The 72,089-nt window shown below is 46.1% G+C and overlaps 2 protein-coding genes across 3 annotated transcripts; one reads left to right on the top strand and one right to left on the bottom strand.

The window, feature by feature from the left end:
- Positions 1 to 33,417: 33,417 nt before the first annotated feature.
- LOC123044417 (chitin-inducible gibberellin-responsive protein 2) lies at positions 33,418 to 36,901 on the top strand. The gene is made up of 2 exons (XM_044467150.1): positions 33,418 to 33,696; positions 34,908 to 36,901. The coding sequence occupies exon 2, from the start codon at positions 34,984 to 34,986 to the stop codon at positions 36,646 to 36,648; it is 1,665 nt and encodes a 554-aa protein (XP_044323085.1). The 5' UTR covers positions 33,418 to 33,696; positions 34,908 to 34,983; the 3' UTR covers positions 36,649 to 36,901.
- A 1,585-nt stretch (positions 36,902 to 38,486) lies between these two features.
- On the bottom strand, positions 38,487 to 46,225 carry LOC123044416 (WRKY transcription factor SUSIBA2). Of its 2 annotated transcripts, none has more exons than XM_044467149.1 (6): positions 46,207 to 46,225; positions 44,579 to 44,749; positions 43,498 to 44,038; positions 42,873 to 43,038; positions 42,615 to 42,773; positions 38,487 to 39,437 (listed from the first exon to the last, which is right to left on the bottom strand). In XM_044467149.1, exons 2-6 carry the CDS (start codon positions 44,714 to 44,716, stop codon positions 38,864 to 38,866), a joined length of 1,578 nt encoding a protein of 525 aa, XP_044323084.1. In that variant the 5' UTR covers positions 44,717 to 44,749; positions 46,207 to 46,225; the 3' UTR covers positions 38,487 to 38,863. The 2 variants fall into 2 exon arrangements, with proteins under 2 accessions (XP_044323084.1, XP_044323083.1); XM_044467148.1 differs by lacking the exon at positions 46,207 to 46,225 and adding an exon at positions 45,797 to 46,153.
- Positions 46,226 to 72,089: the final 25,864 nt, after the last annotated feature.

The following is a 72,089-nucleotide window of genomic DNA, read 5'->3' as shown; positions in this document are numbered from 1 at the left end:
GCCGCTTTGCCACGCTCATTCGCGGGGTCGTGGGTGAGCTTGGATCTCCTTTCCGAACGAGGAGGATCGACTTCCTCCTCCTCCTCTTCACTGGAGTCGTCGTCATCCTCTTCCCCCTCACTATCAGATCGCCACTCCTCACTTTCGCCTCCGCTCACCTCCTCCTCCTCAGCTGGTTCTTGCGCCCCGTTGGGCATCGAGTACATCTCAATAGTGGCCTAGAAGACAACAAACAAGACAAAGGTCAGGCGACTGATTGTAAGCAAACGGAAGGAAGAAAGCAAGATCACAGTCAGAGATGCAGAATTGGACCTGGTCTACGTCGTATGACTGGTCGAGTGGAGGAATCCTCCTGGCTCCTCGGGGGTTGTCTTTGTTCCCTGTGATGGCCGCCAGCCACCTCTCCAGCGTGGCCTCGTCGACCTCCTCCGGGTAGATCCGAGTGGTGTCCTCAGTACCAGAATACAACCACATCGGATGGTCTCGAGCTTGAAGTGGCTGGATGCATCGTCGGAGGAAGACCTCCAAGGGGTCCATGCCGGTCACCCCGTCACGGATAAGCTGGACAACACATTCGACCAGCACCTTAACCTGCGCCTTCTCTTCTGGGATCACCTTCAAAGAGGAAGGCTTCCTCACTCGGTCCATGGAAAAAGGAGGGAGTCCAGTCGACTGCCCTGGCGTCGGCTGGTCCCTGCAGTAGAACCAGGTCGACTGCCATCCACGGACTGAGTCGGGTAGGATCATGGCCGGAAAAGAACTTTTCCCCCTCATTTGAACCCCAAGACCCCCACACATCTGAATCACTTGTGTCCTCTCGTCACTCGGATTGGCCTTTTTCACCGTCTGGGAGCGACAGGTGAAAATGTGCTTGAAAAGACCCCAGTGAGGCCGACAACCCAAGAAATTCTCACACAAAGACACGAAAGCAGCGAGGTACACGATGGTGTTGGGTGTGAAGCGGTGGAGTTGCGCCCCAAAAAAATTCAGAAATCCCCAAAAGAAAGGGTGAGGCGGCAAAGAAAACCCACGGTCGAGACGGGTGGCCAAAAGAACGCACTCACCCTCCTGAGGCTGCGGCTAAGACTCCTTCCCCGGGAGCCGCGCCGACCCATGGGGGATCAGTCCTTCATTGGCCAGGTCATCAAGATCTGCTTGACGAATCGTCGAGCAGATCCAGTCGCCCTGGATCCAACCTTGCAGCAGGCTGGCCCTCGATGAAGATCCACCCCGACTGGTCGCCATCCCTTCACCTTCGTCGTCGCTTTCTTCGACCGCTCCAAGGCCGCTGTCTTCTCTTTCACCATCGTCGCCGGCGAGACGCGCATGGGGCAGCGGCACTGAGACGGGAGCGAACATGGTGGATAAGTCCGAGGAAGGGAGGAGGAAATGAGAACGCACTATTCAGAAAAACCCCGTCTGGCGCCTTATATGAGGTTACTTCCGAGTGACTGACTTGCGGGCCCGAGCGATCCTGTCAAATCCCGCAACAGTCGCGCGCGCGATATGTGGCGAAAAAGGTGGCATGGAGATCGAGGCGCCCCTGCCTTATCCCATCCGATTACCACGGCCCCCTCCGCCCCGCGCGCTTCTCGAAATTCTAATCCCGTTAAATCCGCGAGCTGCAGAGCGAATCGTCAGACGGAAGATCTCCTCCCCTCTGTCGTTCGGAGTTCTCCAAGCAAAGAAATTCACTCGACGGAGACAAAGAATGGATCAAGGCGACTGAAAAAGAAGTTGGTGCCGTCACCTAAGTTCATTGATCCAAAACAAGACATGCTCGTAGCACGAAAAATAGATCGGAAGAGTTCTTAACTCCTTCCCCACTCAAACCTCGATCCATTCGGGGGCTAATGATGAAGCTATGTACCTAGGGTAGGGTCATGGACCTGTCCAAGATACCCTCTCCAAGGACATCTCTAGAAGAAGCCACCTTTCAATCGACCATCAGAAATGTTCCACTCGACGAACTCGAAGACACTCGACCATAAAGCCAACCACTCGACTGCCAGGAGATCTAAAGTCACTCTGCACGCAAACGGTCGGTCATTAAGTAGCTTTTATGGTCATTATATCACTTTATGTGGGACGTTATCAGTAACTCCCGATCATAATGTACTTTAAACCCTACATAACTGAGGGCCGGAGGGGTCTGGCGAACTCTATATAAGCCACCCCCCTCCTCAGTGTAAAGGGTTCGCACCCCTGTAACTCATATACACATAATCCATTCGACCGCCTCCGGGCTCCGAGACGTAGGGCTGTTACTTCCTCGGAGAGGGGCCTGAACTCGTAAATCTCTTGCGTATACAACTACTCCATAGCTAGGACCTTGCCTCTCCATTCGTACCCCCCTACACTACTGTCAGACTTAGAACCACGACAAAGGCCACCTCCATAATTTTTCATACATGTCACTCTTCGTTCATTGAATATCCCAATACACCACCGGAGGCATTCGTGTAGAGTCATACTTGTTCTAAGTATTGAGTTGTAATTCTTGAGTTGTAAATCAATAAAAGTGTGATGATCTTCATTATTAGAGCATTGTCCCAAGTGAGGAAAGGATGATGAAGACTATGATTCCCCCACAAGTCGGGATGAGACTTCGGACTTTATAAAAAAATAAAAGAGGCCAAAGAAGCCCAAATAAAAAAGAGAGGCCAAAGAAGCCAATCAAATAAAAAAATGAGAGAAAAGAGAGAAGGGACAATGTTACTATCTTTTTTCCACACTTGTGCTTCAAAGTAGCACCATGATCTTCATGATAGAGAGTCTCCTATGTTGTCACTTTCATATACTAGTGGGAATTTTTCATTATAGAACTTGGCTTGTATATTCCAATGATGGGCTTCCTCAAAATGCCCTAGGTCTTCGTGAGCAAGCAAGTTGGATGCACACCCACTTAGTTTCTTTTGTTGAGCTTTCATATATTTATAGCTCTAGTGCATCCGTTGCATGGCAATCCCTACTCACTCACATTGATATCTATTAATGGGCATCTCCATAGCCCGTTGATACGCCTAGTAGATGTGAGACTATCTTCTACCTTTTTGTCTTCACAACCACCACCCTATTCCACATATAGTGCTATGTCCATGGCTTGCGCTCATGTATTGCGTAAGAGTTGAAAAGCTGAAGCGCGTTAAAAAGTATGAACCAATTGCTTGGCTGAAACCGGGGTTGTGCATGATGGGAGTATTTTATGTGATGAAAATGAAGCATGTCCTAACTATATGATTTTGTAGGGATGAGCTTTCTTTGGCTATGCTATTTTGATAAGACACGATTACTTGTTAGTATGCTTGAAGTATTACTATTTTTATGTTTTATGAATTTTTATCTTGAATCATTTGGATCTGAACATTCATGCCACAATAAAGAAAATTACATTGAGAATTATGCTAGGTAGCATTCCACATCAAAAATTCTGTTTTTATCATTTACCTACTTGAGGACGAGCAGGAATTAAGCTTGGGGATGCTTGATATGTCTCCAACGTATCTATAATTTTTTATTGTTCCATGCTATTATATTACCCGTTTTGGATGTTTATGGGCTTTACTTTACACTTCTATATCATTTTTGGGACTAACCTACTAACCGGAGGCCCAGCCTGAATTGCTATTTTTTTGCCTATTTCAGTGTTTGGAAGATAAGGAATATCAAACGGAGTCCAAACGGGATGAAATCTTTGGGAGCGATCTTTTTGGAACAAACGCAATCCAGGAAACTTGGAGTGGACGTCAAGAAGCAGCCGAGGCGGCCACGAGGCAGGAGGGCGCGCCCTAGGGGGGTAGGCGCGCCCCCACCCTTGTGGGCCCCTCGTGGCTCCCCTAACCTACCTCCTTCGCCTATATATATCACCGTACCCCGAAAACATCAAGGAGCACCACGAAAAACTATTTCCACCACCGCGACCTTCTGTATCCGCGAGATCCCATCTTCGAGCCTTCGTCGGTGCTCCGCCGGAGGGGGAATCAACCACGGAGGGCCTCTACATCATCTCCAAGGCCTCTCCGATGAGTTGTGAGTATTTTACCACATACCTTTGGGTCCATAGTTATTAGCTAGATGTCTTCTTCTCTCTCTTTGAATCTCAATACAAAGTTCTCCTCGATCTTCTTGGAGATCTATTCCATGTAACTCTTTTTGCGGTGTGTTTGTCGAGATTCGATGAATTGTGGGTTTAAGATCAAGTTTATCTATGAGAAATATTTGAATCTCATCTGAATTATTTTATGTGTGATTGGTTATCTTTGCTAGTCTCTTCGAATTATCAGTTTGGTTTGGCCTACTGGATTGATCTTTCCTGCAATGGAGAAGTGCTTAGCTTTGGGTTCAATCTTGCGGTTTCCTTTCCCAGTGACAACAGGGGCAGCAAGGCATGTATTGTATTGTTGCCATCGAGGATAAAAAGATGGGGTTTATATCATATTGCTTGAGTTTATCCCTCTACATCATGTCATCTTGCTTAATGTGTTACTCTGTTCTTATGAACTTAATACTCTAGATGCAGGCATGAGTCGGTCGATGTGTGGAGTAATAGTAGCAGATGTAGAATCATTTCGATCTACTTGTTGCGGACGTGATGCCTATATACATGATCATGCCTAGATAATCTCATAACTATGCACTTTTCTATCAATTGCTCGACAATAATTTGTTCACCCACCATAATACTTATGCTATCTTGAGAGAAGCCACTAGTGAAACCTATGTCCCCCGGGTCTATCTTTACCATATAAGTTTCCAATCTACTTTTATTTGCAATCTTTACTTTCCAATCTATATCATAAAAATACCAAAAGTATTTATCTTATCGTATTATCTCTATCAGATCTCACTTTTGCAAGTTACCGTGAAGGGATTGACAACCCCTTTATCACGTTGGTTGCGAGGTTCTTGTTTGTTTGTGTAGATACGAGGGACTTTTGAGGAGCCTCCTACTGGATTGATACCTTGGTTCTCAAAACTGAGTGAAATACTTACGCTACTTTGCTGCATCACTCTTTCCTCTTCAAGGGAAAACCAACGCAGTGTTCAAGAGGTAGCATACCTGCACACAAAGAGGAAATACTTGCAACCCGGCGCATAAGAGGGGTTGTCAATCCCTCCTCGGGCAAAAGATAGATTGTTTTATGTGATTTTGGATAAATAGATCTTGCAATGACACAAAATAAAATAAAGAAAGAAAAAGTGCAGCAAGATATTTTTGTGTTTTTAGAATAATAGATCTAAAAATAAAAGCGAAGAAAAATAGATCTGAAAGCAATATGATAAAAGATAGACCCGGGGGCCGTAGATTTCACTAGTGGCTTCTCTCGAGAAAATAGAATACAGTGGGTAAACACATTACTGTTGGGAAATTGATAGAAGATCAAATAATTATGACGATATCCAGGCAATGATCATTATATAGGCATCACGTCCAAGATTAGTAGACCGAAACGATTCTGCATCTACTACTATTAGTAGAACGCCCGTGCGTAACAAATGATTAAAGTTGTCTTCAAGGTCGAACATATGTCCACGCGTATCTGGACATCAAACGGGCGCCCAACAAGATCCCCAAAATACAGTTCAGGCTCTCCCAAATCCATACCATATGTGGAGGAGAAATGTGGTTGTCCAGACTATTTACCATTTTATCTCAAACACGCGGGCCCAACAAAACACCACCCAACGACACACGTTTCCCTTTTTCTGCCACAACCTCCCCTTCCCTCTTGATTTTCTAGCGGGACCAGATGAGGTCTACCTCCACCATGGCGCCCTATGTTTTAAATCCCGTCAACCGCCCCACTCTCCACCGCATCCAAGTAAAAACAGAAGTAATTATGTCTTATTAAACTATATACGTTCCTTGATGATATTCTTGACTACTACACAATTGCTTGCATTTATAATTGAGAACTCCCTATAGACGACATGTAAAAAATCTGTTTGTGCTACTAAATCCTAGTAACAAGCTAAGTACTATTCTAAATTTTTAAGCTCATACAACAATCTTGAAAACGTAAAAGAAATCGTCTTTAACCCGTTATTATTATTAAGCTCATACAACAATCTTGGAAACTTACCAAAGATCATTTTTTAACTTCTAGCTGTACCAAATGGCCCAACTCCTCTCTTGTCATTCTTCACATGATAACCTGCAAGGAAGAATATTTCATCAGTAGATAAAGAAGAGAGTTCACGTTTTGATGGTCCTTATTTTTGAATCCCATAAAAACCTTGAAAACGGAACTTAACACAATATATTGCAGGACCATGAGGACAAAATTTGTCCCCATCCTATGCTCCTTATTCTTGACCTATCTATCAATTTTTTTTGCCACACCTTTAGATGATGACATATTTCTCCCAAAGATAGTAGGTTCAAAATATATTTATTGGGACTCAGTACCTACCGATAGTTCCTACTTGTTTTTAAGTTTCAACTTTTCTATCATACAATATATTATAGGTGATTACAATGCTTTATATGTTGATTGATTAGTGCCACACAAATACCACAATACTAATTATTTAAAAGAATGGTGTCCACTGTACAATGACGTTTGGACTACTTTAGCAATAATAACATGTGTTGAACCTGTAAAAACATACATGGAAATTCTAAAATTGTAGTATAAGATTAAGTAACCTTGCACTATATTTATTCAGGTATAAAATGGAAGACAATATTGTGTAGGTATAGAATGGGCATCCCCTTGTGAACATTACATCATGGAAACAAACTTGTCTTGTGACAGAAATAGTGATAGAAGGAAATACTGACATGGTTAGATAAAAAATGATAATAGATGCATACTTGTGAGTTGTGGCGGAGAGAGAGGGAGACATCTTTCTCTCCGCTCCTCCTTCCACTCCACATTCATTCTTGTGACCATGTCTGAGCCATATCTCTTTGAAATTTTGTACTAATACAGAATCCTTGGACTATTGAAATTCAACCGAAGACCATCCAATCTGAAAGGTTTTATGTATATAAGTAATAGGTTGTAGAACTAACAATAGATTGTTAATGACCACTCCTATTTACTTATAACAAAAATAGTATGTCACCAAAATCTGTATCGTCATAGATCGACATAAGCACAAAGATCAATCATACATACCTTGAGTGGAGAATTCAGTAGACTTGCAAACATAATCAGTTCCTCTGTTCATTCCTCAGCGAAGAACCAACCAGTCCACAAGAGATAGGCAATTCCTCTACCCATCAAACTCGTTGCCACCCGAGAGTAAAAGGGGAACACCCAAGAGAAAAAAGCAGGGAAGAGGTCAGCCGTGGCTCGGGCTGCTCTTCTCCCAGACGGATCAGCTACCAACAACCTTTCGTTGACTCTGCTCCCTGCCAAATCCGTTGACACTGCTACTTGCAGTGCTCCTCTTGATCTCGTCTCCATCCGCCACCTCATTGCTCCTCCTCCCATCACCGTCATCAGATCAGCAGAGACGAGAGAGAGGCAGCAGCGTCCGACTGAGAGAGCGATCGGATCGAGAGGGAGAGAGAGATCGAGAGGGAGAGAGAGATGAGGGAGTGGTGGTGGCGGCTTCGCGCAGATGGCCGGCAGGGCGAGTGTGCCGGAAGCGGGAAGGAGCTAAGAGCGAGACGCGATGGGTATGAGTGCGTACGTCATATCGACCAAAGATGGTGGCAGAGCCAGGCGATGGTGGTCGTCACCTTACTCCAACGGAGGTCTAGGACGGCGTGATTCGCTAAAACCATCACTGACCACGAACCAGAGGAGGGCCGGGGCGTGGTAGCAGGCGACTACTGCTAGTAGTGGAGAGCCGGAGACCAAGTCTTGGCATGCGCACGGCGAGCTCCCACGAGGGCTGGCGGGAGCGGCCCTGCTGGGATGGTGATGGCGGCGGCGGCGGCTTCTCGAGGTCGCGTAGGGAGATTACCCCTTGATCGAGGGGATCGAAAGTGAGGATAGGGGCTCGTGGGGATCGTGGCCAAGGAGCAGGTGCATGGTGAGGCTCGTGTGGATAAAAGGGAGTGGGATCGATCATGGGAAAAAAGGATTAGTTTCACGTAGGTGGGCTGAGTTGGCATGTTTTTGGGCTAGTGCGATAGCGGCCCTCGCGCGATGCTGAGATATTTTTATCGATGGTTGTTGTACATGCGAAGAAGGAGGTCGAACCATCACGATGTTCGATCCTCCTTTAATAGTAGATATTACTCCACACATCGACCGCTATCCAGCATGCATCTACTGTATTAAGTTCATGGAGAAACGGAGTAATGCAATAAGAACGGTGACATGATGTAGACAAGATCTATTCATGTAGGAATAGACCCCATATTGTTATCCTTAATAGAAACTATCAGTACATGTCTTGTTGCCCCTTCTGTCACTGGGAAAGAACACTGCACGATCGAACCCATCACAAAGTACCTCCTCCCATGGCAAGAAAAATCGATCTAGTCGGCCTAACTAAACCAAATATTCGAAGAAGAAATACGAGGCTATAAGTAATCGTGCATATAAGAGATTAAAGAAAACTCAAATAACTTTCATGGATATAGATCTGATCATAAACTCAAACTTCATCGGATCCCAACGAACACACCGCAAAAAGTCATTACATCAAATAGATCTCTAAGAGACCATTGTATTGAGAATCAAGAGAGAGAGAGAGACATCTAGCTACTTCCTACAAACCCGTAGGTCTATGGTGGACTACTCACGCATCATTGGAGGGGCACCAATGAGGATGAACCCCTCCGTGATGTTGTAGATTGGATCTCATGGTTCTGGAACTTGCGGCGGCTGGAATTGTGTTTCAACGTCTCCCCTAGGGTTTCTGGAATATTTGGGAATTTATAGGGCCAAGAGGCAGTGCAGGGGGGCTCCATGGGGATCACAACCCCCCTGGGCGTGTCCTGGTGGGTTGTGCCCCCCACGGGCCTCCCCTCTGCTACTTTCTTGGCCCCCAAGGTGTCTTTTGGCCCAAAACAATCTCCAAAATGTTTTGTGGCATTTGGACTTTGTTTGGTACTGATATTCTGTGAATTAGAAAACAAGCAAAAAACAACAACTAGCATTGGGCACTATGTCAATAAGTTAGTCCCAAAAAATGATATAAAGTTGCTATAGAATTATTGTAAAACATCCAAGAATGATAACATAACAGCATGGAAGAATTAAAAAATTATAGATATGTTGGATACGTATCAGCATCCCCAAGCTTAATTCCTGCTCGTCCTCGAGTAGGTAAATGATAAAAACAGAATTTTTGATGTGGAATGCTGCCTAACATGTTCATCACATATTCTTTTTCTTTTGTAGCATGGACATTTGGACTTTTAGATGGTTCAAAGCAATAGTCTAGTTTTGACATGAAGATTTCAATACTCAAGCATATCAACAGGCAACCATGTCTTTCAAATATCAACACTAAAGGAAGCTATCCCTAACCCATCATGCTCAATCATTGATCCATTCACGAAGCACACTTGAATATTATCTACATCCAATGCTCAAGTACGATCATAGTGCCCCTTAGTTGGTGCTTTAGATGGAGACTCAAATAAAAATAAAAATTGCATAATGTAAATAGATAGGCCCTTCGCAGAGGGAAGTAGGAATTTGTAGAGGTGACAGAGCTCAAAGCTTAAATTGGGAAAAATATATATTTTGAGAGGCATGCTTTTCCTGTCAACGAAAACGACCGAGTAGTTCTCAACACTTTCCATGCTAGATATATCATAGGCAGTTCCCAAACAGAAAATAAAGTTTATTCCTTTTTCCACCATTCTTTCACACTCGGCTAGCCGTATCCATGGGTACCATCCATACCAACATTTTTCAAGGAATTTATTATTTAACAACATAAAGTAAATTCATTTTTCATTTTAGGACTGGGCATCCCTATTACCGACGTACTCTCGTGCAATGGCAAGTGAATAAACACTCATCTTGAGAATAACACATCTAGCTAGAAAATATTAGCCACCCCCTGCCGCTTCATGAGTGGTACGGGCACAAAAAAAGGAAATTCATTTTTGAAAATTAGAGATGGCACAGACAAATACCGCATATAGGTAGGTATGGTGGCTCATGTGGCTAAACTTGGTTTAAGGATTTTGGATGCACAAGTAGTATTTCTACTTAGTACAAGTGAAGGGTAGCAAAAAGATTGAGAAGCAACCAACCAAGAAACGAAAAATCTCATAAATGAGCATTAAGCATAACTAACACCGAATAATGCATCACAAGTAGGATGTAATTTCATTGCATGACTATTGACTTTCGTGCTTGCATAGGGAATCACAAACCTTAACACCAATATTCTTACTAAAGCATAATTACTCACCAACATAACCCACATATTATTATCATCATATCTCAAAACTATTACAAAGAATCAAGTTTAATTTTTCCAATTATCTTCATGAAAGTTTTTATTATATCCCTCTTGAATATCTATCACTTTGGGACTAGTTTCATATGTTGTAATTGCTTTGACAAGCTCAAATAAATTTAAGTGAAGAACATGAGCATAGAGATTTTCATCTCTCAAAATAATATAAGTGAAGCATGAGAGAATTTCTTCAAAAGATCACTAACTCTCAAATAAATCTAAGTGAAGCATGAGAGTATTTCTTCAAAAACAATAAAGCACACCGTGCTCAAAAAGATATAAGTTAAGCACTAGAGCAATTCCATAGCTCAATTTTTTAAGTAAAGCATATAGAGCAATTCTAACAAATCATAGTATAATTTTGGCTCTCAAATAGGTGTGTCCAGCAAGGATACTTGTGACAAATTAAAAATCAAAACAAGCAAAGACTCATATAACAAAAGACGCTCCAAGCAAAACTCATGATATGCGACGAATAAAAATATAGCTCCAAGTAAAATATCGATGGTTGTTAGAAAAAAGATGGGATGCCTTCTGGGGCATCCCCAAGCTTAGTTGCTTGTTTCTCCTTTAATATTATCTTGGGGTGCCATGGGTCATCCCTAAGCTTAGGCTATTTCTACTCCTTATTCCTTATCCATCGTGATCTCACCCAAAACTAGAAAACTTCAATAACACAAAACTTAACAAAACCTTCGTGAGATACGTTAGTATAAGAAAACCAATCTATACTTTAAATATTGTTGCAAACCCATTCCAATTTTGTTATTGCATTATACCTACTATATTCTAACTTTAACATGGCTTATACACCCCGATACAATCCATAGATTCATCAAAATAAGCACACAATGCAACGAAAACAGAATCTGTCAAAAATAGAATAGTCTGTAAAGATGCGAATAGTTCCATACTTCTGTAACTCCAAAAATTATGAAAAATGGAGAACGTAGAAAATTTGTATATCAATCTTGTGTAAAAATTCAGAGCAAAAGCACATTTCTGTGATTTTCTAAAATTCTGCTACTGGGCGCAAAAGTTTCTGTTTTTCAAGAAGATCGAATCAACTATCACCAAACATGATCCTAAAGGCTTTACTTGACACAAACACTAACAAAAACATACAAAACAAAATTAAAATAGTAGCATAATTGTTCAAACACTCTAGAGCAGAAAGAAAATGGCAAAAATAAATTTTATTCATTGGGTTGCCTCCCAACAAGCGCTATCGTTTTATGCCCCTAGCTAGGCATTGATAATTTTAATGATGCTCACATGAAAGATAACAACTAAAACACAAAGAAAGCATCATGAAACATGTGACAAACTCATTTAAGTCTAAATCTCTTCCTATGCATAGGAATTTTATAAGTAAACAATTTATCAAGACGAGCAATTTCTAGCATATGCAAGGAAGAAGAATAAAACATAGACAATCTCAACATGAATAGAGGTAACTTAGCAACATGAAAATTTCTACAACCATATTTTCCTCTCTCATAATAATTACATGTAGGATCATAATCAAACTCAACAATATAGCTATCATATAAATTTTTCTCTTCATGATCCACATGCATAAAAGTTTTATAATCTTCCAAGATAGTGGGATTAACATCAACTAAAGTCATGACCTCTCCAAACCCACTTTCATAAAAAAATCCATAAGATTTAACACTCTCCAAATATGTGGGACTATTTTTACCTAAAGTTGACGCTCTTCCAAACCCACTTTCAATATTATTGCAAGCATTATTATCACTAACATATTCATCATGAGGCTTAAATAAATTTTCAAGATCATAAGAAGAATCACCCCAATCATGATCATTGCAATAAGTAGTGGATATAGCAAAATTAGCATCCCCAAGCTTAGGGTTTTGCATATTATTAGCACAATTGACATTAAAAGACTTTATAATAACATCATTGCAATCATGCTTTTCATTCAAGGAGCTATCGTGAATCACTTCATAAATTTCTTCTTTTAGCACTTCATCACAATTTTCAGATTCACGAATTTCAAGCAAAACCTCATGAACAATCTAGAGCACTCAGCTCACTAGCAATCGGTTCATCATAACTAGGTATTTTGAAATAATTAGCAAGTGGATGAGTATCCATATCAATAAATTTTTAGCAAGCAAAGATGCAAGCAAATAGAAGACACGTGGCAACACAAGCAAACAAGAGATCTGACATGAAAAAGGCAAACGGAAAGAAGGCAAATAAAACGGCAACTGTCGTGAAGTGGGGGAGATGAAAACGAGAGGCAAATGGAAAATAATGTAAATTGCAAAGAGATGAGATTTGTGATTAGGAACCTGATATATCTTCTTGATCCTCCCCAGCAAAGACACCAGAAATTCCTTTTGATGTTGCTTGAAACTACGTCAGTATTTCCCCAAAGAGGAAGGGATGATGCAGTATAGCTATGGTAGGTACTTCCCTCAGCTATGAAACCAATGTATCAATCCAGTAGGAGGCCAGGCCAAGCTATGTAAACGGTACCTCCACACAAAGAACAAATACTTGCAACCCGATGCGTAAGAGGGTTGTCAATCCCTCCCCGGGCAAAAGATAGATTGTTTTGTATGATTTTGGATAAATAGATCTCGCAATAACACAAATAAAATAAATAAAAAATAATGCATCAAGGTATTTTTAGGTTTTTAGAATAACAGATCTAAAAATAAAAGCGAATAAAAATAGATCTGAAAGCAATATGATAAAAGATAGACTAGTGGCTTCTCTCGAGAAAATAGCATACGGTGGGTAAACAAATTACTGTTGGGCAATTGATAGAAGATCAAATAATTATGACAATATCCAGGCAATGATCACTATATAGGCATCACTTCCAAGATTAGTAGACCGAAACAATTCTGCATCTACTACTATTACTCCACACATCGACTGCTATCCAGCTTGCATCTAGTGTATTAAGTTCATGGAGAAATGGAGTAATGCAATAAGAACGATGACAAGATGTAGACAAGATCTATTCATGTAGGAATATACCCCATCCTGTTATCCTTAGTAGCAACGATACATGCGTGCCTTGCCACCCCTTCTATCACTGGGAAAGAACACCGCAAGATCGAACCCATCACAAAGCACCTCTTCCCAAGGCAAGAAAAATCGATCTAGTCGGCCTAACTAAACCAAAGATTCGAAGAATAAATGTGAGGCTATAAGTAATCATGCATATAAGAGATCAAAGAAAACTCAAGTAACTTTCATGGATATAGATCTGATCATAAACTCAAACTTCATTGGATCCCAACAAACACATCGCAGAAAGTCATTACATCAAATAGATCTCCAAGAGACCATTGTATTGAGAATCAAAAGAGAGAGAGAAATCCATCTAGTTACTTCCTACGAACCCGTAGGTCTATGGTGGACTACTCACTCATCATCGGAGAGGCACCAATGAGGATGATGAACCCCTCCGTGATGGTGTAGATTGGATCTTGTGGTTCTGGAACTTGAGGCTGCTGGAATTGTGTTCCGACGTCTCCCCTAGGGTTTCTGGAATATCTAGGAATTTATAGGGAGAAGAGCCGGTGCAGGGGGCTCCGTGGGGACCACAACCCCACTGGGCATGCCCTGGTGGGTTGTGCCCCCATGGGCCTCCCCTCTAGTACTTTCTTGGCCCCCAAGGTGTCTTCTGGTCCAAAAATATCTCCAAAAAGTGTCATGGCATTTGGACTCCGTTTGGTATTGATATTCTGCAAAGTAAAAAACAAGCAAAAAACATCAACTGGCACTGGGCACTATGTCAATAAGTTAGTCCCCAAAAAATGATATAAAGTTGCTATAAAATGATTGTAAAACATCCTAGAATGATAATATAACAGCATGGAACAATCAAAAATTATAGATACATTGGAGATGTATCAGTACATTGTTTGCGCTTGTGAGTTGACCATCAAGATAATCGTCAAGCTTAATCTTGGTCAACCAACATATTTACTTCATGCCCCATCTTGGTTTCTTGAAAGCCATAATGAATTCTTCATTTCCCTTCATTGCTTCAATAAAGAGATCATCAAAGACTCCTTCATGACCATATCAAGTTTCACTATGAATATCATATTGGTCATCATTTGCTCTTCTAAAAACTCCATCATAATCTCTTGAGAGGCACAATGAATTCTCCACTCTAGTTGCTTGCTTCAAGACTTGATCAACCGAAACCCAACATGAGCTTACCATGATCTTGTCTTGAAACCATAACTTGAATTCTTCTATTTGTTTATACTTGAAAGCACATGTGCTCCCTGGGTGAGTTTGGCAATTAATGTCAACATATCTCCTGTTGGACCAATGCTTTTATCTAGTGTATTTCAGACAAGTTAAACAATGGCGTGGAAAGGACAAAAGGATGTGGAACCCCTTCAAAATGCTAAGGACACATATTGGCAAAAGCTCAAGACTCTTCATTTTATTTTAAGTGATCCAAGATCACATTGAGTCCATAGGAAAGCCAATACTATTAAAAGGGGATGAGGTGTTGCTTAATGGCTTGCTTGCTCAAATGCTTAGTGATATTGCTCCAAAGCCCTCAGCCACTTTCTCCTCCAAATATGTCCAAAACCTAAAGTCAAACTTGGCCCCACCGATTCTTTGTATCCGGCACCACCGAGTTCATATGACACAGCCACTCCCAGAAACCCTAACTGTTCGATCTCATCGATAGGGGTCTCGGTCTCACCGAGATGGCCTTGCCAACGCTCTGTGACTTGTTGCATTTATTTTGGTCTCACCGAGTTATGCATTCGGTCTCACCGAGTTGGCTTGACATTCTCCTTGTTACCCTATTGCTTCACTTTGGTCTCACCGAGTTGATGCAATCGGTGCCACCGAGATGATGTTTTCCCTAAAGCCCTAACTGAAAGTGCAACTATCCCTAGGTGGTTTTGGTAATTCATAACAACATATAGCTCATTGAACTAATGCTATTCCAAGACTATTATTTCAGGAAAGCTCAATGAATGGCATGGCATGGATGATGAAAGTGGATCCCTCAAAATTCTAAGGACAAAGGATTGGCTCAAGCTCAAAAGCTCAAGACTCTTCATTTTACATTTTAGTGATCCAAGATCACATTGAGTCTATAGGAAAAGCCAATACTATCAAGGAGGGATGAGGTGTTGCTTAATGAGCCTCTTGCTTCATGTGCTTAGTGATATGCTCCAAAACCCTCAACTACTTTCCCACATCCACAAATGACCTAAACCCAAAGCCAAAATCAGTCACACCGATTCTTCCTATCCGGCGCCACCGATTCCAAAAGTCATAGCCACTGCCACAAACCCTAAGCAAATCGGTCTTACCGATAGGGATCTCGGTCTCACCGAGATGGGGTTGCAATCTCTCTGTTTCCCTTCGTAACGTTTCGGTCTAACCGAAGTGAGCGATCGGTCCCACCGAGATTGTAATGTAAACTCTCTGTTTCCTTCTTGTAACATTTCGGTCTCACCAAAAAGAGCAAATCGGTCCCACCGAGTTTACCTGGCCAACTCTCTGGAAAGCTTATTACCAAATCGGTCTCACCGAGTTTGTGTAATCGGTCTCACCGGGATTATGTTATGCCCTAACCCTAACCGAATCGGCCTCACCGAGATGCATGTCAGTCCCACCGAAAATCACTAACGATCACTAGGTTTACTAAATCGGTCTGACCGAGTTTAATGATTCGGTCCCACCGAGTTTGGTAAATTGTGTGTAACGATTAGATTTTGTGTGGAGGCTATATATACCCTTCCACCTCCTCTTCATTCGTGGAGAGAGCCATCAGAACGAACCTACACTTCCAACTTACCATTTCTGAGAGAGAACCACCTACTCATGTGTTGAGGCCAAGATATTCCATTCCTACCATATGAATCTTGATCTCTAGCCTTCCCCAAGTTGCTTTCCACTCAAATCTTCTTTCCACCAGATCCAAAACCTATGAGAGAGAGTTGAGTGTTGGGGAGACTATCATTTGAAGCACAAGAGCAAGGAGTTCATCATCAACGCACCATTTGTTACTTCTTGGAGATGGTGTCTCCTAGATTGGCTAGGTGTCACTTGGGAGCCTCCGACAAGATTGTGGAGTTGAACCAAGGAGTTTGTAAGGGCAAGGAGATCGCCTACTTCGTGAAGATCTACCGCTAGTGAGGCAAGTCCTTCATGGGCGATGGCCATGGTGGGATAGACAAGGTTGCTTCTTTGTGGACCCTTCGTGGGTGGAGCCCTCCGTGGACTCGTGCAGCCGTTACCCTTCGTGGGTTGAAGTCTCCATCAACGTGGATGTACAATAGCACCACCTATCGGAACCACGCCAAAAACATCCGTGTCTCCAATTGCGTTTGAATCCTCCAAACCCTTCCCTTTACTTTCTTGCAAGTTGCATGCTTTAATTTCCGCTGCCTATACACTCTTTCCATGCTTGCTTGAATTGTGTGATGATTGCTTGACTTGTCCTAAAGTAGCTAAAATCTGCCAAACTCTAAAATTGGGAAAAGGTCAAGTTTTTATTGGTCAAGTAGTCTAATCACCCCCCCTCTAGACATACTTCAAGGTCCTACACTAACACATCGGTCCCATCGAGTTGTTCCAGTCGGTCTCACCGAGATTCCTAACATTCACATTTTGAACTAATCGGTCTCACCGAGTTTAGCTATTCGGTCTCACCGAGTTGGGTCAAATGTGTGTAATGGTTGGATTTTGTGTGGAGGCTATATATACCCCTCCACCCCCTTCTCCATATGTGAGAGAGCCATTAGAAATTGCCTACACTTCCACCATACATTTTCTGAGAGAGAACCACCTACTCATGTGTTGAGATCAAGATATTCCAATCCCACCACAAGAATCTTGATTTCTAGCCTTCCCCAAGTTGCTTTCCACTCAAATCATCTTTCCACCATAGCCAAATCTGGGGGAGAGAGAGTTGAGTGTTGGGGAGACTATCATTTGAAGCACAAGAGCAAGGAGTTCATCATCAACACACCGTCTATTACCTTTTGGAGAGTGGTGTCTCCTAGCTAGATTGGTTAGGTGTCGCTTGGGAGCCTCCGTCAAGTTGTGGAGTTGAACCAATAAGTTTGTAAGGGCAAGGAGATTGCTTACTTCGTGAAGATCTACCCGAGTAAGGCAAGTCCTTCGTGGGTGTCGGGGAAACTGATCCACGAACACCTATGGGACCGGCGGACCGAGCCCCTTTCGGTTCAGTGGGGGCGAAGGTCGCATGAAGAGCAGATCGAGGCGAAGCACACGAGCAGTTTACCCAGCTTCGGAGCTCTCCGGAGAGATAATACTCCTACTGCTGCTTGTCTGATTGTATTGTGTTCTTGCTCGGGAGCGCTGGGTGCTACAGTACACACGAGCGGCTAACGAGACCGAGCGTGAGTGTGTTTCTGGCTTCCGAACCGAGCCGAACCTCCCTCTACGTTGCGCATGGGCCTCCTTTTATATGCTCAAGGGGTCACCGACAGGTGGCAACGTAAACAAGGGTAAAAACGTAAAAAGAGAGGTGGTTGGTACAGCTACCTGTACAGTGTATCCTACCTAAACCTGATGGCAGGGGACAAGGGCATTAAATGCCCGTCTGTGTTGCCCAAACAGTGCAAAAAAGGACCGTCAGGGGCGCCACCGCTTGCCACGATGGCGATCTTGTCAGCATCGCATGCCACCGCGCACCGCTGGCTGCACAGCCTCCCGCCACGTGTGCCTGGAAAGGCCCCCAGGGCGACACGTTGGTGGATGCGCTGGAGCGTGGGCACAGAGTGGCCGCTTGCCGCGGCAAGCGTCTTGCCGCGGTCGTTGTCTTGTCGCGTCCGGAAGCTTGTCGCTCACCGGATCTTGCCGGGACGCGTGACGCGTCGCGGCAAGTTCCTTGAGATGCCTCGGTCGGCCTTCCCGGCAAGCTCCTCTTGCTGGGGCCTTGTCTCCTTGGCTTGAATACTTTGTTCTTGAATGGCTCCAAAGGAACCACGGAGGACCTTGGTGGTCACCCGGCAAGCCTTGTCGCGGGGCGCTGCAACTGCCCGTGCACAAGTTCGGGATACTAGGGTACCCCTACTCTAGTACACCGACAGGAGCCCCCGGGCCTGGGCCACACATGGTGCCAAGAGCTGTTGGGCCAGGCCTAGAACAGGGCACAGGCACACGCGGCCTGGGTTACGCCGTATCTTACTCCGCATCCACCGCGCCCTCCCCAACGGCACGCGTCGAATGCGGCATCGTGGGAGAGATCGTGGGTGGATTCTTTATTCGGAAGGGCGAAACGTCCGCCCCCTCCCTCTTTATAAGCAGGGGAAACAGGGGCAGTTCGCCCATCTCGCCGGTTGCTTCTCCATTTTCACAAATCTCCGCCGCTCCCCCCCTTCTTCTCGAAGCTGAGAGAGAGCAGCGCTCCGTCCCCCTTTGCCACCAGCATCACCAACGCCGTCGACCTCCCCCACCACTTCCGCCATGGCTCCAAAAGCCGACAAGGGGAAGGGCGTGAAGTCGGCCGAGGCGCAGCGGCTCGCAGCGCTGCGGAAGGAGCGGGCCCTCTTCCCCCCTCAGCTTGGTGCGCAGGAGCTGAGGGAGTACTACTACCTCTTCTGGTCGACGGAGACGCGAGCGCATCCGCGCATGAGGGTACTCCCGGCTGCCGCTTCGGAACTGGCTCCAAGCGGGTACCCCTTCTTCGCGTTGTTCTTCTACTGCGGGCTCTGCCCGCCTTTTTCTGAATTCTTCTGCGACATTATGAACACCTACGGGTTCCGCCTCCTTGACTTCACCCCCAACGCCGTTCTGACCATGGCAGTTTTGCACATCTCTGCGAAAACTCTGTCGGAGTCCATCCCAATGTAGCCCTTTTTCGCCACTTCTTCATGCCCCGGGTTGAGAGAGGAGAGCCTCTTGCCGGCGGAATCGCTTGGATCTTGAGAGTCGGCAAGAAGGAAGCATATCTGGAGGGTGAGCTCCGCAGCAAGTGGGAGGTGTGGAGAGCAGAGTGGTGCTGGATCGTCGAGGAGAACCCGCAGCCATTTACTGCCGTGCGCCAAGCCCTAATAGTGCATGGAAACGATTGGAGCAACGTGGCCCTAGAAGACGATAGGCTGAAGATCGCCGTCACCCGAATCCTTCGCCTCAGGCTTGCCGGGCTCACTGTAGGCGCCGTTGGCGCAGATTTCCTTCGTCGCCGCATCGCCCCCCTGCAGGAGAGGGGGAGGCCCGCCTGGGAGTTTAAGAACTCGGCGGATATCATGAGGTTGCGCCCGGGCCTCAATTTCAACTTCACCGTCCTGGAGCTGGATGCGATGCTCCTGGAGCTGTTCAAACGCGATCCTCAGCATCCATTCACGTTGCCGAGGAGCGTTGTTCCGTTGTGCAACAATTCTTCGCTCGATCGGATCCGCGTGATGATGCCGTTGTGCAATTCGCACGGAATCGCCCCAACTTGGCAAGAGCCTGCGAATGACGTCGTGCGGGCGTTCTTAGACGACTTGGTAGAAGTGTCGGTCCGCGCTGATGAACAGAAGAGCCTCACCCGTGACACCACCGACGTGGAGCTGCAGCCAATCGCCACTAGGACGGAAGAGGCTGTGGCAGCAGCTGCCGCGGGCGAGTTCGGGTTCACCGTGGAGGAGGCAGAGGCAGCAGAGGCGGCAAGCCTTGCCGAGCGCGAGGAGTTTGCCGGCGAGGAAGAGCTTGTCGGGCCTGAAGACGAACCGAGCGAGCCCGGCGATGGAGATCTTGTCGGGCCCGAACCTTCAGACAGCTTGCCGCAAGTGGAGCCCCCAGCTGCACCAAGAAGGCGTCTCCGCAAGGCCGGGGACGTAGCGGGGCGGCAAACGAGCCAACAGCCGCCGAGCCGTGCGACACGCTCTACCGCGGCAAGCACTGTTGCCGCGGGAGCGCCTCACGCTGCTGCAGCAACTGGAGCGGGATCTTCCCGGTCCACCACTACCGCCCCTGCCAAGCGGGCAAGGGAACCTACTCCTCCGCCTTGCCGCACCGGAGGGGAGCTGGACATCGATCTCTCCGCGCTCAGCTCCGACGAGGAAGAAGAAGAGTAAGATTCTTCGTTGTTCTTGTAGTTCTTCAATCTTGCTGCTTTGTCTTATATCTAACTTGCTTCACTCTGAACCCATTCCTTTTCAGGACGCTGGCCCAGAGAGCGGCGAAGAGAGCCAAGGTCCCGGTGATTGTCATCGAGGACGAACCCACCACGCCAGCAGAAGGTGTGCCCGAGACCACCTTGCCGGACCCAGCAATCATTCCCCAGAGCAGCCCCCAGCGTAAGTGTATGGTCTACTTTCTGCCATCAGGCGCGCATAGGTGCTCTTTTCTTTGCTGATATTTGATTGCTAGTTTGTGCAGGAGCAGAGCAGCCTCACCAGGAGCGCCCGGAAGTCGCTCCCGAAGCGCCATCTGCTTCGACTACACCGCCAAGGGAGGATTCCCCGGCAAGGGAGCATTCTCCGGCAAGGAAGAACTCTCCGGCAAGGGACAGTTCTCCGGCAAGGGACGGCACCAGTGATCCTCCGGTGGTTGAGACCGTGACTGCAGATCCTAGCACAGGTAATCCCTTTGCCTGATAACTTCCCTTGGGTTTTTCTTCTTCTGACTTTCTTTTTGCATATTTGCTTGACTTCTCTCCCTTTTCCGTCCGTCAGATCCACTTGCCACGGAGCCGATGGAGACCGAGGACGCCGGCGAGGAGGGCGCGCGTGGCAGTGCCGACAACACCGTCGCCACCGAAGAAGAGGCTGGCGCTGATGAGCCCGCCGGCGAAGAGGCCGCCGAAGTTGCCGCCGCAGAAGCTGGCGAGGGATCCGGCGATCGCACTGACGGCCCTGAGGCCGCAGGAGCGCCAGGCGCTGCGCCGACCGCCGATCCCTCCGCCGTTGCTGCAGAGCCAGGCTCCGAAGAGCCCCAGCCCGGCGCCTACTTGAAGGCCGGCGATGGCATCTTCATCAAGCTCCCCTGGGCGTCAAGCTCCAGGGCGCCGGTCGAGGGAGAAATCCTGGACGGAGAGGTGCTTGCCTCCGCCGAGCTGACGCTGGTAGACGCGCCAAGCAGCAGCAGTGACGAGCCTGAAGAGGAGCGGCTGCTGCGGAAGCTGACGTCCCTCTACCGCGCCCGACAAGCCAAGCTGACCTCCCGAGAAGCGCTTGTCATGAAGACGGGAGTTGACATTGAGAAGCGCGCGGAGGAGCTCCGGGGCCTCAGGCAGGAAGCTCTCCGGTCCTTGGCGGAGGAGCGGGAGCAACTTCTCGAGGAGCGGAAAGCCTTCCTCCTCGAGAAGGCTGAGGTCGAAGAGAAGCAGCGGCTTGTCGCCGAAAATCTATTTGCGCAAGAAGGAGAGTTGACGCAGCGCAAGGTCAACCTTGACAGCCACGAGGAGGAGCTTGCCGAGCGCGAGCAAGCAATTGGCGGGGCTCTCAAGGAAGCAAAGGACGCTGGCGCAGCTACCGAGGCCGCCAAGAAGGAGCTGGAGACGAAGGTGCCGCAGCTGGAAGCCGATCTCAGGGCGAGTGGAGAGGAGCTTGCCGAGCTCAGGCGTGAGCGCGAGAAGGACGCTGCCGCTCATGGTGAGCTGCAGGGTCTTCTCGCTGAGAGGAGCAAGGAGCTCAGCGCCGCCAAGGACTCCAATGCTGATCTCGAGTTGAAGCTGGCCACCTTGACTCAGACGCTGGACGGCGCCAGGGAGCGGGAGGTGACCTTGACGGAGAAGATCAAGGCCGACGAGGCGCTGCTGGCTAGCATTGCCGTCACCCAGAACTCATTTAGGGAGACTGTGGAGCACTGGACCGAGGGTCTGGTGAATATTGCCGCAGTCATCAACGGGGAGCTGGCGCAGCTGGGGATGGAGGACCTCGGGTATTCTTCCGACGAGCATCTCCAACCCAGCGCCAAGCTCAGCTTGTTCTTCAAAGGCGTGGCGACGGGCCTCCGGCGACTCCGGGAGAAGATCCCAAAGCAGCTGGCCGACGAGTCGCGCAAGATTTGCGCGGGAGTTCTTCAGAAGGTGCTGGTGAAGGTGGCCTTCCGCAACCCAGGCCTCAACCTCACCAACGTCCTCAGGTCCTTGCCGCCTGACGCTGATCTGGAAGCGCTCAAGGCCCTTGTCGCACCCATTGTGGACAAGGTGAGCGAGATCAAGAGGGTTGAGGGCGATCGCGTAGACTAGGCCGCCCGTTTTATCTTTTTCCTTGTCGCTGCTGGTCATGTCATGGGAACAATCTATTAGAGCTGCGACAAGTTATCTTGTAATATAACTTTATTTTGGGTAATGATCGCTATGTTATTTCCTTTACTATATTCCGTCCTTTGTATGTTTTTACCCTACGCTTTTAGGGAACTTGTCGGCGCAGGCACCCGAGCCGCGAGCGCTGAGTGCGGGACGTCAGCAGCCTGCTGGCGGTGCCGCTTCCGACAAGAAACCTTGTCGCGACTAGTTGCAGCACACTTAAGTTGTTGAGCGGACTCGAAACAAAGTAAGGGCGCAACTAGCTATGAGTTGGTTCCTCCGCGCACAGGTTTTCCATACAAAGCACGGTCGCTCGAGGAAGATAACTTAAAAATTAAAACTAATTGCTCAAACTTTGGCAACTTAGCTTTTCTGTCGTTTGCTTCCCGGCAAGGCGAAACTTCCTTAAAGACGCCTGGTCCACACCATTATCTTCTCCTTTCCCCCCGGCAAACTTGTGGGCGAGGGAACCTTCCTTTCCTTTGTTGAGAAAAAGAAAGAAGAGAAAATAAAGATATGGAGCCTTTCGGCTCGTTATTGCTTACCGGGGGTAGGTGCTGCACAAAGTGTCAGATAACGCATGCAAGAAAGAATATAATGCATGAAATTGACAAGATGTGCGGAGCACATGAGCTTTACTTATGCACGGGATCTGCGCCCGGCTTTATACAAAGGATTACATGCAACATCGGCAAGACTTGTACAAAAGGTGGTTGCCGGAACAGGTTTCGGCAACCGCGCCCTACGGGTAAAACTTACGAAGATGCTCAATGTTCCAAGAGTTGCTCACCGGAATGCCATCTTCGGTCTCAAGGCGGACAGCGCCGGGCCTAGTGACTCGTTTCACCCGGTAAGGGCCTTCCCACTTCGGCGTCAACTTGTTGGAATTCTTGGCGGACTGAACGCGCCGAAGAACAAGGTTGCCTTCCTCGAAACTTCTGGCGTTAACTTTGCGGCTATGGTAGCGACGCAAAGCTTGCTGGTATCGAGCAGCTCGTACAGCAGCCTGAAGACGGTCCTCCTCAAGGAGCAGCGCGTCATCTTGCCGCAGCTGCTCTTGCTCAAGCTCATCATAAGCGAGCACTCGAGGTGATCCGTATACGAGTTCCGTGGGGAGAACTGCCTCTGCTCCATAGATTAGAGCGAAAGGTGTCTGGCCAGTGGCTCGATTTGGCGTCGTTCTAATCGACCAAAGAACCACCGGTAGCTCCTCAATTCAGTTTCTTCCGCACTTGCGCACCCTGTCGAAAGTTCTGGTCTTGAGCCCGCGCAGCACTTCAGCATTTGCCCTCTCCGCTTGACCGTTGCTTCTCGGATGAGCAACAAAAGCGAAGCAGACCTTGGCGCCAAGATCTTGGACGTACTGCATGAAGGTGCGGCTCGTGAATTGCGTGCCGTTGTCGGTGATGATCCTGTTAGGGATCCCGAAACGGCAAACAATCGACCTGAAGAACTTGACTGCTGACTGTGTTGTCACCTTCCTCACTGGTTCCACTTCCGGCCACTTTGTGAACTTGTCGATTGCAACGTACAAGTACTCAAAGCCCCCGACAGCTCGGGGAAAGGGGCCGAGAATGTCGAGCCCCTAGACCGAAAATGGCCAGGATAAAGGGATCGTCTGGAGAGCTTGAGCTGGCTGGTGTATCTGCTTGGAATGGAACTGGCACGCTTCACACTTGGTTACTTGTGCAGTTGCATCCTGGAAGGCTGTCAGCCAAAAGAAACCTTGCCGGAACGCTTTGCCGGCTAGTGCTCTTGCGCCAATGTGGTGACCACATATGCCTCCATGTATCTCTGCCAATAGCTTTTGTCCGTCTTCCTGATGAATACACTTCAATTTCACACTGTTGAATCTTCTTCTGTATAGTGTGTCATCGACAAACTGGTACATACTTGACTGCCGGGCTACTCTTTCCGCTTCTTCTTGCTCTTCGGGAAGTTCTCCTGTCTGAAGGAAATGGACAATCTGATGTGCCCATGCTGGAGCTTGTGGCTCGACAACAAGGGCTAAAGGCACATCTGCTGCTGCGGGAACATCCGCTTCTATGGCGAGAACCTGCGGCTCAGCCGGAGCTTGATGTTCCCCGGCAAGCTTGCCAGAGCAAAACTTGCCGGGAGCGTCTGCTTCAACGGAACAAACCCTAAGGCTTGCCGGAGCAGACTGCTCCTCAGCACTCTTGGTGTTGATCTTGCGGACCTTCTTGGCGGCGGCTTCAGGGAGCTCTGCCGGAAAATAGTCACCAGAAATCAACTTCCTCTTCTTGTTCTGTCCGGTTGATGATGTTATAGACGGTTGAGTCAGCTTGAGCACAAAGATCCCTGGTTCCACAGGTAACTTAAGTGCGGCGCACTTTGACAGGCTATCAGCAATGTCATTCTGAGCTCTTTGAACATGTTCCATCTGTAGGCCGTCAAAGTGCTCTTCTAGCTTTCTCACTTCATCAACATAAGCTTCCATCAACGGACTCTGATAATTCTTGTTCACTTGGCGGACGACAAGCTGTGAGTCACCCCTGACAATGAGCTTCTTGATCCCAAGGTCTACTGCGATTCTGAGGCCGGCAAGCAACCCTTCATACTCTGCAGTATTGTTCGTTGCTTGCTCCTTAGGAAAGTGCATCTGGACTACGTACTTGAGGTGCTCTCCGGTGGGTGCGACAAGTAGCACGCCCGCACCGGCGCCTTGCAGCGAGAAGGCACCATCAAAGTACATCAGCCACTCTTTGCTCCTTCCTTGACGGGGATGCTTGTTTCTGGCATTTCTTCATCTTGTGTTGGTGTCCACTCTGCTATGAACTCTGCCAATGCTCTGCTTTGGATAGTTGAAGTGCTCTCAAACTTGAGGCCAAAGCTTGACAGTTCTAGTGCCCACTCGACAATCCTGCCTGTCGCTTCTGGATTTTGCAGTATCCTCTTCAGCGGAAAACGAGTGACAACAGTGATCTCATGTGCTTGGAAGTAATGGCGCAGCTTTCTCGAGGCCATGAGAAAGCCGAAAAGCAATTTCTGCACACCAGAGTACCTTGACCTAGCCCCCTGCAAAAGGGAACTGACAAAGTAAACTGGGCGCTGCACCATTCTCTTCTGCATCTTCTCATGTGTCTGCGCAGATTCATCTTTATCGGGACCAGAGCTTGCCGGCGAAGCCCCCTGCTTGTCGCTGGATGCATCTGCCGTGGTTGCTGGCTCATCATCCGCCTCCCTCTCCGCTACTAACGCAGCACTAACCACTTGATTAGTTGCCGCTATATATAACAGCAACTTCTCTTGTGGCTTAGGTGCGACAAGTGTTGGAGTGGAGGACAGGTATCTCTTTAAGTCCTGCAGCGCAGCCTCCGCTTCCGGAGTCCATTTCATTGGACCTGCCTTTTTCAATATTTTGAAAAATGGCAGGGCGCGCTCAGCAGATCTTGAGATAAACCTGCTGAGAGCAGCCACGCAACCGGCAAGTCTTCGTACATCCTTGACGCGCTTTGGTGCTTCAATCTGCTCAATGGCCTTGATCTTGTAGGGGTTGGCTTCAATTCCCCGCTGAGACACGAAGAACCCGAGAAGCTTGTCGGAGGGACCTCCAAACACACACTTCTCGGGGTTCAGCTTGAGGTTGATCTTGCGCAGATTTGCAAATGTTTCGTCTAAATCTTGAATCAGGGTTGCCCTGTCCTTGCTCTTGACCACTATGTCATCCATGTAGGCTTCCACATTTCTGTGCATTTGCGGCTCAAAAGCATGATGGACTACCCTTGCAAATGTTGAACCAGCATTCTTTAAACCGAAGGGCATCCGTACGAAACAGTAGGTGCCACATGGTGTGATGAATGTGGTCTTCTCCTCATCCTCTTCTGCCATGAAGATCTGATGGTATCCTGAGTATGCATCAAGAAATGAAAGCAAGTCACATCCGGCCGTGGAGTCAACAATCTGGTCAATGCGCGGCAAGGGAAATGGGTCTTTGGGACAAGCTTTATTGACATCGGTAAAGTCGATGCAAAGCCTCCATTTCCCATTAGCCTTGCGCACGACAACAGGATTGGCCAACCATGTAGGATGGAGCACTCCTCTGACAAGGCCTGCTACTTCCAATTTCTTGATTTCTTCTGCGATGAATTCTTGGCGCTCCACTGCCTGCTTCCTGACTTTCTGCTTGACGGGCCGCGCATGAGGACAGACAGCCAGGTGGTGCTCAATTACTTTCCTGGGAACACCGGGGATGTCAGACAATTGCCACGCAAACACGTCGACGTTCGCCCGCAGGAAAGTAACGAGCGCGCTTTCCTATTTAGGGTCGAGAGTAGCACTCATGGTGAAAGTACCACCAGTGCCGTCCTCCTTGGCGGACACCTTCTTGGTCTCAGGTGGAGCTGCCATTGCCTTCTTACACTTGTCGGTGGAGCTCGATGGTGCGTCCTCGACGGTAGCGCAGCACTCCGAAGAGGTGCGCTTGCCGGAGTGGGCATCAGAACTCTTGCCTGACTTGGTCTTCTTCTTCCCCCTGGGAGCTTCAACGGCAAGTGATTTGCGATCTGTTGCGGCGGCTGCCTGCCGATAGATCTTGTCGGTGCAAATAAGAGCATCCTTCTTGTCGCCAGGGACAGAGATGACGCTTATCGGGCCTGGCATCTTCAGCACGTTGTAGGCATAGTGAGAGGCTGCCATGAATTTGGCGAGTGCTGGACGGCCGAGTATTCCATTGTAAGGCAATGGAAAGTCAGCAACGTCAAACATGACCCTCTCAGTCCTGAAGTTCAACTCGCTGCCAAATGTTACCGGCAACGTGATATTTCCCTTTGGCTTGCTCCTTTCCGGATTGATTCCTTGGAACGTGCCGGTCTCTTCGAGCTTGCTGTCAGGGATCTGGAGTTTCTGGAGCACCGCGGAGGAGATCAGGTTCAAGCCGGCCCCGCTGTCAACTAACATCTTAGTGACCTTGAGGTTGCGGATAGTTGGTGAAACCAACATCGGCAAGCACCCGACCGCAGTTATGCGATTAGGGTGGTCCTCAATATCAAAGATGATAGGCGTGCTGGACCATTTCAGAGGCCTGCGTGACTCGACGGGTGGTTCTGCCGCATTGACTTCCCGCACCCATTGTTTGAGCTGGCGGTGTGAAGTATGCAGAGAAGCACCGCCGTCAACGCACAGGACCTCTGTGGCTTTCTGGAACTCCTGCTCATCGGTCTCGTTATCATCCATGTCTTCGTCGTCGTCATCTTCATCCTTGTCGCGGCCGCGGGGAGGTCTGTCTCCTTGCCACTGCTTGGCCTTGCCGCGACGTCCTCCTCGGTCGGGACGTTTCTTGCCGGATCCTCCAGCACCTTCCTGGGCTTTCTCCTTGTCGCGCCGCTCGTATTCAGCCTTTTGCTGCTCGACAAGCTGCTCGACTTTCTTGCAGCTCTGGAGATCATGGCCCTTGGTGCGGTGGATCTTGCAGTACTGTTTGTTGGTGCCGTCCTGCTTGTCGGCGACCGCCACAGCGTGGTGGTTGGTGCCCGCGGCAACCTCCTTGCCGGAGCTACCAGCTCCGGCTTTCTTGCCGGACTGCTCAACGACTAGCACCTCTTTGCCTTTCTTCTTCCTGTTGTTCCGCCGCCGGCTTTTCTTTGTCGGGGCAGCATCCTCACTGTCAGATCCTCCTGCTCCTATATTCTCTCCGGGGAGTCTCCTCCCTTCCTCAGCACGTGCACACTTGTCGGCCAGGGCATATAGCTCACTGACGTCTCTGATCTTGCACATCGCCATCTCCTCCCGCATCCTGCGGTTCCGCACGTTCTGATGGAACGTGCTGATTACCGCGGCAGGGTGGACATCTGGGATGTTGTGTTGTACGTTGCTGAATCTCTGAATGTACTTGCGCAGGGACTCTCCTTCCTTCTGGGCAAGCAGATGAAGATCGCTCTCTTGGCCATGAGGCTTGTGGCCGCCTGTAAAGGCGCCGACAAACTGATGGCACAGATCTGCCCAGGAAGATATGGAGTTGTCTGGCAAGTGCATGAGCCAGGATCTGACATTGGGTTTGAGTACCAGCGGGAAGTAGTTGGCAAGGATCTTGTCGTCTCGCCCCCCGGCAGCTTGCACCGCGATGGTGTAGATGCTGAGGAACTCCGACGGATGCGTCTTGCCGTCGTACTTCTCTGGCACGTCTGGTTTGAAATTTTTCTTACTGGGCCACTGGACTTGCCGCAGCTCACGAGTGAACGCAGGGCAACCTACCGCGTACGGCAAGTTGCCTGGTTCCCCTGGCGCATGCATGTCGATAGAGGGCCCAGCGCGCTGGTCAGATTGACGCCGCGCTTCTCTTCGTTGCTCGATGCGAGTTCGAGCGTCTTCTTGCTGTCGATCGTGAAGAATTTGGCGCTGATCGCGACGAGCTCATGGATCCGACGATGCGGTGGAGTCGCTGTCGAGGTGGATCCGGCGAGTCGGCGATCTTGGCCTTCGGGGTGGAGAGTGCATGGTGGTTGCACCCCCACCAGTTTCGTCGCCACCGGCTCGTGCCTGGCAGTCCTACCGCGGCAGCGATGTATTCGGCTGCCGCGGAGTGTCGCCGTTGGCGTAGCCAATGAGACTCTGAATGGTAGCCCTCCATTCATCGATCTTGTCCGACGTCGGAGGGTAATCCAGGAGTGGTGGGCGGCAGTGGCGGACGGCGCGAGGAGCGGGATATGCTCGGACTTCTAACTATGTTAGAAGGAGCAGTATCCCGTCCGGGCGACCGTGTCTCGCTCGTGCCGGCACGTTGGCGTGCATGCTGGTCTTGAGCGCCCCGGGATCCACCAGCTTGATCTTGGTCCAACAAACGTATGGTACTGTGAATACCATGACGCTGTCGGTCCTACGCCTCCTGAGATGGGCGCGGAACATGCACGGACATCGAGGTCTGCGCCGCCTTGCCCTTGGACCTGGCAGCGTCGTGAGCTCCCTCGTCGATGTCCGTTCTTCCGCCGGCGTCTACCCCACCACTCGTTTGCTCCGGTGGCGGTGGGATCGATGCGGACGGAGCAGCTGCCTCCGAAGCCTTCTTCTTCGGTGGCATGTCGATGAAGAAAATGAAGATCTAGCTCGTGTGAACGCCGGATCAGGTTCACACAATCTCGACGCCCCCTACCTGGCGCGCCAAAGATGTCGGGGAAACTGGTCCACGAACACCTATGGGACCGGCGGACCGAGCCCCTTTCGGTTCAACGGGGGGCGGAGGTCGCACGAAGAGCAGATCGAGGCGAAGCACACGAGCAGTTTACCCAGCTTCGGAGCTCTCCGGAGAGATAATACTCCTACTACTGCTTGTCTGATTGTATTGTGTTCTTGCTCGGGAGCACTGAGTGCTACAGTACACACGAGCGGCTAACGAGACCGAGCGTGAGTGTGTTTCTGGCTTCCGAACCGAGCCGAACCTCCCTCTACGTTGCGCATGGGCCTCCTTTTATATGCTCAAGGGGTCACCAACAGGTGGCAACGTAAACAAGGGTAAAAACGTAAAAAGAGAGGTGGTTGGTACAGCTACCTGTACAGTGTATCCTACCTAACCCTGACGGCAGGGGACAAGGGCATTAAATGCCCGTCTGTGTCGCCCAAACAGTGCAGAAAAGGACCGTCAGGGGTGCCACCGCTTGCCACGATGGCGATCTTGTCTGCATCGCATGCCACCGCGCACCGCTGGCTGCACAGCCTCCCGCCACGCGTGCCTGGAAAGGCCCCCAGGGCGACACGTTGGTGGATGCGCTGGAGCGTGAGCACAGAGTGGTCGCTTGCCGTGGCAAGCGTCTTGCCGCGGTCGTTGTCTTGTCACGTCCGGAAGCTTGTCGCTCACCGGACCTTGCCGGGACGCGTGACGCGTCGTGGCAAGTTCCTTGAGATGCCTCGGTCGGCCTTCCCGGCAAGCTCCTCTTGCCGGGGCCTTGTCTCCTTGGCTTGAATACTTTGTTCTTGAATGGCTCCAAAGGAACCACGGAGGACCTTGGTGGTCACCCGGCAAGCCTTGCCGTGGGGCGCTGCAACTGCCCGTGCACAAGTTCGGGATACTAGGGTACCCTACTCTAGTACACCGACAGTGGGCGATGGCCATGGTGGGATAGACAAGGTTGCTTCTTCTTGGACCCTTCGTGGGTGGAGCCCTCCATGGACTCGCGCAGCCGTTACCCTTCGTGGGTTGAAGTCTCCATCAACGTGGACGTACGATAGCACCACCTATCGGAACCACGCCAAAAATCTCCATGTCTCCATTGCGTTTGCAAACTCCAATCTCATCTCTTTACTTTCTTGCAACTTGCATGTTTTACTCTTTCCGCTGCATATACTCTTGTCATGCTTGCTTGGAATGTATTGTGAATGCTTAAACTTGTGCTAAAACTCCACCTTAACTTGAAGAACTTAAAAATTGCTACTTTTACTTGTTGAGGGTCTAATCCCCCCCCTCTAGACCCCTCTTCTCGATCCTTTCAATACTCTCAAGCTCTTGATCCTTAAAAGCCCACATATGTCAATCTTTGAGATCCTCTAACGAACTCCACCTTGAGTATATTTGGTTAGACATTAAAATCAATCTTGATGGCTTCGACATAAATCCCCAAAGATTAACTTGAAACCTCACTGGATATGGGACCTCGAGTGCCAAAACCTAGGCCTCGTGTGCACGGAGGTCAGGGACCCCGTGCGCACGGGGTATCCAGAGAGTTGACACTCGACCCCGTGCGCACGGGGGTCAGGAGGCCCATGCGCATGGGGTATACAGAGAGGGATACCTAGAGGACTTCTTTGGATGATTTGATGTCATTCTTCACAAACCAACCCAATGCACTTCAAGCATCACTATGGAACATATCTTCATATAAGATTGAATGCACTTGATGCTCCATAGGAATTGTCAATTAATACCAAAGCTTAGAGCAAATATATCTTCATATATATGGACTTCATCCTTCATTCCATCTAATATCCTTGAAGCACCATCTATGTAGAATACCTTCAAATATATCGCGGTGAAAAATTAGTCCATAGGGATTGCCATTAATTACCAAAATCACACTTAGGGGCTACATGCCCTTCACCCCGGCACCTCCTCCTCAACCTCCTCGAAATCCTCCTCCGGTTCCATAGGTAGCTTCGCTTCCCTAAGGATCCATACCTGCTCGAGGAAGAGACGGTGATGGATCGTGTAGTAGCGGCAGCGTGGGGGCATGGCTATAACGGACTCGAGTGGCGGCGGAGGAAGGGAAGAGGTAGATGTGTTAGGGCTGGGGGCGCTGGCCGGCTTAAATAGCCGACTACGGCCTCGGGCGGCGAGCCGGAGCGGCGCCACGCGGCGGTCACACCGCGGCGACGGTCGAGGCGCCCATCGGACCATCGGTTTCCCCGCGAGTCTGTGTGGGGCCATGCCATCAGCCGACGTGGCGGGCGTCCCCATATCCGTCCCATATTTGTGGGAGATGGCGGTGTGGCCGGGCGTTTGGAGGGGGCGTCTGGGGTCAAAAAATCATGACTGGAGAGTGACCGGGCGGCCCGTCTGGATGTATGAGGCGGGTTTGTAAATGCTCTTAGCGTTGCTTTTCCTACTAGTACTCGTAGGAGTGAAGATTGTACAATCAGTTATAGTCAGTGCATGCATGCTATCCACAATTTTGGAGGCGTACACTCTAGCGAATAAGGAACGTAGACCCTTGGAAATCAACCAATTAATGTAAGGCGTTCATAATGATGGAACAGCAGTGCAGCACATCAGAAAAGATACGGAGCACTCATGTCGTACCCATCTAAGATAACGGCAGTGGCGTTATCATGTTAGAAGTATCAGCTGCAGCTAGCTTGGGCGTGGCGCACGTGGACCCGCCATGCGATCTTTGAGTTAAAAGGGGCGGAAAAGGTCGCTGGACGCCAAAGGATGGGTTGTCAAAAGTGAGAAAGGTGGTACGTGGATGATAATTTCCTGGGGACAGACATGAGAAATGATGCCACTGAAAGAGGAAATGATGAAAACCGCAACGTGACTGGGACCTCCCTGCCTTTTCATATCTGTGTAGACGCGGAATATCTAGCACTGGTCATGTGGTGGAAAAGCTATGGATAAGGAAGCGTAAATCTTGTTCGACGGAACGGAACGGTGGAGATGCTCCGCGCGTGTGGCAGAGATAGAAAGAGAGCTCCTCAAAACCATGAGCTCGCTTCGCTTGTTTCTAAATTTCCAGTTCGTGTTCAACACTGACACACATGTGGTAAGACGAAGGAGACACGGTGAAATGTGGTGGGAAGGCGACGGAGGCGTGTTGGGAGCTGGTTATTGTCCCGTTGTTTTAGTTCACCTTTTAGCGAGTATCAGCTGGCAATTTGATGGCACGGAGGGGAAAATACCTATTGAAAATACACCTTGACGAAGCATCGTCAAATCCCTCCAAGAAGCACGTGACGGTCTCTTGCACGACGACGGCGAGAGTCGCCGATGACATGTATACCGTCATATCACACACACACACACACACACACAGCACAATTATCCCGAGCGAGCGAGCAAGCAAATACCTGGGGCTGGAGCCTCGTGGAGTCCCCCGGTCCAACCTCCATCCAGTCCACAGTCCAGGCGCGTAGCGCGTCAAGCATTCGACGCACGACGCACGAGTGCGGGTGAGCGAGCAGCAGTGGTGGTAGCAGGTTGGTCGCGTGGGGGGCGCTGCAGTCCGAAAGAGAGAGAGAGATATTTGATCCATCCCCGTGCACGGTGCGCGCCACGCACGCACCCGCCGTCTGAACGCCCAGGCCGGGCGGGCCCCGACCCGCGCGTCACGCCTCACGACGGCACAAACCGCGGACGACGCGTCCCCGGGCGGCCCCGGGTAGAAATAGCAACGGCCACCCGGAGGATCCACTAGCTCAGCTCAGCCCCCCTTACAGGAAACAACATCGCACTCCGCTCACAGCCCAGAGCCACCAACACCCACCTCTTCTCTTTCTCTTCCCCTCTCCCTCCCTTCGCGATCTCCCTTCCCCCGGCGCTAGCTCTTCGCCATCGCCGCACGAATCCTCCTCCCCTCGACTTCAGCTCAAGGGTTCGACGGCGAGCCACCGGCCGGAGCTACCGCGCAGAGGTACTTCCTTCCTCCCTTCCTTCTCGCCTGCCTTCTTCGTAGCCGGTAGGAAGCCAGGTCGGTTTTGAGCTTCACGAGCACTTGAAGAAAATGGAGATGGGTGCTGGGCTGCTGACCCTCCTTGTTCCGGCTTAGGGTTAGCTAGGGGGCTCCGGATGTTTGGTCGCGGCCGGTGCTTTCCCGGTGAATCGATGCTCAGTTCGTTAATTTTCTCGTGAGATCGGCAATTTGGATCGCACAAGCGAGAAAGAAGCGGCTTCCGTAGTTTTGTTTTGTTTTTGGCTACTTTTTTTCTTTTTTGCGACAGTCGGCGTATTTTGCTTGCAAGCCTAATCGGCGTAGTCGCACACCACCCGTACGGCCTCGGTACTAGCCTACTAGGGCATGACCATGCCTGCGAGCTACGGAGAATTTCTCTCAGACCGCGTCAAATGGTTATTTGTGCCTGCCAAAACAAGCAGATCCAGGGGCTTTTGACCATTGACTCGTGCGATCTTGTATATTTATTTCAGTGGATGTCAGTTAATTAATCCTGTCCCTGTGCCGGGACGGGAAAGGGAGTGTGGTTGGTTTGGTTGGGCCGACGGGCGGGTCAAACTGCTGCCCGTGCAGCTGGTTTGGTGCAGGGAAATTATGATGAGGTGGGGATTACTTTACGACCCGTTGTAGTCGTCTACAGGCCGCCTCTCTTTTGTTTGCGCGCGGTCAGGTCATACTCCTACTTTAGTAGTACGGCTGTTTTTTCTTTGCTGGGACTGGGAGGCTTGGCCGATGTAATCGTGACGATCTTCTTCGGTCAGCACTACTACACACCATGCTCCTCCCTTCACTTGCTTCTTGTTATCTGTAGGATGCCTACTACTACTAGTTGGTTCTCTACTACTACTCAAAGTGTTTTCTTCAGGCTAACTTGATCATCTGTTTATATATGCCTTGTTTGTGATCTTCTAATGCTAGTAGTATTACTTTTCATCACTATAAAAGTATGATCGCTTGTGATTGTTAGGCCCTTGTACTTTTGCATGTCTTTTTTTAGATACAGTATGTTATTATTTCCTGTATCTGAGATCGAGATGTTGTTTCCATGTATGCAATACACCAATTATAGCATCTCTGTTACTGGACGTGTAAGCTTGGCTGCCAGTTTTACCTTTGGAATTAGAACCTTGGTGTGCTTTTGTTCTTACAGTCTTATTACTGTCTTGTTTCAGATTTTCGTTTCATCTGGATTTCTGGGCTAGAAGATCCATGCAGTGATTAGTGTGTCAGATTCTTCACCGAACAAGTATGGCCGATACTCCAACTTCCCGGATGATCCACCCCTTCAGCAACATGCAGGGGCAGAACCCGAAACAGTTCCAGTTCCAGTACTCCGACAACCCACAGCATCCCTGCCGCCCTTACCAGCCATCTCCAGACACCCATGTTGTGCCACAGCATCACTACAGCCTCAAGTCCCACTCATCAGATGCTAGCTATGAGAACCAGGTTGCTCAGATGAAGCACACTTTGGACTCCTCGGCGGCAGACGGCTACATGAGGCATGACTCGCCCTCCAGCCATAGCTTCACTCCTCCGTCCATCAGGAGCGGCAGTGGCAGCCCTTCGTCTCACGACGACAGCCACTCCGACTCCACCAACGGATCTCCTGTGAGTGCTTCGTGCGTCACTGTGACTGAGGATCCTAACGATCTGAAGCAAAAGCTCAAGGACCTTGAGGCTGAAATGCTTGGGCCAGACGCTGAGATAGTTAACAGCCTGGAGAGCTCCGTGGCAAAGCAGCTATCGCTGGAGCCGGAGAAGTGGGCGCAGATGATGGACTTTCCCAGGGGCAACCTGAAGGAGCTGCTGCTTGCTTGTGCCAGAGCTGTGGAAGAGAAGAACATGTACGCGGTCGATGTGATGGTGCCGGAGCTGAGGAAGATGGTTTCGGTCTCCGGCACGCCGCTTGAGAGGCTGGGAGCCTACATGGTGGAAGGGCTCGTGGCCAGGCTCGCCTCCTCCGGCCACTCCATCTACAAAGCCTTGAGGTGCAAGGAGCCGAAGAGCTCTGACCTGCTGTCCTACATGCATTTCCTGTATGAGGCCTGCCCCTACTTCAAGTTCGGCTACATGTCGGCCAACGGCGCCATTGCGGAGGCTGTGAAGGGAGAGGACAGGATCCACATAATCGACTTCCATATCGCTCAAGGAGCTCAGTGGATCTCCCTCCTCCAGGCCCTTGCAGCCAGGCCCGGTGGGCCGCCGACCGTGAGGATCACAGGGCTTGATGATTCGGTGTCGGCCTACGCGCGAGGCGGTGGGCTGGACCTTGTTGGGAGGAGGCTGTCGCACATTGCTGGGCTCTGCAAAGTTCCCTTTGAGTTCCACTCGGTCGCCATGGCCGGCGAAGAGGTGGAAGAGGGGCACCTCGGGGTCATCCCCGGGGAGGCTCTGGCGGTGAACTTCACCCTGGAGCTGCACCACATCCCGGACGAGACGGTGAGCACAGCGAACCACCGGGACCGGATCCTGCGGCTGGTGAAGAGCCTGAGGCCCAAGGTGCTGACCCTGGTGGAGCAGGAGTCCAACACCAACACGGCCCCGTTCCCGCAGAGGTTCGCGGAGACGCTGGAGTACTACACGGCCATCTTCGAGTCCATCGACCTGACGCTGCCGAGGGACGACAAGGAGCGGGTGAACATGGAGCAGCACTGCCTGGCGAGGGAGGTGGTGAACCTGATCGCGTGCGAGGGCGCGGAGCGGGTGGAGCGGCACGAGGTGTTCGGCAAGTGGAAGGCGCGCCTCACCATGGCCGGCTTCAGGCCGTCGCCGCTCAGCTCGCTGGTGAACGCCACCATCAGCACGCTGCTGCAGAGCTACTCGGAGAACTACAAGCTCGCCGAGAGGGACGGGGCGCTCTACCTCGGCTGGAAGAACAAGCCCCTCGTCGTCTCCTCCGCATGGCACTAGTGTTGTGGTGTTACTGCTTTGTGACTTCGCTGCTCGTAGACGAATCTAGATGCATGCTTTGTTGGACTCTAGGGTGATGCTGCTGCTGTGGAGAAGAATAGCTCCCAAGTAACCTGCTGTTGTAATGCCGAACTTAGGTCTAGGCCTGAATAAGGCTGATGAGATGTAGTGGTACAAGTTCGAGGGCTACAGTATATGTTTCAGTTTCAGACGTCTAATCTTAATGTAATTGCATTTAATTATGTCTCAATCAGCACTGCCGCGTAACTAAAATCATTTAGATGTCGGGTATTGGTGCTTTTGGAGTAGTTCTTTTTTCCTTTTTGAGGGTAAGCCATCATGGTGATTTTATTAATTTTCGAACATGGTTACATCATGCGCCGGGCAGATTCAAAATAAAAGTCGGGGGATCTCCCGTCATGCTCCCTCGACGTGAGCAGCTAATAAATGGGCTGCGATATTAATCTCTCTGGGACAGTGTTCTAGTCACATGAGAAAAATTCCTGACTAAGAACACACTCTTCGTAGATTGCCGAAGCTTCTGCCTTTGAATAGCCACCATCATGCATCGTCTAAACCACTTCCATGCAAGGATTAGACCATCCTTGGAAGTTCTAGCTTCCACAGTAGCTGCCAAGTTTACATGATGCCGCAAGACAAATTGCCCATGGTCATCTCTGATCACTGCCAGGGCCGCCCTGTGTTTTGGAAGGCCCTAGGCGAACTCAGTGACATGAGCCCCTATATAAATTTCAACCAAATTTGACTATAATAATTCAACTGACTCCATCGACAACAATAATAACTAAATTCGAACCGACTCCATCGACAACAATAATACTAAAAAGATGGCAAAATAAAACTAACATGCCATGATTACCTCAAATAAGAACCAAATTCAACTGACTCCATCGGCAACAATAATACTTCAGTGCTTCAAAAAAAGTTTCTTCAGACGTTTCTTGATGCAATAATACTTTCTTTTTTTTACTCCTTTTTTCAGCACCAACATCTTCTTCTTAGGCAACATGGCAGGATAATGTCTTAAAATCATGAAGAAAAAAGGGTACAAAGAATTAAGAATTTATAATCGAATGATTGGAACCCTAGACATACATGTGGATAGTTGAATACATACATACTACTGAAATTGTCAAATTGGGATCTGGTGGGACGGATTAGGTCATCAGGAACATGAATGGATCATGGATACATATACGGGCTGAAAAAACTGACGGGTGGAATGGATCATGGATTACCTCATTGGCTCGTTGCAGACTTTGGGTTACCGGACTGCTATGCGGCGCGCACAGCGGCAAGCCGGCGGCGGCCGAGATGGCAAGGCGCCGAGCGCCAAGCGGCAGGCAGGACGAAAAGATTAGAGACCAACAGTCCAGACTCCAGACGAAGGAAAAGAAAATGAGCAGTCGGTACCGATCGCTGGCGCCAGCGTAACGCTTCGTAACTGATCGCATGGGCCTCACACCCTAGCCCATCTCGTTTTTTTACATTTTTTTGCTGGGCATTAGTATGTATATATACTACATCATGGGCCCCCCACCCGCCTGGGCCCTGGGCCGCCGCCCCACCGCCCATGCCCCAGGGCCGGCCCTGATCACTGCTCCAGTAGCACCCATCTCCTCCTGAAGGCTGACGGCAGCATCAATACTCAATTTAACATGACCCTCCGGAGGTTTCGACCACCCATGCTTCTCGATGCACTTTTTGTTGTCCATGCACTTTTTGGAGTAGGGTTGGAAGTGAGCACAAAGTAAACCCAATCAAAAATGATATCAGATGTAAGCACAGAGACTAAGCTATCGTTGTACGAGCATCCATAAATAACCGTTGTCTTAACAGGAAAAGAAAATTACCATGATCTATATTTATGTCAATATTCCAGTACAGAAGATAAGACAGTTCACAAAACCAAATTCTCATAATCTAATTAATTAATCATATTAGGTTCGCTGTACAACGAATGTAGGTCTGCAGCGCTACATACAGCAGGGGCCTTTTCCGCGCCTAAAAAGACACATGCGCATTTGCTGCAGTCCCCCAGGTATAGCTTATAGCTTACTTGCCTCTGGCTGAACTGACTTGTAACCGATACACAATTAAGAATCTTGCTGAAGAGATTGTCGTTACAAAAGCATTGTTTGTAATATATGATTCATGGAGCTATAAGCATTTGCAGACACTCTCATCATTCCTCTCATGGACCCATGACCAAGTTCCCAGCACCGCTATAGCATAGATTAGCTGAATGGTCCATCGGTGTGGCTCTGAAAGTAAACCCTTCGTTACCTTTCTCTTCTCTGGAACCATACATGCGGCCAGCAGAGTTTCCTTGTACCGTTGGCACTGCCATTGATGATGGATGTCTCATGTTGCTGTACATCGAAGCCATGGATTGCATCTGGTACTGCATCTGATCAGGACCTGAAGACTGCATTTGGTTTGTGGCATCGCTGTGGTTCGGGCTGATCCCAACACCAAGGTCAAGACTGACATTGTCGGTTTCAGCGGCTTGAGAATATTGGTTGCTGAAGTTCCTGGCTTCACATGCTCTCATCATGCCGCCAATGCTGCTGGGCATACTGCTGTTAATCTGATGCACGACATTCTTCATGGGAGGCGCGGACATCTCATGGGTTGCATTCCTCGCAGCAGGGACTTCATGGTTATGTTTTCCTTCATACGTTGTTATCACTGATTTAGGATCGTGCGATGCTCTCTCAACATGCTTCCTCACAGGGCATCCTGTGCTTGTGCATTTGTAGTAACTCCTGCAGCCAAGAACAAAAAATATATAAGAGTGCAATGGCTCACATAACAAACTGAGTAGCTACTGGCTACATACAAATCCATTCACAAGGTGATACAAATTTAGGTCGCTGTGCGATCCATGTGGTTGACTTTTCAAAACATCAATCACTAGAATCAATCAAGCCCTTAAAAGCCTAACTCCCATAATTATCATACAAAAAAAAATTCATGCTCATGTGACTCATTACTTGGTGATGTATGTTATTGTCCATTATTACTTGGTGCTGTATGTTATGGTTCATTATTACTTGGTGCTGCTGTGGTCAGGTTGAATGAGTGTAGCAGTGTGATTAACCACAGTGGTTGAACTGCTTTTTTTACTAGAAAAATTGCTGCCTACCTGTCCTAAAAGAAAAAGGCTGGAACATTTAATGCTCATAGCTTTGTTTTTAAGAAGACATGCATTCGAATGATCGCATCTTATTTGTTATAGAGGACTAGCATAATGTCTGTGTGTTATTAGGCAACCACAAAAATGGTTACAGTTGTACTCCCTCTGTAAAGAAATATAGAGCGTTTAGATCACTATGCAGAGGGAGTATTAGATTAGTAGCAGTATACAACAACCAATGCACTTGCTAAGCATAACACCATAAAAGGTAATACACCATAACTATAAATGGATACTGGGAGGCCGGAGGACACGGATTGGGAAGGAGGGAGCGCCAGCCAGCGACTGGCTGGCTTGTGTTGCAGTGGAAAAAGAAGTGTACGCCCGTGCACTTGTAAAGTATTTTCTCATTCAAAAAATATTAGTAGGCGCTGGCTTGCTAGTTTGACTGAGCTATGTGTAGCAGGAGGTGTGGGGTCCATAATTGCATTATATTGCTGTTTTGTTTATCATTTTCTTTTTTTGCCTGGTTCCTGGATGGATGAGAGAAATTGGGCTGGAGTGGTGGGAGTGAACTCACCACCATCACCACTAACTCCAATTGTTAAGATAAATAAAATAGGAATAAAAAAGTATATGAGTATATATAGAACATCGATCCTTCGTGAAAGATCTACGCTTGTAGCAATCCTTGTTGAGCCACATTCTTTTATTGGAACAAGTGGGAGTTGTGGTGCCATTTGCATTTGATCAAGTATGTTACAAGGTGAGCTTTTTGGAGTTTGGACCTGCATTATGGGTACCTCTTACACTTTGTTTCCGTGTGTGATCAGCACGACCCAACCAATTAATGCTAACTCTAATTCTGCTTACGTTTTGGGACAGTTGTGCATGTAATCCAAACAGAATAATTTATTAGACAAGAATATTGTTTGTCAATTAGTGCAAAAGTTATCCCAGACCATGAATTCATTTGCCTCTTGGAGGAGGTGCAGGGAAAGCCGATGATGCGTTGGCTCCGATCTGACATGTAAACTGTACGAAATCCCATTGGTGTGTTCATTAGCAAACTATAAATAAATGCGCGAAGTTAAAGCAATCTGCAAGCACAATGGCCATACAGATCACAACACATCTATCGGACGGTGATGCATGGGTGGATATAGCCCTTGAGGGGCTAAAAAAACTGGACTACAAATTAAATGCCTCCCTTTGGTATACATGGGAATGGCATTTCATATGGCACGGTGTATCCGTACAACATTGCCATTTTAACGTACTTACAAAATGAAGTACTCCCTCCGATCCGAATTAATTGACGCAGCCTCTATACAATGTCCTTTACATTGTATAGAGGCCGCGTCAATTAATTCGGATCGGAGGGAGTAGTGAAAGGCCATGGCATACAAATACATGCAAGCACACCAGTATAATCTGTTTGGTTGTCAAAGTTTCCACTGCTAATGTTTGCAAAAATTCTGGTCATGCCCGTGAATATTTGGCCAAAAAAGAACCAGGAGTTGGAAGTCAAAACTTAGGCAGCAAAGCAAATGCATGACAAAAACATTTTCAACACTAGCAATTCTTACGCAACCATTAGCTTCAAACCAAATATTTATGTAGCTTGTCTTTCCTCCCTCATGAAAAGGGCGTCTTTGACTAGCTAGCAACTCAAACTGCAAGGGATTATTCTAAAGCCTTACACCCCATGCATAAATAAGCTCGCTGCACATATGGACTTCGGGCCAAATATCACCCTTCCTAAAACATACACCAGCCAATCAATTGACTTCACTTTGTATGCTTAGGGATAATATTTTATATAGTACTACCTAATATAAGACGTTTTTGCAGTTCAACGTCTTATATTTAGTTACAGAGGTAGTATAATTTAACAGTGGAGCATTGCTTTCTAGTTTTATTATCTCTGCTAATTATAGTGTTGCAGGGCTCATCGTATACACGCGTATACATGATACATCAATATAATTATGTGTCATGACATAAATGAAGTGGGTGTGTTTTTGTTTTTGCATTATATGTTATATGATTCTCAATATCATATGTTATATGATTCTCAATATCATATGTGCCTTTAAATGTGATCTTCACCAGAAGGGGGAAAAGTCATCATATAACAAAACTAATGGACCTCTGTACCAGCCCACATAAATAATACGCCCTCCGTTCCAAAATACTTGTCGTGGTTTTAGTTCAATTTGAACTAAAGCCACGACAAGTATTTTGGAACGGAGGGGGTAGAACTGAATGATAAAAACTATATGACAGACTAAACGCGGTCTAGCTTTGAGCGGCCTTCAAGACACATGTGCTGATTGTAGTACGGAATAGGAATTCTTCCATATCCGCATGTGATCACCAACAGTGAATCAGTGATAAAGGTGAAGTAACAGATATTTCATCCTCATCTACCACATGTCTTCACCAGATGTTCACTTATTCATTCATATAAAACCTTGAGCGTGGGTGTGAAGTAGAATACTTGTTCAATGGCCATTTTATTTCATTTCTATCAGTCTTCTACAACAAATTTATGATTGAAGATATTACATTTAACCAGTATCATCTTAATCACAGGCTCTCTTATGTTAGGGATAAAACTCTAACACATGCATGACTCATGACTGAGAAAGCATATAAAATACAATTATGCATAGACATGTCGCAAAATACAGAGTGCACAAGTTCTTAGCCAGAATAGATATTTACCATTACAATGACAATCTTCTCAAGAGCCAGACAACAAAAGGATAAAAAGCAACTAATGAAGAAAATAAGTACTTACCGTGGATTGGGGTTTCCTTTGACAACTTTCTGTCCATATTTCCGCCAACGATACCCATCATCCAAGATGTCAACCTCACTTACAGTCTGAACGACAACACGGGGCTCACGGTTAGGTTTACCCATCAGAGCAGCATCAATACCTGCAGACTCCATTTTCCTGTTTTCATATTTGATGGTTGTAGACAAGATTAGCACTTGACACTTGACAGGAATGATTCTTTAAAGTGTAAATTTACCAAATCCAGACCAAGCATACCTGCGTTTCGACTCTAAATCCTCCTCCTCTGTAGCATCATCCCCAGGGTAGGGTCTTCCACCTCCAGCATCTATGTCATCATCACTAACTGAAACTGGAACAGGCTCAACCATGCCAGGCGAATTTACCGGATTAGCAAGGTTGCTAAGAGCATTGGAAGATTTATCTGCAAAACAGAATAGAAGTCTGAGATAGCGACAAAACAATGACTACAAGAAAATTAAAGCATTTCTACCACAAGCTCTCTTTTTGTGTACGGACTGGTCAATATATATCTATTGTGATGCCCACGTTCGACTCAGGGAAACTCATATGTACTAAATCAGCGACAATTAATATAGATTGGAGTGAGAATTAGATTTGAGCATTGTAACTTTAAGGGAATCATTTCCAAGAATTTTACTATTTTGAACTGATGGTTTTTAATACTACTAGTACTATATTAAGTTCATAAAAAATAGGAAGCTACTCGAGAGGAGGGAAAGGCAGCAATGGGATCGTAAAATTCAACCATAGATGTCGATACATTTTTACTTCCATACTAGATACAAGAATGCAGGATGCCAAGCTCCAAACTATAGGGACCTGATGCAGTATTTCCAAGAAATCATGACAAACATCTCACCATCAGCAGCTGCCGCACCATCATATCGTTCTTCACCCTGGTTCGAAGGAACTGCACCACCAGCTAACCTCCTATTAGGCTGGGGCTTAGGATGATTATGGCGCCCCTTATAGACAACTTCCGTGATCAGACCATCAACCGCACGCTCCAATAGCTTTTTTACTTCACAATTAGGATGTGTGCACTTGTAATAACTTCTAGGGTTTTCACTTCCCTTGACATGCTTCTGCCCATATTTGCGCCAGTTGTAGCCATCATCTGCTGACTTGTCAGCAACATTTTCAGACTGCGGCTCTTGCATGGCATTGTCAGAACTATTCATCTGCTGCGGCTCAGATGTACCAACTTCAGCAGGCATGTTGTCAGTCAAACCAACCATTCCAACAGGTTGGTTCGGAGCACTTACATTCACTGTAAGACTTGACTCGCGTGAACAGGGAGGTCTGTTTTCATTCACCATATTGCTAGATGATGAGCTGGGATTCATACTCTGATTTTGCATAGAATGCTCGTGTTTTTTTAGATCACTCATAGCAGGAGCCTGCAGTACAAAATATGAGCATTACAAATGTTACACGATGCAAAACAAAATATGCAAAAACAAGTCAACAGGAATTAAGAAAGAATGTGACTAACATAGCAAGCACAGATAGATCTACTACATGTGTACCATAGTTTCTCCCCAAACTGTCATTCAAAGTGCTTTCTTCAAACTCTATTATTTAAAGAAACTTCTCCACTACATGTGAAAGACGTAATGCTACATATGGACAGTGAGTTAATGAGTTCTATACTGAGATTTGCCATGCATCTGGGATAGTGTTACCTTCCTACCCTCCAAAAAAGATCAGAATAAAATAGGTAAGTTCGTACAAACATTTACAAATGATAGGCAAGATTATGAATTATGCAACAATTCAAGAACCTAGCCGAATTATGGTTATAATATGCACAATAAAGGCCAGATATATTTGTGGGGTCATATAGAAACAAAATGCTTAAATTTTCTTTTGATGTTCTGCAAGATAAAGTACATTAATCTCTATGGGACACAGAGAAAAGAAAATTAAAGGTTGTGTACCAGTGATTGAGAAGACGAATTCAGATGAGGCTTGAATTCAAAATCCCTAGAACCCCCATCTTCATGGGCTCGAATAGACTTATCCCGTGGCGAAGGCAGTATGTCTGGATGAGCACTCTTGTGCATAATTGCAGCCATGCTCAGACTACCAGTTGTTGGTGAAGGTTCAACCTGAAAGAATTTTTTGTTAAATATTTTCGATGTCTACCACGCTTTAAGACCTCTGAATACTTGTAAACACAAAAAAGGAAGTACAACAACACTATAGCCTGCAAATTGTATATATGAAGTACATCGCCCTCTGAAATAAATGCCACCTTAATAAACATTTTTCTTTACTACAGCCTGCAGATTGCATATATGAAGTACCTCGCCCTCTGAATAAATGCCACCTTAATAAATATTTTTGTTCAAAAGTAACAAGTTTGCCAAACATTTTCTCCTATGCTTGAAAGAGGAAACATGAAGAAGAAGAAGGCCGGCAAGAACAACAGAGCAAGACAAAGAAAGTAACAATGATGCTGCAAGCAAGTGACTAGGGCACTAGGCCCAGCAAGCAAGGGCTATTTCAGTTTGTACGCTGCCAGCAAGAGGACTCAGGAAAACAAATAGCACTTCTACAACCAATCCCGAGGAAGAATAACAACCAAACGGTCAACCCGAACACAATTACTTGGTGATTTCCTTCTGGACGAACACCATAGCTTAGCACACCACCAGTATAATACCGGCCAGAGCCCAAGGGGCGTTTCCTTAAATAAGGCCCTACGAAGCCCCCGTAAAAGGAATGTCAAATGATGATTTGTTCTCGTAGCCACCAAGTGTGTGCATAACTAACAGAATAATTCCCTGCAGACGCACAAGCAACAGCATCCACCTCACTCCACAGCAAGTAGACGGCATGGGGACGCTCCAAAAGACGAAACGGAGGGAAAACAAAACATATCACGAAGAACCCTCGCAGAAAAGGAAGTTCCAGAATCCTCATGGCACCGCCGGAAATGCGAAAGCGCACAGAGAAAGCGCGTTATTCCGAGGCCACGAGCCAATTCCCCCGCGCAATTGTCTCATAAACTAGAGCGCAGAGCTAATGCGCATCGGAATCCCTCCTTTTCCCCAGCTCAGCATGACACGGACGCCGTACAGCCCGCAGATCCCGCGGTAACAAGTAACAGCAGGCGAGAGGCGATAGGTACAGTACAGGGAGGCGGCAGTCACCTTGAAGTTGGTGAGGAGCACGGGGGAATCGAGGAGGGCGGAGGGGCTGAAGCCGGCGGGGATGGTGAGGCAGGGCTCGCGCGAGATCGGCAGCCGCGCCGGGGACATGGCCTTGTACCTCGCGCCCGCGCCGGCGAGCGCCGCGACGCGTCGATCCGCGGGGTACGGCTTCTCGGGCGAGCTCCCGGCGGCTGAGGGGAGGTCCCCGGAGCTAGGGTTTGGCGAATCGGCCATCGGCGCGGTGCGGGGCTGAGCGGAGGGGCCTGAGTGAGGAGGAAGGCGGAGGTGGTTTTGGAGGCGACGGTGAGAGGGGCAGTTTGGGGAGGGCGGGCTCGTCCGCTAGCGAAGGCGGCGTGGGGCGTGAGGCTGCGGCTCGTGTGGACTTAATTAATGGGGGCAGGGGAAATTACCCTTCCGCCCCTGGATGGCGCCCGAAATCTCCCCGGTTGGGTACGCACGCGAGCTCAGGGCGGGGAGGGAAGCGGCCGTGCGTGGTGTGGTGTGATGTGAGCAACCGCGGCACGAAACCGGTGGTGGGATCCGGGGGCAGGGGGTGGCGACAGCGACCGCGGCTGGCTGCGGGGTTGGGACTTTGGAGGCACCGATGGGCTGCTTTTTCTGGGTGTGGCTGTCGGGTGGGGCCGCGGGGGACCGGTCGCGGTGTCAGCGAGGGGGTGAGGGGGCGGGTTGGGGCTGCGGGTGAGGCTGGGATACTGGTGGGCAGAGTAAATGCGTGTTTTAAATTCGGCATGGGATGCCTGTCAGAGTGCCCCATGATGATCCTCTTGGCATTGAATGAGAACGACATGGTAAATCCAGGCGTGGATTTTAAAATGTCGCGGGGAGTTTCTACCGCGGTTAAATGGGTTTTATTGTTCTGCAACGACTCTTTTTGGCTACAGTGTGTACCGATTCTACGTAGGGTAGAAAATCATGGACGACTGGCGACAGCGTAACGTGCGGATACGTTGATGAGGCAATTGTGTATTGGGATATCTGCTATTTCCTGCACCAAAGGGACAAACGAGAAACACGGCTATCTAAGGGCATGTACATTAGTTTAGACAACGCTGTCTATACCAATCATATGTAGACAGCAGTAAAGACACCCTGTACAACAGACTTCCTATTTTACGTCTGTTGCTCCCGTAAAATTAGGAACAGAAAAATAGATCTTATATTCCATCATGAAACATGGGACAGCGGTTTGGCGTGGCACTCAGCAAATTAACGACGCCTAGGCGTACAACGGCAAAACGCTGTCGATAAGGAGCGTTTTTTGTGGACTATCGACCGTCTGTTGAATTATAGACACCCTCGTTCTCTCTCCTGCTTCTCTCACCTTCACCTAGATAAAAATCCTACATGGCATGCGTTACAGACTGCTGAGTAGATGCCGTTGTACATGCCCTAAGGCCAACTTCAACTCCAACGCGCGACACCATTTGCTCCCGCCGCGTGTCCGTACGAACGGATGTCTTTTTTGTCCGCCGTCGACCCATTTTTGCCTAAATTTGGATCGCGTTTGTGTCGAAATAAACAAGACGTGGAGTCGTGGACGCACGCGGGCGCTCTCTTTGTTTTTCCTGGCCTAAGCTGACATCTTAATATCACAAAAGGTTGTATTATATGAACCGTGTCAATATTTAACCATACTCAGTGGCGAGTGCGTGCAATTGTTTGATTAGACGGGACGAGCGCGAGAAGTCCACGTGCAGGCTCGACGGGACACGTGCGAGCAGTCCGCCGCGCAGGCTCGATGGGACGCATGCATCCTGTCCACCTCGCAGGCTCGACGGGACACAGGCGAGCAGCAAGGCCGCTCATGCTCACCGGAAAGCGAGCTTTTTGACCTTCATGCACCAGCCGCCGCCCACCTCACTCAAAACTTCGCCATTAATGGGTTAATTAAAGTGACTGGACGAAGGTTTTTTTAGGGGTGGACGGAGGGTGTTTGGTTGTGATCCCATGGCAGCATTTGCTTTGTTCGTGTTTTCAACTTGTATTCTGGCCTAATTTAAATTGTCACATAGGGCAACGAATAATACGACGACAAATAAAATGGCAACGGATAGTACGACGACAAATTTACAATGGCACAGATAATAATTGTCTTACATATTCCGGATAATTTTAAATGCCACATGCGGCAAAGTTCGGAAGACACAGGGCAAGAGAAGAAGAAAATCATAGACAATGATCTAGAACGCTACTGTATCTACTCTTCGATGGATCGTCGGGCGATGACATCCTCCAGCTCCTTCCTCAATTCCTCACGGCTGTGCTTGAAAGCAGCCACGGATTCCTCCACCTCCTGCTCGCGCTCGATCCGGAGCTTCCTCAAGTCACCCATCAGTTCCTTGACGACCGTTGTCAGCGTCATCCCCGAGGCACTGCTCTGCTCATGCAGCATCTTCCAGCCGGCGGCCTCCTCCTCCTTCTCGGTGAGCGCCTTGAGGAGCTTCGCATTGTCACCCATGAGTTACTCGACGAGGCCGGTCGCCTTGTCAACCGAGGCATCACTGATCTCGAGCAGCTTCATCAAGCTGTCGACCAGCTCCTGCTGCTTAATGAGGCCAGCGAGAATGTCATCGTCACCGGCCAAGGACTTCAGCAACACCAGCTCATCGCGATCGCCGACGCGGCGAGTGCGTTTGTGAGAGCCTTGGCGTGCCCGTGAGAGCTTGTTCGAGGGCACCGTGGCGCGCCGGGACATCTCTGATGCGGACCTCTCTAGTGCTTCCGCGGCCTTGGTCTTTGCTGCCTGGTTATATGCCCACCCGAAACTCCTCTTACCGGTCATGGCGGAACGACTTGACAGGAAAGACCAGTTTTTGTAGGTGATGATGAGAGGAACTGTGAAGTAATTTTCGAGTGGGTAGTTTTTATAGCCCGGTGCTAAGTGTGAACACATATTAGTTTGATCGGTGTGAATACATATTAGTTTGATCTGTGTGAATAGATTTGCAAATACTTATTGTGTTGTAATCTGCAATGTGATGAGAAACAAAGTCAAAATTTATTGATGGTTCCGGGCCCACAAAGCCTCGTTTTTGTTGTTCTGTCTCGTCGCAAACAGTTCTTTTGGATCAATCGTATGCCACGCATCAGAAGCCCAAAACATGGGCCCTTGTTCTGGATGTACGTGTACATGTACGTGTCTGCCCACTATCACACACGATCATGATATCGCCATCCTATCCTATGGATGCGTCGTCGCGTCTCCCACGGGGTGCTAGAAGTTTGACCACGTGGTTGCTCGCCATGGCGTCCCTGTTTTTTCTTTTTTTTTCTTTTACGGGTCCGTGACGTCACTGCCCTGAGGCAAATTTACAATGGCAACGGTTAATAATTGTCTTACATATTCAGGATAATTTAAAATGCCACATGCGACAAGGCAGAAAACACTCACGACCTACTTATGCATACAATTATAATAAAATATAGGCTAAAAAGCTGAGCCGGCGGCCTTCCGACGACGGTCTTCTCGGACTCCATGATCAGCATATCACCCTTGCGGCCGTTCATTATGTGTAACTTAGTAATTATCACACACGAGTACTCGTAGACGCATCGTGTGCGATACTCCTAGCTACCGCAAGCAACTAGTTTGCATTTTCAAAGTTTTTTGTACGAACAGAATCACACACTAACTTACTATAGTAACCATCTGTGTTATAATTTCTCATCCCAAACATCTCATTCGAGTAGGCTGTTTGCTGCGTATCACACACATCTTGTTAAGATGAACCATTTCCGTTCTCTTGCCTAAACAGTTTGTCCAAATGAACCGTATGCCGTATATCACACACACCTTGATCTGGCCGATCGTTTCTGTTGCATTCCCTAATAGCACACAGTTCATCGGAGGGAACTGTATGTTGTATATCGCACACACATTGATATGGTTGCCCGTTTCTGTTGTTCTTCCTCATCGCAAACAGTTCTGCTGGATCAACCGTATGCCTTGCATCGCACTCGCAACTAAAATATGAACCGTGTTTGATGCATCCGTCATCGTAAATATTTTGCACATTTTTGACGGTTTTCTTATACCATCGTTTGCGATTATTGCATCGCACATAGTTTCTCGAAGGGTCTCTGATCATAGTGTCGCGTTAGCAGCATCTTGCAGTAGTGAAAGTATTACAATCTGATTTTTATTGGCCTACTCTTTCAAGGATGCACGTAAGTTTGTCTTGTCTTGTGATGAATGTCAAAGGGTTGGTAATATCGGCAAGCATTAGGAAATGCCTATGAATAATTCACTTGTTGTTGAACCATTTGATGTTTGGGGTTTTGATTACATGGGACCTTTTCCTTCCTCTAATGGGTATACTCATATTTTGGTTGTTGTTGATTATATTACTAAGTGGATAGAAGCTATTCCAACTAGTAGTGCTGACCATAACACTTCCATTAAAATGCTTAAAAAAGTTATTTTCCCAAGGTTTGGAGTCCCTAGATATTTAATGACCGATGGTCGTTCACACTTTATTCATGGTGCTTTTCGTTAAATACTTGCTAAATATGATGTTAACCATAGAATTGCATCACCCTATCATCCTCAATGTAGTGGTCAAGTTGAACTTAGCAATAGAGAAATGAAATTAATATTACAAAAAACTGTCAATAGGTCCCGGAAGAATTGGTCTAAAAAACTAGAGATACACTTTGGGCCTATAGAACAACTTATAAAAATCCTATGGGTATGTCTCCTTATAAAATGGTTTGTGGAAAAGCTTGTCATTTGCATCTTGAGTTATAACATAAAGCATATTGGGCAATAAAGAACTCACATATGACTTCAAACTTGCCGGTGAAAAGAGGTTATTTGATATTAGCTCACTAGATGAATGGAGAACTAAAGCTTATGAAAATGCCAAATTATTTAAAGAAAAAGTTAAAAAAATGGCATGACAAAAGAATCCAAAAGCGGGAATTCAAAGTTGGAGAATATGTTCTTTTGTACAACTCACGTTTTAGATTTTTTGCAGGAAAGCTTCTTTCCAAATCGGATGGACCATATATCGAAGAAGTTTATCGCTCTGGAGCTATCAAGATTAATAATGTCGAAGGTACTAACCCGAAGATGATCTATGAGCAAAGAATTAAACACTATATCTCAGGTACGCCTATTAATGTTGAAAGCAATATTATCCGAACCATGATACCGGAGGAACACATAAAAGAAACCTTCCAGAACACTCTAGAACCCTGAAAAAGAGGAGGTATGTGATACGGTAAGTAAACGAACCCTGTCAGGGATACCCCGCGGTATGACCCGACCGGAAATATGACCCGGCCAGACTTGGCGATTCACTGGAGACCCGCCCCGAACCTCGGCGACCCATTAGTGACCCGACGGGCGGGTCAGACGATCGACAAGACCCAACGGCCCAGAAGGCGACTCGTGGGAAGGTCGGCTTATGTTCTGGTGGGCCGGCTTAAGAGGAAAAGCATAAGGAATATTTCCCTTACAAATGAAGCAAGACTAGGACTCTACTTGTAATAGAGTAATCCTAATCCTACTAGGACTAGTCATGTAACCTGCCCCTTCAACTTACATAAGGAGGGGTAGGGCACCCCAAAGTGGGAGAGGTTTTGACAAGTTAGGGTTAGACAAACAAGTCTATAGCTCTCGAGATAGAGCACCCTTGTAATCGTGATCATCATCATCAATGTCAATCAAGCAGGATGTAGGCTTTTACCTCCACCATGAGGGGCCGAACCTGGGTAAAAAACCTTGCGTCTCTCGTCCCACTCAACCCCTCTCAAGCTACCACATAGATGCGTTGGTCTCACTATTAAGTCCTCACACTAAGGACATCTACCGTGAAAATTCCACGACAGTTGGCGCCCACCTGGGACACGCGCATGATGGTGATGAGTTCTTGGAGGGATCTATCTGAGGGATCGAGAGCTGAAGATCAAAAAGGTTTCGTTGGCAGTTTAAGTCAGATCCGAGCTGTGGCTGGGTTAGTTAAATTTGCTGGTTAGCTATGGATCTGGGATCATGATATTTGAGTTCAAGCAGGAGTTAACCTCCGTTCGCCTGAACGAGCGGTCAAACCACAAATCGCCGAGAATGTTGTCTTTGATTGCTGCCTGTTTCTCGGCGCATCAAGTGTGGATGAAACACGGAATTGATGTTGTTACTTCTTGCCAAAAAGTGTTGTTGGGCCTTGTTATCTCCACCACATCAATAAGGAAAGATAAATCATGTGCGGTTACGACCCGGAGGAGATGTGGTCGTGGGTGTAAAAACAAAGTCAACCGCCCCGGACTCCTTGGCCACCACGGATCGCTCGTCGCCTCCTCCGATCACCATTGCTGAGCGCCAGTCGCTTGACCAGCCTCAGCTGCTCTTCTCACCGTGGATCGCCTCCTCCTCACCAAGGTTTGTCACTTTGAGCTTGTTGTGACCCGCTGCTAGAGCGTCTCGGAGTCGGCCACGACCTCGCATTCATCGCTTCAAGTTGTCGCAGGCCTACGGGGCCCTAACTCCGACTCCGCCTTGCCACTGCGGGCCTGCCGTCGCGTTTCCAACCCGCCTCCGTCAGGAGCTCTGAGCCATCGGTTGCCTTGGCTTCACGCCTCCCTGAGCCACCGACCTCCGCAGTAAGTGGCTGCGCCAGTTCTCCATGAGCGAACGCCGCCTGCCTTGGTTTCCGCCTCTGGCGAGTCACCGGAATCCTCGGTCATCTCAACACTGAGCCGCACCTGGATTTTGCCTCTAAACCGCCATCGCGAGTGCCCCGTCCAAGTGACCGCATCTGCTGGTCTTTGTCGCCGGTTTGAACTGGCCCTGTTACCATGAATTGCCGCCGCCGGATCGCTTGCTATTTCTGACTCGCCACTCGAGCACTACCTCCGCCAAGAGACACCCAGAACAGTCGTTGTCGTTGCCGTGGTCGACTTCACCGATCACATTTTCGGCTCTCCTCGCCGTCTTTGCCTCTGTCGCCGCCGCGTTGGGCCGCTGGCCTCCGCCGGCTCGCATGGCCACTGCGCCTCGTCGAGCCGCTGGCTGCCTCAGCCCTCACTGCGCGTCACTGCCTTTGTTCTGTTCTGACGAGGTGTTCAGTCAAGAGAGACAGGTTGATTCAACCCACTCATAGTTCAGTACGTCTATGGTGTACAGCTGCTGTTGTGTCCTCCGCTTGACTGAGTCACCTGGAATCCGCTGTCAGCTACTTCTCCAAGTCACAAAATCCAGCTGAGGCCCGATCAGTAGAACCCTTGCGAGTAGCTGGCAGTCCGCGCTGCGGCGCCGGTGTTGGCCATCATTGTCATCATTTGTTGTATCAACAGACCCGCATTGCCTAGGCGCCGCTCGGTCATGCATCCCACTGTCCGAGCCGCAGGTTTTTTCATTTTGTTCTCATAAGGATCTACGAAAGGGACAAGCAGCAAGCGATCCCATCAAAGATTCTCGCAGAGCAAGGAAAATTTGGTTGTTGTTGTTGAGACACGGGCATCAAGGGATCTGACTGAAATCCATCTAGCTGATATAGCAGCAGTACCGTTGTCATATCTCTGGAGATATATCCTTGCCACCCATGTGAAGGACCAAGCACCAGCGTCTACGTGAGAATTAAAAGCTAATACTCTACTTATTCCTACATGGGAAGGACAAAGACGTATGCACCAAAGATTCCTCACGTGAGTTTGCGGAATGTACTAGAAGGCCACCTGGGTGCTACTACTTACCTACGTTTAAACGGTCATCTAACGTTGTCCAACGTTATCCAATGCCGGCGTCTGCGTTCATCTCACAAAATATCCCAGGTACTATTGTTTCTATCTACTTTTAGTATATATTGTTTAATCAAAGAACAATTCATTTGGTCTGTATATTTTTATGTGGAGGACAATGATTCATTATAAAGATGGGGCCATGCTGTGCCTATGGAGTGTGTGTTAGTGATAACCCACAAGTATAGGGGATCGCAGCAGTTTTCGAGGGTAGAGTATTCAACCCAAATTTATAGATTCGACACAAGAGGAGCCAAAGAATATTTGAAGGTATTAGCAGCTGAGTTATCAATTCAACCACACCCGGAGATTAATTATCTGCAGCAAAGTGATTAGTAGCACAGTAGTATGATACTTTTGATGATAGCAGCAGTAGTAACGGTAATAGTAACAATGATAGCAGTAATATTGTAGCAGTAACGATAGCAGTAGCAACAATAGTAACTTAGCAAGAACACTATAAGATAAATTCGTAGGCATTGGATCATTGACTCGTTGGATGATATTCATCATGATACAGTTATAACCTAGGGCGATATGGCACTAGCTCCAGTTCATAAATATAATGTAGACATGTATTCCGTAAATAGTCATACGTGCTTATGGAAAGAACTTGCATGACATCTTTTGTCCTACCCTCTTGTGGCAGCGGGGTCCTATTGGAAACTAAGGGATATTAAGTCCTCCTCTTAATAGAGAACCGGAACAAAGCATTAACACATGGTGAATACATGAACTCCTCAAACTACGATCATCATCGGGAGTGGTCCCGACTATTGTCACTCCGGGGTTGCCGGATCATATCACGTAGTAGGTGACTATAACTTGCAAGATCGGATCTAGAACATGGATATAATGGTGATAACATAAACGGTTCAGATCTGAAATCATGGCACCCGGGCCCAATGTGACAAGCATTAAGCATGGCAAAGTCATAGAAACATCAATCTCAGAACATAGTGGATACTAGGGATCAAGCCCTAACAAAACTAACTCGATTACATGATGAATCTCATCCAACTCCTCACTGACCAGCGAGCCTCGAAGGAATTACTCACTCCTGATGGGGAGCATCATGGAATTGGCGATGGAAATGTGTTGGTGATGATGAAGATCAAAGACCCCCCCCCTCTCCGAAGCCCCAAACGGACTCCAGATCTCGCCTCCCGATGAAGAACAGGAGACGGCGTCGGCTCCGTCTCGTGAAATGCGATAATTCTTTCTCCCTGATTTTTCTAGAAATATGGGATTTAATAGCGTCGGTTTGAGGGTCAGCGGGGCCACCAGGTGGGCAGCACCCACCAGGGCGCCCCTGGGGGGGCTGGCGCGCCCTGGTGGGTTGTGCCCACCCAGGTGCCTGATACGTCTCCAGCGTATCTATAGTTTTTGATTGTTCTAGGCTATTATATTATCTATTTTGGATGTTTAATGGGCTTTAATATGCTCTTTTATATTATTTTTGGGACTAACCTATTAACCGAAGACCCAGTGCTAGTTTCTATGTTTTTTTGCCTATTTTAGTGTTTTGCAGAAAAGGAATACCAAACGGAGTCCAAACGTAATGAAACCTTCGCGATGATCTTTCTTGGACTGAAAGCAAACCAGAAGACTTGGAGATGAAGTCAGAGACGTAACAAGGAGGCCACGAGGCAGGAGGGCACGCCCAGGGGGGTAGGCACGCCCCCACCCTCGTGGGCCCCTCGTAGCTCCACCGACCTAGTTCTTTCGCCTATATATACTCTAGCTAGATGGCTTCTTCTCTCTCTTTGATTCTCAATACAAAGTTCTCCTCGATGTTCTTGGAGATCTATTCAATGTAATATTATTTTGCGGTGTGTTTGCCGAGATCCGATGAATTGTCGATTTATGATCAAGATTATCTATGAATATTATTTGGTTCTTCTCCGAATTCTTATATGCATGATTTGATACCTTTGCAAGTCTCTTCGAATTATCGGTTTAGTTTGGCCTACTAGATTGATCTTTCTTGCCATGAGAGAAGTGCTTAGCTTTGGGTTCAATCTTGCGGTGTCCTTTCCTAGTGACAGTAGGGGCAGCAAGGCACATATTGTATTGTTGCCATCGAGGATAAAAAGATGGGGTTTTCATCATATTGCTTGAGTTAATTCCTCTACATCATGTCATCTTGCTTAATGTGTTACTCCGTTCTTTATGAATTTAATACTCTAGATGCATGCTGGATACCGGTCGATGTGTGGAGTAATAGTAGTAGATGCAGGCAGGAGTCGGTCTACTTGACACGGACGTGATGCTTATGTTCATGATCATTGCCTTAGATGTCATCATAATTATGCACTTTTCTATCAATTGCTTGACAGTAATTTGTTCACCCACCGTAATACATGCTATCTCGAGAAAAGCCACTAGTGAAACCTATGGCCCCGGGGTCTCTTTTCCATATTATTGAATCTCATTTGCATCTTTCTAGTTTCCAATCTATTATTTTGCAATCTTTACTTTCTAATCTATACAACAAAAAAATACCAAAAATATTTACTTTATTATCTCTATCATATCTCACTTTTACGAGTGACCATGAAGGGATTGACTACCCCTTTATCACGTTGGTTGCAATTTCTTGATTGTTTGTGTAGGTATTCGATGACTTGTGCGTCGTCTCCTACTGGATTGATACCTTGGTTCTCAAAAACTGAGGGAAATACTTACGCTACTTTGCTGCATCACCCTTTCCTCTACAAGGGAAAACCAATGCAAGCTCAAGAGGTAGCAAGAAGGTTTTCTGGCGCCTTTGCCGGGGAGATTTTCGTCAAGTCAAGCCATACCAAGTACCCATCATAAACTCTTCTCCCGTGCATTACGTTATTCACCATTCACCTCTCGTTCTCCTCTCCTCCACTTCTAAAACGATTTTCAAAAACCTTTGCCTTTTCTTCACCCTCTTCCTTCGTCTCTTTTTGCTTGCTTCTTGTGTGCTCATTTGTTAGTGCGGTTTGTTGCCATCATGTCTGAAACTGGAGAAGTTATCATTGAAAAAGATAGTAGTAACGATGGGGCAAACTTTGATGCTTTTGATAATCCTCATGAAGAACCTACTATTTTGCACACTAAAAAGTTCCGGATTGGTAGTGGTAATATTATTGGAAAAGGGGTTATTCAAGATTTCTTTACTTGCGTCGGTGCTTTGCCCACTATGGGTGGGTCTATTCTTCATAAAACTAGTAGTCTTGCGGATGCTATATCTTTGCTCGTAGTTGAACTTGAAAGACAATTTATCCACATGCATCCTTGCATACAAAGGATTTTTCTAGATTTTTCTAATATTGAGCATTCTTCTGTTAAGCGAGCGGCTACCATCTTTCTAGCACATGAGTTTAGATCTATAATGAAAGAGGCTAATGAATTTTTTGTGCATTATAGGGTGGACGCGACCGTCCTCCCATAGAGGCAATTATTTTTAATCAAGAAGACATAATGCATTTATGATCTTTAGATCATGTTGCTTATAATGAAAATCTTAGAAAGAGGGTTCCTACCAATGTTCTAGTTGATAGGATTTCGGAACTCAATGATAATTTTTCTATTCAGAACAATGGGTTGGGATTTCCTCTTGAACAAAGGCTCATGACTTTTTGCCAAAAGAACGCTTATAATGATGAATTGGTTGTACAATATGAAGGGCCAAAGGAGGAACCAATTCCTCTCGAGCTTGATCTTGGGGACTTTTGTCCCATTAAATTTAGCCCTTTTGATTACTTTTGCTTGCCACAAGGAAAACTTGCTACTGAACGTAGGGAGTACGAGATGAGTTTTCGCGATTTGCCTTATCATTATTATGGCAATACCTAGATCTATTCTTGTTTTTATGCCTAGCTAGGGGCGTTAAACGATAGTGCTTGTTGGGAGGCAACCCAATTTTTTTTGTTCTTTGCTTTTTGCTCCTGTTTAGTAATAAATAATTCATCTAGCCTCTAGTTAGATGTGGTTTTATGTTTTAATTAAGGGACAATTGCATTTTTGCCCCTAGTTAGAACCTACCCTCTGGGTTTGCCCTTACTTTTTGACTCTGCTCAGTTTTGCCCTTAGATTTGCCACCGAGGTCACCCGTGTGCCCTTTGACCGTTTGACCAATACTTTGAAAATTCATAAATTCATATGAACTAAAAAAATGCAAATAAGATATCAAAATGTCCACACAAACATTACCTTTATGTAAATATCATTTGCATTAAGGACAAAAGTACCATTTAAACTACCTGAGTTTGTTAATGTTATTAACATTATTCAAAATAAAATGTATAAAAATACTTTTTGCATGAATAAAAATTAAATGCAAATGTAGGTGATGTTCTTTGAACATCCTGATATCTTTTTTGCATTTTTCTGAGTTCATATCAACTTGTTATGATGTTCAAACAACTTTGACCATTATTTTTGTACTTCATAACAAGTGATATGAACTCAGAAAAATGCAAATAAGATGTAAGGATGTTTAGAAAACGTCACCTACATTTGCATGTAATTCTTATTCCTGAAAAAAGTATTGTTTATACCTTTTTATTTTCAATAACATTAATAACCTTAGGTTGTGTAAATGGTATTTTTTTTCCTGAATGCAAATGACATACACATGAAGGTGATGTTTATTTGAAAATTTTGATATCTCATTTGCATTTTACTGAGTTCATATCAATTTGTTATGAATTTTCAAAGTATTGGTCAAACGATCAAAGGGCATCCGGGCGACCTCGGAGGAAAATCTAAGGGCAAAACTAAGCAGAGTCGAAAAGTAAGGGCAAAACCCGTGGGTAGGTTCCAACTAGGGGCAAAAATGCATTTGTCCCTTTAATTAATATTTGTGCCAAGTAGAACCTTTGAGAAGACTTGGGTGAAGTCTTTGCGATCTTGCTGTAAAAAATAGAAACTTTTGCGCTCATGAGAATAGCTATCATTTTTTACAGAAGAGTGCTTTTAGGTTGATTCTTTTTGCACAAGATTAATAGACAAATTCCTCACGTCCACCAATTTATTTCATAATTTTTGGAGTTACATAAGTATTCGAAAGTTACATATTACTACAGACTATTCTGTTTTTGACAGATTCTGTTTTACGTGTGTTGTTTGCTTATTTTGATGAATCTATGGGTAGTATCGGGGGTATGAACCATACAGAAGTTGGAATACAGTAGGTTTAACACCAATATAAATAAATAAAGAGTTCATTACATTACCTTAAAGTGGTGGTTTATTTTCTTATACTAACGGAGCTCATGAGATTTTCTGTTGAAGTTTTGTGTTGTGAAGTTTTCAAGTTTTGGGTAAGGATTTGATGGATTTTTGAATAAGGAGTGGCAAGAGCCTAAGCTTGGGGATGCGCAAGGCACCCCAAGGTAAAATTCAAGGACAACAAAAAGCCTAAGCTTTGGGATGCCCTGGAAGGCATCCCCTCTTTCGTCTTCGTCTATCGGTAACTTTACTTGAGGCTATATTTTTATTCACCACATGATATGTGTTTTGCTTGGAGCGTCTTGTATGATTTGAGTCTTTGCTTTTTAGTTTACCACAATCATCCTTTCTGTACACACCTTTTGGGAGAGACACGCATGAATCGTGATTTATTAGAATACTCTGTGTGCTTAACTTATATCTTTCGAGCTAGACAATATTGCTCTAGTGCTTCACTTATATCTTTTTAGAGCACAACAGTGGCTTTATTTTATAGAAATTGTTGATCTCTCATGATTCACTTATATTATTTTGAGAGCCTTTTAGAACAGCATGGTAATTTGCTTTGGTTATGAAATTAGTCCTAATATGATGGGCATCCAAGATGGGTATAATAAAAACTTTCATATAAAGTGCATTGAATACTAAGAGAAGTTTGATTACTTATGATTATTTTGAGATATGAAGATGGTGATATTAGAGTCATGCTAGTAGAGTAGTTGTGAATTTGAGAGATACTTGTGTTAAAGTTTGTGATCCCGTAGCATGCACGTATGGTGAACCGTTATGTGATGAAGTTGGAGCATGATTTATTTATTGATTGTCTTCCTTATGAGTGGCGATCAGGGACGAGCGATGGTCTTTTCCTACCAACCTATCCCCCCTATGAGCATGCGCGTAGTACTTCATTTTGATAACTAATAGTTTTTTGCAATAAGTATGTGAGTTCTTTATGACTAATTTTGAGTCCATGGATTATACACACTCTTACCCTTCCACCATTGCTGGCCTCTCTAGTACCGCGCAACTTTCGCGGTACCATACACCCACCATATACATTCCTCAAAACAGCCACCATACCTACCTATTATGGCATTTCCATAGCCATTTCAAGATATATTTCCATGCAACTTTCCACCATTCCGTTTATTATGAGACGCTCCATCATTGTCATATTGCTTTGCATGATCATCTAGTTGACATCATATTTGTGGCAAAGACACCGTTCATAATTTTTCATACATGTCACTCTTAAATAATTGCACATCCCGGTACACCGCCGGAGGCATTCACACAGAGTCGTATTTTATTCCAAGTATAGAGTTGTAATTCTTGAGTTGTAAGTTAATAAAAGTGTGATGATCTTCGTTATTAGAGCATTGTCCCACTGAGGAAAAGATGATGGAGACTATGATTACCCCACAAGTCGGGATGAGTCTCCGGACAAAAAATAAAAAAATAAAAAAAGAGGCCATAAAAAGGCCCAAATAAAAAAATGAGAGAAAAAGAGAGAAGGGGCAATGCTACTATCCTTTTCCCATACTTTTGCTTCAAAGTAGCACCATGATCTTCTTGATAGAGAGTCTCCTATGTTGTCACTTTCATATACTAGTTGGAATTTTTCATTATAGAACTTGGCTTGTATAGTCCAATGATGGGCTTCATCAAAAGTGCCCTAGGTCTTCGTGAGCAAGCAAGTTGGATGCACACCCACTTAGTTTCTTTTTGAGCTTTCATACACTTATAGCTCTAGTGCATCCGTTGCATGGCAATCCCTACTCACTCACATTGATATCTATTGACGGGCATCTCCATAGCTCGTTGATACGCTTAGTTGATGTGAGACTATCTTCTCCTTTTTATCTTCTCCACAACCACCATTCTATTCCACCTATAGTGCTATGTCCATGGCTCACGCTCGTGTATTGTGTGAAGATTGAAAAACTTTGAGAACATCAAAAGTATGAAACAATTGCTTGGCTTGTCATCGGGGTTGTGCATGATTAAATACTTTGTGTGATGAAGATAGAGCATAGCCAGACTATATGATTTTGTAGGGATAACTTTCTTTGGCCATGTTATTTTGAGAAGACATGATTGCTTTGTTAGTATGCTTGAAGTATTATTGTTTTTATGTCAATATTAAACTTTTGTCTTGAATCTTTCGGATCTGAACATTCATGCCACAATAAAGAAAATTACATTGATAAATATGTTAGGTAGCATTCCACATCAATTCCATTTTTATCATTTACCTACTCGAGGACGAGCAGGAATTAAGATTGGGGATGCTTGATACGTCTCCAACGTATCTATAATTTTTGATTGTTCCATGCTATTATATTATCTGTTTTGGATGTTTAATGGGCTTTAATATGCTCTTTTATATTATTTTTGGGAATAACCTATTAACTGAAGGCCCAGTGCCAGTTTCTATTTTTTTTGCCTATTTTAGTGTTTTGCAGAAAAGGAATACCAAACAGAGTCCAGACGGAATGAAACCTTCGCGATGATCTTTCTTGGACCAAAAGCAAACCAGAAGACTTGGAGATGAAGTCGGAGACGTAACAAGGAGGCCACGAGGTAGGAGGGTGCGCCTGATAATCCCCAAGTGTAGGGAATCATCGTAGCAATTTCCAAAGGTGGAAGTGATAAGCATGGAGTGTCGAACCCACAAGGAGCTAAAGGTAATATCAATATTATCTCAAGTCCTATCTGCCGCTGATACGACTCTACGTACACTGAATGTTTACTTCCAACTAGAAACGAGAAGTAAAACTATGTTGTGGGTATGAAGAGGATGACTTTGTATGATATCGGAGAGCTAAAATATAAAAGTAGGTGATGTTATCATAAATTTAGAATATATTAATTAAATATTATAAATAGCGAGTGTGGAATAATGATGGATTGATGTGCGGAATTATCCTAGGCAATTGTTAACAAGACCGGTAATCACTATTGCAATTTCATATGAGGGAGAGGCATAAGCTAACATACTTTCTCTTCTTGGATCATATGCACTTATGATTAGAACTCTAGCAAGCATCCGCAACTACTAAAGATCATTAACGTAAAACCCAACCATAGCATTAACATATCAAGTCTCCTTTATCACATACGCAACAACCCCCTTTCTCGGGTTTATGCTTCTGTCACTCAAGCAACCCACTATAAGAGAATCATGAATGTATTGCAACACCCTACAGCGGGAATCCCTCATGCTTGCGCGACACAGAGGACACAATAGGACAACACCAAAATAAAACATACAACTCATACCAATCTATCTCATCAATCAACCGAAATACAAAGTATATCTTCTCAAAGCATCATAGCACTACAAAAAAATACACTTCCATGATGATACATGTTTGTCACAGTAGGTCACGTTTTCTGTCATGCATTTACATCCATGACGATTTTATGACAGAATCAAGATAGTCATACTTGTGCTGTCGTAGAAGTGTTCCATAACATTACCAAAATTATCATCACGAAAGTGTCCACTTCCATGATGATAAATCGCACGTCATACAAGTGCTTTCGTCAAGGGTGACCGACATGTGGCATCCAGCATAACGGGACGCCGTTAAGCTATCGGGTCCGGTTTTGGATCCGATAACCCGCTAACAGCCACGACCAATGTCGATTTTCCACGTGTAAAATTCTCATTGGCCGACGGAACCACGTGTCAGCTCCGCGTTGGCACAGGTGTCACTCATCCAATGGGCGAGATGTGCCTATGATATGTTGACACGTGGACCGGCCCAAAAGTGGCCCATAAAGATTAAATGGGCCAGCCCAACTAAAGGCCCACAAGATTTTGCGGACCATAATGGGCCGGCCCAGCTAAAGGCCCACAAGATTTTGCGGACCATAATGGGCCAGCCCAGCTAAAGGCCCACGAGATTTTGCCGACCATAATGGGCCGGCCCAGCTAAAGGCCCACAAGATTTTGAGGACACTAGTGGGCCGACCCATTAATAGGCTGCCATGTTTTGGGCCAAATGTCGGCCCATATTTGAGCCGGTCCATTAATAGCTTGCCACGTTTCGGGCCTAATAAAGGCCCATATGAGATCCATCCTGTTAAAAGCCTACCACGTTCTGGGCCAAATTACGGCCCAGATCAGATCCGGCCCATTAAGAGGCTTTGGGCTAAACTATGGCCCATATAAGATTCGGCCCGTCAACTAGATGCTATGCTTTTGGGGCCACTTGCTAAAGGCCCATTTAGTAATTCGTCCTGATATTAGTTTTGGCCTGTTAAAGGCCCGTTTAACATTTCGGCCCTATATTTATTTTGGCCTGTTAAAAGCCCGTCATATAGTTGGGCCTAACTACGGCCCGGTTTGCATCCGGCCTGCTCACAGCCGATAATCTGATTGGGCCAAACAAGGACCGAGCAATTTTGGCCTGGTAATGGCCCGTATGTGATTGGCACAATCATGGGCCGGGGTCTATTTCGGCCTGCTGTCGGCCCGTGAGCTGTTCGACACGTTTCATGCCCAACCTACTTTTCAGCCTCCTAAAAGCCCATTGATTTTTCTTGCAAAAATAGGGCCGGTGGTTTACTCGGCTTATTAAAGGCCCAAATCTACTATTGGGCCAGTTTACATTTAGGCCTATTAACGGACCAAGATGACGGGGCCCATGATGTGGATCATACATAATGATTTGCATGACGACCCGATTATGTACCATAATTTTACGGTTTGGCCGGTTTACTGCGAAGATAGGATATATATACAGTAAAATAACTGCAGCATCATGAATAAGAAAAAACCTAGACTATACAATAAAGAAATTACGGCGTATTACATCCACTGTGCATCAAAGTTCGCCACTATGATAATAAAGCACAAGCAGACAGCATATTACATACACTTGGCATCAAAGATCGCCACCAGTGCAAATAAACACGCCGACAAAATAATATACAAAACCAACATCACTTCAATAGAGTTCAAGAAAGGTTAGCCCTGCTCGGGAGCTACAACGCAAGCAGCTGAGCAAGCTGATGAGACTGCGCTTGTTTGACGCTTATATCCTCCTCATTCTGAAAGATAAACAAGCAGACAAATGACAGGTTTTGCACATATAAGTATCAGTGCTGACAATTCATCACATTTCTTACTGACGAATAAAGTGACATAGTTTAAAATAGCATTAACACAATATGGTATTGTTCAGGTCAAGACATGGCAGGAAATGACATTGTGAAGGAGTTGGCAGCTTCACGACACCACTGGATTGCAGATCAAGAACTCATAAGTATCAATGGTTAGTGTGCTGTCAATTTATCCCATTTCAGATTGGCAAATAAAGAGATGGTTTAAATAATAGTAGAATGATATGACATTGTTCATAGTTAAGACATTGCAGAATATAACATTATGCTGTAGTGGGTAGGTTCACCACACCACTGGATTACGGATCAAGAACAGAAGCATACATGCAGTGCAAAATAAGATCACTTGCTCTATATAGTTTAATTTACATGGTATGAAGAAGGAACTTGGTTGTACAACTGAAAACTTAAATTGAGAAGGACAAACTTTTGTTTATGAGCTACGTAATAAACTTTAAACATGCAATTTGATGCAAACACCAAAAATAAACAGATGTTGCAGTCATGCCTAACCAAATATACATAACAAAGTTTGAAGGCTTGAGAAGTACAAACTTACATTATTGGTGAAGACAGGCTCTATAAAGCCCTTGTCCATGCTGATGGGGGGGGGGGGAATTCAAGAAGTTTACCATAGAATCTTCTACATAAGCATTGCCTTTATTCTACATTTTGTTAAGAGTAAATATAGATGTGATAATATAAGAAAAAATGGAGAATATTTAAGTAAGATGAAGAGTGATGCTACATAACCAAGTAGCTGATACGTCTCCAACGTATCTATAATTTTTGATTGCTCCATGCTACTTTATCTACTGTTTTGGACTATATTGGGCTTTATTTTCCACTTTTATATTACTTTTGGGACTAACCTATTAACCGGAGGCCCAGCCCAGAATTGTTGTTTTTTGCCTTTTTCAGTATTTTGAAGAAACAAAATATCAAATGGAGTCCAAACGGAATGAAACCTTCGGGATCATGATTTTCCAACCGAACGTGATCCAGGAGACTTGGACCCTACTCCAAGCAGTGCTAGAGGCGGTCACGAGGGTGGAGGGCGCGCCCCCCTGGGCGCGCCCCTACCTCGTGGGCCCCTCGACGCTCCACCGACGTACTCCTTCCTCCTATATATACCTACGTATCCCCGAACGATTAGAACAGGAGCCAAAAACCTAATTCCACCACCGCAACCTTCTGTATCCACGAGATCCCATCTTGGGGCCTGTTCCGGAGCTCCGTCAGAGGGGGCATCCACCACGGAGGGCTTCTACATCATCACCATAGCCCCTCCGATGAAGTGTGAGTAGTTTACTTCAGACCTTCAGGTCCATAGCTAGTAGCTAGATGGCTTCTTCTCTCTTTTTGGATCTCAATACAATGTTCTCCCCCTCTCTCGTGGAGATCTATTTGATGTAATCTTCTTTTTGCGGTGTGTTTGTTGAGACCGATGAATTGTGGGTTTATGATCCAGTATTATCTATGGAAAATATTTGATTCTTATCTGAATTCTTTTATGTATGATTGAGTTATCTTTGCAAGTCTCTTCGAATTATCCTTTTTGGTTTGGCCAACTAGATTGGTAGTTCTTGCAATGGGAGAAGTGCTTAGCTTTGGGTTCAATCTTGTGGTGTCCTTACTCAGTGACAGAAAGGGTTGCAAGGCACGTATTGTATTGTTGCCATCGAGGATAACAAGATGGGGGTTTTATCATATTGCATGAATTTATCCCTCTACATCATGTCATCTTGCTTAAGGCGTTACTCTGTTTTTACTTAATACTCTAGATGCATGCTGGATAGCGGTCGATGAGTGGAGTAATAGTAGTAGATGCAGAATCATTTCGATCTACTTGTTTTGGACGTGATGCCTATATACATGATCATTGCCTAGATATACTCATAACTATGCTCAATTCTGTCAATTGCTCAACAGTAATTTGTTCACCCACCGTAGAATACTTATGCTCTCGAGAGAGGCCACTAGTGAAACCTATGGCCCCGGGTCTATTCTCATCATATCAATCTCTATCACTTTATTTACTTGCTTTTATTTACTTTGCCTTTTACTTTTTTACTTTGCATCTATCTATCAAAAATACCAAAAATATTATCTATCAGATCTCACTCTCGTAAGTGACCGTGAAGGGATTGACAACCCCTAAGCGTTGGTTGCGAGTTGCTATCGTTTTGTGTAGGTACGAGGGAGTTGTGTGTGGTATCCTACTGGATAGATACCTTGGTTCTCAAAAACTGAGGGAAATACTTACGCTACTTTGCTGCATCATCCTCTCCTCTTCGGGGAAATCCAACGCAGTGCTCAAGAGGTAGCAAGAAGAATTTCTGGTGCTGTTATCGGGGAGGCTCACGCAAGCAAGTCAACAATACCAAGTACCCATCGCAATCCCTATCTCTCGCATTACATTATTTGCCATTTGCCTCTCCTTTTCCTCTCCCCCACTTCACCCTTGCCGTTTTATTCGCCCTTCCTCTGTTCAATCTTGTGTTAGCATGTGCCTTATTTTTGCTAGCATCTTCGCTTGCTAAAAGTTTACGGATCCTCATCCACTTGCTAATCTCTTTAAGAGATCTAATTATGATGAACCTATTGCTAGTGAATTGAGTGCACTAGATTATCTTTATGAGGTTTTGCTTGAAATTCGTGAATCTAAAAATTGTGATGAAATACTTTATGAAGCGATTCACCATAGATCTTTGAATAAAAAGCATGATTGCAATGATTTTACTATAAATTCTATTGATGTCAATTGTGCTAAAAATATTCAAAACCCTAAGCTTGGGGATGCTAGTTTTGCTATGTCCTCTACTTGTTGCAATGATCATGATTGGGGTGATTCTTCTTATAATCTTGAAAATTTATTTGACCCCCATGATGAATATGAGATTGATAATAGTGTTTGAAATAATATTGAAAGTGGGTTTGGAAGAGTGTCAACTTTAGATCCCACATATCTGGATAATGTCCAATCTTATGAAGTTTTTGATAAAAGAGGGTTTGGAGAGGTCATGACTTTAGTTAATATTAATCCCACTATTTCGGAAGAGTGTCAACTTCGCATGCATGTGGATCGTGTTGAGAATATGTTATGTGATAGTTATATTGTTGAATTTTATTATGATCCTACATGTAATTATTATGAGAGAGGAAAATATGGTTATAGAAATTTTCATGTTACTAAATTACCTCTCGTTATGTTAAGATTGCTATTGTTCCTTTCCGCTTCCTTGCATATGCTAGTTTTTGCTTGCTACGATAATTTTTTTGCCTATAATATGCCTATGCATAGGAAGTATGTTAGACTTAAGTGTGTTTGTCACATGTTTTATGATGCTCTCTTTGTGCCTCAATTCTTGTCTTTCTTGTGAGCATCATTGAAATCTCTATGCCTAGCTAGGGGCGTTAAACGATAGCGCTTGTTGGGAGGCAACCCAATTTTATTTTTGTGTTTTTTGTTTTTGCTTATGTTTAGGAATAAATAATCCATCTAGCTTCTGTTTGGATGTGGTTTTATCTTTTAATTAGTGTTTGTGCCAAGTAGAACCTATAGGATAACCTACGATGATAATTGATTTGATTCTGCTGAAAAACAGAAACTTTGCGCGCATGAATATAGTTATGTTAAATCACAGGAACGTGATTTTGCGTTGATTCTTTTTGCTTCTGTTCAATAAACAAATTTTCCAGGACTTCCTATTTTGGTAGAATTTTTAGAGTTCCAGAAGTTTGCGTTAGTTACAGATTGCTACAGACTATTCTGTTTTTGACAGATTCTGTTTTTCGTGTGTTGTTTGCTTATTTTGATGAATCTATGGCTAGTAAAATAGTTTATAAACCATATAGAAGTTGTCATACATTAGGTTTAACACCAAAATAAATAAATAATGAGTTCATTACAGTACCTTGAAGTAGTCTTTTGTTTTCTTTCTCTAACGGAGCTCACGAGATTTCTGTTGAGTTTTGTGTTGTGAAGTTTTCAAGTTTTGGGTGAATTCTTTTGATGGATTATGGAACAAGGAGTGGCAAGAGCCTAAGCTTGGGGATGCCCATGGCACCCCCAAGATAATCCAAGGACACCAAAAAGTCAAAGCTTGGGGATGCCCCGGAAGGCATCCCTTCTTTCGTCCACTTCCATCGGTAATTTACTTGGAGCTATATTTTTATTCACCACATGATATGTGTTTTGCTTGGAGCGTCTTGTATTATTTGCGTCTTTTCTTGTTAGTTTACCACAATCATCCTTGCCATACACACCTTTTGAGTAAGCCATACATGATTTGGAGTTTGTTATAATACTCTATGTGCTTCACTTATATCTTTTGAGCTTGATAGTTTTCCTCATAGTACTTCACTTATATCTTTTGAGCATGATAATTTTTGTTTTAGTGCTTCACTTAGACATTTTAGAGCATGATGGTGGATTTTTTTAAAGAAACTATTGATCTCTCATGCTTCACTTAGATTATTTTAAGAGTCATTAATAGCATGGTAATTCGCTTAATGTTAATATACTTGGTGTTCAAGATATGTGAAACTTTCTTTTGAGTGCGTTGAATACTAAGATAAGTTTGATGCTTGATAATTGTTTTGAGATATGGAGGTGATAATATCAAAGTAATGCTAGTTGGGTGATTATGAATTTTAAAAAATGCTTGTGTTGAAGTTTGTGATTCCCGTAGCATGCACATATGGTGAACCGCTTTGTGATGAAGTTGGAGCACAATTTTATTTATTGATTGTCTTCCTTATGAGTGGCGGTCGGGGATGAGCGATGGTCTTTTCCTACCAATCTATCCCCTAGGAGCATGCGTGTAGTGCTTTGGTTTTTGATGACTTCTAAATTTTTGCAACAAGTGCATGAGTTCTTATGATTAATGTTGAGTCCATGGATTATACGCACTCCCATCTTTCCACCTTTGCTAGCCTCTCTAATACTGCACACTTTTCGCCGGTATCATACACCCACCATATACCTTCCTCAAAACAGCCACCATATCTACCTATCATGGCATTTCCATAGCCATTCCGAGATATATTGCCATGCAACTTTCCACCGTTCCGTTTATTATGACACGCTCCATCATTGTCATATTGCTTTTTGCATGAACATGTAGTTGACACTGTATTTGTGGCAAGGCCACCTTCATAATTTTCATACATGTCGCTCTTGATTCATTCCATATCCCGGTACACCGGCGGAGGCATTCATATAGAGTCATACTTTGTTCTAAGTATCGAGTTGTAATTGTTGAGTTATAAGAAAAATAAAAGTGTGATGATCATCATTATTAGAGCATTGTCCCAAGTGAGGAAAGGATGATGGAGACTATGATTCTCCCATAAGTCGGGATGAGACTCCGGACGAAATAAAATAAAAGAGGCCAAAGAAGCCCAAATAAAAAAGAGGCCATAAAAAAGAAGAAGAGAAAAGGCCCAAATAAAAAAATGAGAGAAAAAGAGAGAAGGGACAATGCTACTATCCTTTTACCACACTTGTGCTTCAAAGTAGCACCATGATCTTCATGATAGAGAGTCTCCTATGTTGTCACTTTCATATACTAGTGGGAATTTTTCATTATAGAACTTGGCTTGTATATTCCAATGATGGGCTTCCTCAAAAGTGCCCTAGGTCTTCGTGAGCAAGCAAGTTGGATGCACACCCACTTAGTTTATTTCGTTGAGCTTTCATATACTTATAGCTCTAGTGCATCCGTTGCATGGCAATCCCTACTCACTCACATTGATATCTATTGATGGGCATCTCCATAGCCCGTTGATACGCCTAGTTGATGTGAGACTATCTTCTCCTTTTTTTCTTCTCCACAACCACCATTCTATTCCACCTATAGTGCTATGTCCATGGCTCACGCTCATGTATTGCGTGAAAGTTTAAAGAGTTTGAGATTATTAAAGTATGAAACAATTGCTTGGCTTGTCATCGGGGTTGTGCATGATTAAATACTTTGTGTGATGAGGATAGAGAAACAACCAGACTATATGATTTTGTAGGGATAACTTTCTTTAGCCATGTTATTTTGAGAAGACATGATTGCTTTGATTAGTATGCTTGAAGTATTATTACTTTTATGTCAATATGAACTTTTGTCTTGAATCTTTCGGATCTGAATATTCATATCACAATTAAGAAGTTTTACATTGAAATTATGCCAAAGTATCACTCCGCATCAAAAGTTCTTTTTTATCATTTACCTACTCGAGGACGAGCAGGAATTAAGCTTGGGATGCCTGATACGTCTCCAATGTATCTATAGTTTTTGATTGCTCCATGTTACTTTATCTACTGTTTTGGACTATATTGGGCTTTATTTTCCACTTTTATATTACTTTTGGGACTAACCTATTAACCTATTGGGTTTTTAAAAGGCGTCAATCGATCCAATCTGCCTCGCTAGTTCGGCAACTTCAACGGACTGGTCGGCGGCCGGACCCACAGGTACCTGCACATATTTACAGCACAATCATTGGTTTATGATCCCCCTTTTGCCGCCTAGGGCGGGCAACCAGAGTCTCAGGGGCTACTATCCATATGGAGCACACCTAGCGCGTGCCTTACAGCCAAAAAATAGTGCATTTTTTCACTACATACCTCAAAGCCTCTGAGCAGGCTCGTAAATGCCTCATTCAAACCGCTTGTAGCGGAGGAAATCTTCTTAAGCACATCGCTCATTAATGAGCGGCGTTCCTCCGAGAGTGCAGCTCGCTCCAGAAGACCTGTTAGTACGTCCGGCCGAACACCGAACTGTGCCGGACCCTCCTCATCACCCCCATGGGAGCCAAACGCTCCGAGCTCAGGGCGTCTGACGTATTAGCCTCTGGCTTCGGCAGATCCGGACTCCTCCGTGACGACACCTCGATGTCGCCCGCTTCATGAGTCGGAGAGGTGGGTGGAGTCTCGCTCTCCATCATTTCCAGAGGAAGATCCCCCGAAGAAGAGCTCTGTTGAGAAGAGCTGCTAGCCGGACTGCAAAAGATGAATCATGGTTATGAATCTCGGAGGAACACATTACCTTCGAATTAACGATTTACTTACAGCTCAATGGAGGGCTGTCCCGTTGGTGGGCACGATGCGGTGAGGGTGCCCATCGGGGCAGAGCCCCCTAGTGATACCTTTTTCCCTTGCTTGGGTATCTCCGTCTCCAAGTCTTAGGAGGCGGCCCTCTTCTTCCCGCGCGGGGAGGAAGCTTCGGCCTCCCCTCAGGAGAGGTAACAATTCTCCCTATTTGGATGTGCAGCGTGTGAAGTTCGGTTTCCCTGTCCTTCCCCTTGTCCTTCCCTGAGGGCATTCGGCTGAGCACCCGGTCAAGCATCTTGGCGATGGTTGGACTAGGCGAGTGTCGGTGTCAAAACCGACGGATCTCGGGTAGGGGGTCCCGAACTATGCGTCTAGGCGGATGGTAACAGGAGACAAGGGACACGATGTTTTTACCCAGGTTCGGGCCCTCTCGATGGAGGTAAAACCCTACTCCTGCTTGATTAATATTGATGATATGGGTAGTACAAGAGTAGATCTACCACGAGATCAAAGAGGCTAAACCCTAGAAGCTAGCCTATGGTATGATTGTTGTTCGTCCTACGGACTAAAACCCTTCGGTTTATATAGACACCGGAGAGGGTTAGGGTTACACAGAGTCGGTTACAATGGTAGGAGATCTAAATATCCGTATCGCCAAGCTTGCCTTCCACGCCAAGGAAAGTCCCATCCGGACACGGGACGAAGTCTTCAATCTTGTATCTCCATAGTCCAGGAGTCCGGCCAACGGTGATAGTTCGGCTATCCGGACACCCCCTAATCCAGGACTCCCTCAGTAGCCCCTGAACCAGGCTTCAATGACGACGAGTCCAGCGCGCATATTGTCTTCGACATTGCAAGGCGGGTTCCTCCTTCGAATACTTCATAGAAGATTTTGAACACAAGGATAGTGTCCGGCTCTGCAAAATAAGTTCCACATACCACCGTAGAGAGAATAATCCTTACACAAATTCAATCTGCTGACGTATTCTGCGGTGTGGCGTCACACCACGGCCAAGCTTTTATTGGAATCGTTTTTACTGTCCCACCTCAGCGTGTTTAGCAAGGCGGTTTCTTTGGCATGTCTTGTCAAAGCAGAGATCGTGTCCCCTTATTCCGGGATTCTCATCAATACGGGCGTGGGTAACCCAA

Source organism: Triticum aestivum, chromosome 2B (assembly GCF_018294505.1).
Source record: "Triticum aestivum cultivar Chinese Spring chromosome 2B, IWGSC CS RefSeq v2.1, whole genome shotgun sequence".
Classification (NCBI taxonomy): domain Eukaryota; kingdom Viridiplantae; phylum Streptophyta; class Magnoliopsida; order Poales; family Poaceae; genus Triticum; species Triticum aestivum.
This window is presented reverse-complemented; position numbering and strand designations above follow the sequence as displayed.

Excerpts from the sequence above, each read along its gene's own strand:
- LOC123044416 (XM_044467148.1), bottom strand. The coding sequence starts at position 46,030 with ATGGCCGATTCGCCAAACCCTAGCTCCGGGGACCTCCCCTCAGCCGCC. Across the intron at positions 43,039-43,497 it reads TGGTGCGGCAGCTGCTGATG|ATAAATCTTCCAATGCTCTT; the intron begins GTGAGATGTTTG and ends TCTGTTTTGCAG. Across the intron at positions 39,438-42,614 it reads AAAGGAAACCCCAATCCACG|GAGTTACTACAAATGCACAA; the intron begins GTAAGTACTTAT and ends TCTTGGCTGCAG.
- LOC123044417 (XM_044467150.1), top strand. The coding sequence starts at position 34,984 with ATGGCCGATACTCCAACTTCCCGGATGATCCACCCCTTCAGCAACATG.